Source organism: Lycium barbarum, chromosome 4 (assembly GCF_019175385.1).
Source record: "Lycium barbarum isolate Lr01 chromosome 4, ASM1917538v2, whole genome shotgun sequence".
Classification (NCBI taxonomy): Eukaryota; Viridiplantae; Streptophyta; class Magnoliopsida; order Solanales; family Solanaceae; genus Lycium; species Lycium barbarum.
Window position 1 is genome coordinate 11,885,131 of NC_083340.1, and position 72,089 is coordinate 11,957,219.

General features: G+C 36.2%; 6 protein-coding genes across 6 annotated transcripts in view; 1 reads left to right on the forward strand and 5 right to left on the reverse strand.

The window, feature by feature from the left end:
• Window positions 1-16,606: 16,606 nt before the first annotated feature.
• On the reverse strand, window positions 16,607-24,974 carry LOC132635209 (novel plant SNARE 11-like). The gene is made up of 10 exons (XM_060351500.1): window positions 24,554-24,974; window positions 23,992-24,084; window positions 22,047-22,140; window positions 21,910-21,947; window positions 20,918-21,006; window positions 19,671-19,750; window positions 18,564-18,620; window positions 18,362-18,454; window positions 18,203-18,277; window positions 16,607-17,132 (listed from the first exon to the last, which is right to left on the reverse strand). The coding sequence occupies exons 1-10, from the start codon at window positions 24,628-24,630 to the stop codon at window positions 17,043-17,045; spliced, it is 786 nt and encodes a 261-aa protein (XP_060207483.1). The 5' UTR covers window positions 24,631-24,974; the 3' UTR covers window positions 16,607-17,042.
• A 4,126-nt stretch (window positions 24,975-29,100) lies between these two features.
• On the reverse strand, window positions 29,101-30,708 carry LOC132637160 (uncharacterized). The gene is made up of 3 exons (XM_060354298.1): window positions 30,138-30,708; window positions 29,813-30,030; window positions 29,101-29,490 (listed from the first exon to the last, which is right to left on the reverse strand). The coding sequence occupies exons 1-3, from the start codon at window positions 30,706-30,708 to the stop codon at window positions 29,101-29,103; spliced, it is 1,179 nt and encodes a 392-aa protein (XP_060210281.1).
• Window positions 30,709-35,653: 4,945 nt separating this feature from the next.
• On the forward strand, window positions 35,654-40,011 carry LOC132635211 (uncharacterized). The gene is made up of 3 exons (XM_060351502.1): window positions 35,654-35,989; window positions 36,125-36,245; window positions 39,645-40,011. Exons 1-2 carry the CDS (start codon window positions 35,922-35,924, stop codon window positions 36,240-36,242), a joined length of 186 nt encoding a protein of 61 aa, XP_060207485.1. The 5' UTR covers window positions 35,654-35,921; the 3' UTR covers window positions 36,243-36,245; window positions 39,645-40,011.
• A 933-nt stretch (window positions 40,012-40,944) lies between these two features.
• LOC132635210 (beta-amylase 3, chloroplastic-like) lies at window positions 40,945-44,417 on the reverse strand. The gene is made up of 4 exons (XM_060351501.1): window positions 43,698-44,417; window positions 42,908-43,118; window positions 42,207-42,317; window positions 40,945-42,069 (listed from the first exon to the last, which is right to left on the reverse strand). Exons 1-4 carry the CDS (start codon window positions 44,234-44,236, stop codon window positions 41,278-41,280), a joined length of 1,653 nt encoding a protein of 550 aa, XP_060207484.1. The 5' UTR covers window positions 44,237-44,417; the 3' UTR covers window positions 40,945-41,277.
• A 14,805-nt stretch (window positions 44,418-59,222) lies between these two features.
• LOC132635212 (uncharacterized) lies at window positions 59,223-68,118 on the reverse strand. Its single transcript, XM_060351503.1, has 5 exons — window positions 68,075-68,118; window positions 67,069-67,157; window positions 61,550-66,382; window positions 60,503-60,568; window positions 59,223-59,585 (listed from the first exon to the last, which is right to left on the reverse strand). The coding sequence occupies exon 3, from the start codon at window positions 65,961-65,963 to the stop codon at window positions 62,823-62,825; it is 3,141 nt and encodes a 1,046-aa protein (XP_060207486.1). The 5' UTR covers window positions 65,964-66,382; window positions 67,069-67,157; window positions 68,075-68,118; the 3' UTR covers window positions 59,223-59,585; window positions 60,503-60,568; window positions 61,550-62,822.
• Window positions 68,119-69,239: 1,121 nt separating this feature from the next.
• The window catches only part of LOC132635214 (beta-amylase 3, chloroplastic-like), a 3,349-nt gene continuing 499 nt past the window's right edge, over window positions 69,240-72,089 (reverse strand). Inside the window, exons 1-4 of the mRNA XM_060351505.1 lie at window positions 71,871-72,089; window positions 71,100-71,310; window positions 70,490-70,600; window positions 69,240-70,310 (exon numbers count right to left, since the gene is read on the reverse strand). The exon at window positions 71,871-72,089 is cut by the window's right edge and continues 499 nt beyond it. Coding sequence (XP_060207488.1) covers window positions 69,543-70,310; window positions 70,490-70,600; window positions 71,100-71,310; window positions 71,871-72,089 — 1,309 coding nt within the window. The 3' untranslated portion in view covers window positions 69,240-69,542. The remainder of the gene's footprint in view (window positions 70,311-70,489; window positions 70,601-71,099; window positions 71,311-71,870) is intronic.

Consider the following 72,089-nt stretch of genomic DNA (forward strand, 5'->3'; position numbering starts at 1 on the left):
TGTTAACGTGTATGAAAGGAAAAGGAGTAAAAAAAGGACAAAATTTTGGGAAGACTACAAAAATATTGATGTGCTATATGAAAAAACATGACCAAGAAAATTTGGAGAAATGACCTTTTCATTTTTGCCTTTTTCTGCCCCACTTACTCCTCATGTACTATTGAAAAAAAAAAACTAAGCATTTGGACATACAAAAGTATATTATAAAGTAAGTATATAAAAAAATTGTTAAAAAAGAATATTTGAAATTTGAAGTTATGTTGGGACATGCATTTAACTTGAAATAAATAAAAAATTTGTGGAAAAGAATATTCACTTGAAATCTGGTCGAAACTACTTTTTCAAACTTAGTAGGCGTTTGGCCATGAAAACTAAATATTTTTCACTTTAGATGAAATTTGAAGATGGAGTTGTGTTTGGTTATAATTTTTGCAAAGAATAGTTGTTTAAATGTATCGAAAGTGAAAATATTGTTTATTCATGCCTATAATCTATTCTTTCATGAGTCTTATTTATAACAAGGGCATTTACTTACAGTGATAAGAGTAAGCTGTGTTGAACCATGTCTTATTCTTTCGGTATATCTAAATTCTAAAGGTAATGTTTTATCTATGTCATACGTCTCTGAGTACCCAAGAGTTAGCCTGCAACTTGTGCTCTATGCAAGTCAGACTAACGCCTTAGTCTTACTTCAATACTCATGAACTCAAGTCCATACGCCATGGTGTGTAGGTACTCATACAAACGCCAAATTTTTCATGTACCTATGACCCATGTCATGCTATTCACGTAATCATATTTCATGCCATATGAATCACGTTCCCATGTACGCATGTTCCACGTTACGTCTTCCATGTACAATGCACCATGTCATGTCTGTTCTCTAAAGCAAAGTATCTCATGTGAATAGTATCAATAATTCCTTTTCTCTCAGTCCTCTATAATTCGCTCACGAGAATGAGCAAGATGAGATAAGGTATTCATAATCATGATTAACAGCTAACAAGATAAGCGGAAGTAAGATGCATTCATATATTCAAATAGATAACTTTTCATATAACATGTGGTACTTATCTCAAGAGTATTCTACTCAGATTTGACGTATTCATGTCATGCCTATGCTAGATATTTATGAATACCTATGTTAGGATCATATTCTTGTTATACGACTCAAGTCTGTTGCATTCGCATCGAGTTGCGCTTACATTCAAAGCCTAAGTCATACTCCTATCTCATATTACCATGGTGACATACGAACGTCTATAATTAAGTCTCTAAGTATCCAATCCTACGCGCGCTTAGTATTCAACCCTCATGTTGTAACAATCATGTTTTCGACATTCAGATCCCATGTTACGATATCCATTTTCACACGTATTCGTATCTCATGACAGTTTAGCACTCATGTATTCATGTCATTCAGTATTCGTGTATTTATGTCCCACGTCACGCGTCTCATGCCCAAGTAATCATGTCATGTTCGTGCCTATTTCCAGTACTTCTGTCATTCATGCCTACGAATTTTCTTCCAAACCCCATGCATAGTAATCATGTAATCATTCAGCCAATATCCGTGTGTTCAAGCCAGCTCAGTATATATGTTAGCTACATTCAAGATCCAGTAATCACGTTATGTCACATCAAGCGTATTAAGATACCGTGTGAGTTGTGTGTTGGTACTTTAGTTAGTTGGCAGGCGTTTGAGAAATGTCGTGAGGGTTCGGATTATGAAGGAAGTCCTACCATAAATTTTGTAGATTCCAGAGTTAGTAGCGATTCTTAACCACTAGTCATAAATCGAGGACAAATGTTTCATGATTCTCATTCATGTAGGCGCTACTCAGTTTCATGTTCCCCATGTACATGTTTCCATGTAATCACGTATTCAGTTCTCATGATCCATGACCATGTTCCCACGTAACCATGTCAAGCTCTTATGTTTTACGTCATGTTTCTTTCATGTTCATGAATTCAAGCCATGTCCAGCCATGTTCTTAACCATGACCCATCATTCGAGGACGAATGATCCCAAGGGTGAGATATTGTAACACCCCGTACCTTTAACCTAAGCTTTGACCATGATCCAAGACTTAGAAAATCAGATAAAGAATGTGGGAATTGAAAATTTCCTCTTCAGTTGTAAGATGGTGGTTTACGCCCATGAACAGTGACCGTATTTCAGTTTACGGGCCGTAAATCAAATCGTAAACTGGTAGTTGAATTTCATATGGTTAAATACGAACCGTATTTCACAATACGGCCCGTATTTCAAATCGTAAACTGAAACCAAGGATTTCTGAGCATTCTGAAATTTGGCAATTTGACGTCAAATGGTTAAATACGGACCGTATTTCAAAATACGGCCCGTATTTCAAAATGTATTTGGAATTTGGGAACACTTCCTTCATGAAAGTTGTAGATCTTTGAAATACCTTTCCAACGGTATATTATGGGGGTCAAACGGACATCTGTGCAAAGAGTTATGACCATTTTACTGAAGAGAGGCAGTGCTGTCCGTATTTCAAAATACGGCCCGTATTTTGAAATACGGCCAGTATTTAACTGGGCCGAAAAATGATTTTTCCCAGAACAGTATATATTCGTCCATATCAGTTCAAATCATTATTTTTCATTCCTTCAAGCCCTAGAACGACTTCCTACCCTCTTGCATCATCAAGAACACCAAGGTAAGCCTACTCTAATTATTCCAAATCAATTCTAATACCTATCCTCGTAATCTAAACAAGAAATTATCATTCCTAAACTAGGGTTTTCAAGAAAACCCATCTCAAGGTTCAAGAATTCAAGATTTTGGAAATCTTCTTCAAAGCTCAAGTCTTTAATTCAAGTTTTGGAGCAATTAAGGTATGTAGAACTTCCATCCACATGTGGGAATCTCTACGTTCTTCCCCATGCTCCGTTTCTTGATATCCATGAAGTTCAAACCCTAGGGCATTAAACCCAACATATTGGTAGCCCGTATTTATGTATTTATGTACATGAATTTTGTATCTATATTCGTTATTGTATTCCTAATCTTTCATTACGGTTATTAGAAACCCTAGCTTAATCCATGAATCATGAATTCTTCCTCATGTGTTCTCATTATGTTTATATGAAACTTTATGATTTTATATAGCAAGTTACAAGCATGTTTTCAAGTCAATTATATACATAATTATGAACTATTGTTATTACTCATGAATCAAGAACATGTTTGCAAGACTTTGACAACTTATTTCATGAAACCATATTTACAAGCTATTTCATGAAACCATGTTTACAAGTTATTTCATGAAAATCATGTTTACAAGCTATTTTATGAAACCATGTTTACAAGCTATTTCATGGAACCATGTTACAAGTTATTTCGTGAAATCATGATTACAAGTTATTTCACGAAAATCATGGGCTTCTTAGCCAACTATATCAAGTTCATGTTTTTGGGAATTGCTTAGTTAACCGAGAAGGCTCAGATAGCCTGAAACTACGTTGCCACCGTAGGATAAGGGTTGTCAGCAAGGAGGCAACACCTTCATTATGCAGTTTGGATCCTTACATGCTTATTATTACTTAAATCTCATATCCATGGCAAGGTTGTGAGTGTTCTGCTGGTAGGACGCAAGTACCAGACCATGTTGTCGGTTATACTATAGCATTCCCCACGTTACAAGCAGTTTTACATACATGTATTTCCGTTGATTTACTGTTTTCAGACTTTAATCACGTTTTATGCTCATGTCCGAGTTACATTCAGTTTCAGTTCATGTCTTATACCTATACTGTGCCATGTTCTTCATTTCAGCAGGTTTTACATACTAGTACTATTCACCATGTACTAACGTCCCTTTTGCCCGGGGCCTGCACTTCACGGTGCAGATACCGATTTTCAGGAGCATACATTTGCACAGTAGGATCACTTCAGTTATCAGCTTATTGGTGAGCCCCACTCCTCTCGGGGTTCAACATAGAGTCTGCATTAGTATTCAGTTTATGGTAGTCCAGGGCCATGTCCTGATAGTGAGTATTCAGACATGTTTTAGAGGTTTCATAGACAGATGTTAGTTCACAGAGTCAGTTGTGCTTTCATGTTTGCAGACTATTATGTTTTCATGATATTTCATTCTATGAGAAAATTTCAAGACTTTATTCCGCAAATTACATTTTCTTGATTCATTTAAATTGCATCATATAGATTATGTTGTTTTGATGCCCATGTTGACAAGCAAGCCATGAGGTTCGCTCGGACACATGCAAGCAAGGCCCGAGTGCCGTGTTACTCCCAGGCCATGGTTCGGGGCGTGACAACTTGAAATCTGGTAGAAACTACTTTTTCAAACTTAGTAGGCGTTTGGCCATGAAAACTAAATATTTTTCACTTTATATGAAATTTTGAAGATAGAGTTGTGTTTGGTTATAATTTTTGCAAAGAATAGTTATTTAAATGTATTGAAAGTGAAAATATTGTTTTTTTTTTTAAATTTCAAATATAACTTCAAATTGTATTTGAAATTTTCATGATCAAATATTGATGCTCAAATAAAGTGAAAATAATTTTCAGAAAAAAACTTTTTTTTTTTCAAATATTCACTTAGAAGGAGTTTCAAGAAATCAGTCCAATTATAAATCAAATGCTATTTTAAAGTTACTTTTTCTTGCAAAAAAAGATTCATGTGCTGTCGACCTCCTTGTACTATGATTACTTTCTTTTTAATGGCACTCCGAGTCCCATGTTCCCATAGAAAAGCTTATTTTGCTTTTTATTTTATGTTCTTGGTGGTTGTCTGAAGGGGATTTCTTGGAGAATTCAGTGGACCAACATTTGACACTGACACGTTTTTGCTAGAAGATACATCTGTATGATTTTAAGATAAAGATAAAGATATTTGACGAGAAAATGTCAAATACAGCGTTCTTCTGTTTTCCACAGCTTATGAGCCTGTTTGGATGGGATTATTTTAAGCCGCTTATAAGCTGAAAACAGTTTATAAACTGTTTTAGATAAGCTAAGTCAAACTAGCCCAATTATTTTTTTGAGTTTATTTTAAGCACAAAATGACTTTAAGCTGGTCAGTCAAACACTCAAAAAGGCTGAAAACAACTTATAAGTAACTTATAAGTCAATCCAAACGGGCTCTATGTTTAATTTATTCATTGAACTTCGTCATCTAACAATAAAATAATGCTGATTTTCAATATAAAAAAAATCAATTACTTTCGTTTGTGTTTTTTTTTTTCTCTGACAACGAAATTTCCATAACAGTTAAGACCGTTGAACGCGTTTTGGCGCGAGTCCATGTCTTCATACTTTCAAAAGGACATAGATTAGTATGTAAGTAATTAAAGATGAGGAATTACTAAGAAGGGAATTTGAAGATTTGATATTTTCAAATAAGATTAATTTGTCAAATTGGAAGTAGGGCTGGGCATAAATACCGAAAACCGAAAAACCGAACCGAAACTTCAACAAACCGAACCGAACCGAACTAGTTTGGTTCGGTGTTTGGTGTCCACCGTCAAAAAACCGAAACCGAAACAGCCGAATCGAAGTTTGATAAAACCGAACTGAAAAATCGAATGCGCACCGAAATTTAATACATTATCCAAAAAAATTAAAATAGTTCAGGCCCATTAAGTTTAAAGCCAGAAAAAACCCAATTGTAACAAGTCCTCTTTTGCATTTGTATCCCTAATTTTCCACTTCAGTTAAGAAAATCAAATATCCTTGACAAAGGAATGTAACTAGGATGTGTCTTTAGGATTAATGTATGTCCTTTATGTGTTTTCTTAATTATTCTTACGGTATGTATATAACACCTACTAATCCTATATCATGATTATAGTTTTCTGTTCTTGTATATCCTGTTTGTTTGATTTTGATTTCAATTTAGCAGTTTTATGTTTTATTGCTTTTTAGAATACGAATTAGTGTCAATGGAATCGCTTCTAATATCATATCAAAAAAACCGAATTGAAAAAACCGAAACCGAACCTAACCGAACTTTAAAAAACCGAAATCGAAAGAATCGAACCGAACTAGTTTGGTTCGGTATTCGGTGTCCACCTTTAAAAAACCGAACCCAAAATAGTCAAATCGAAGTTTGATAAAACCGAACCGAAAAATCGAACGCCCACTCCTGATTGGAAGTACAAATAAATAGGTGGTGTGAATTTAGAGAATAGGTTCACGATAAAGCAACTAGTACTACGTAATGCCTTACTTAAATGCCTTGGAAGGACCACGTAAGACAAAACAACCAATCTATTCATTTTCGCCAATTGAGTTTCCCTTCCGTGAAGTTAAAGCTTAGTTTGTTCATATTGTGCCGTTAGCCTGATGTCAAGTGGACGAAAGAATTGAATGAAAATTTACTTGTACCATAAAGAATGAAGATATAAGAGAGGTTTGAGGTGTTGGAAGGGGAAGGCTGATAAAGCCAGATATCTCTGTAACAACCGTTTCTTATAACAAGAAATCACTATAACGGTCAAGTTTTCTTTGAAATTTATTTTTCATGCCATGCAGGACTACTCAACGAATCTCGTGGCCTAAGACGAAATCATATTGAGAGGCCCTTAAATTTATTTTATAAAATTTGTATGCTAACAAAAAAGAATTTGCCTTCTAAACAACAAATTAATCATTTATGACAAAAAAAAAAATAGCGCATTTCAACAAACAAACAAAAAAAAATAGGAAGAAGAGCAGAATTGGTGGATCATCATCGGATGTTGAGATCCGGAACTCAAAGTGAAAAGTCTAAATTGGCTATCATCACAAACAAGAAAAAGAAACAAACGTACATAACATAACAATTTAAGTTTTGAGCATTGACAGTGTCAAAAATATTTACACCTTATGATCAATTTAAATGATAATTGTAGTTTATTTTATTAAGTAGCACTCATGGTTGGATATCTAAAATAAATCGTAAATAACCTAATATAATATGTTGAATTACACTAAAAGGAAACCGCTTCATGAATGCTTTTCTGTTCATGCAGTTTCAGAGAAGATAGTAAAAAAAAAATCAAGATATTGGCGATGTGTATAACTTAATTCCTATATAAAAATGATAAAACTAAAAATTGAAGAGTGAAGCAATTATACTAATTAATGAGTGAAGAAAATTATCATAATTTATGAACTTATTGGTATAAAATAACTTCAATCAAATAACAAAAAAATATACTGTAACACTCTTGTGTAATAATTATTTATGTAAAGTATATAATAATAATAACAATAATAATAATAATAATAATAATAATAATAATATAAAAAGAAGAAGAAGAGGAGTTTAAATTAAATTTGGGACCTTCAAATTTTGGGGGCCTATGGCAACGGCCTCACTGGCCTAGCCTTAGAGCCACCCTTGATGCTATGTTATGTTATACGTTTCATATAACAACATTTCGTTATAATAAGCAAAAAAATATTCTACTAAACAACGTCACTATAGAGAAATTTGATTGTACCAACAAAGGTATGAATACTTGCTAGAAAACTTTGAGTGACACCCTCTATATTACTTATGTCTTAATAATAATCGAAGTAATCGAACATTGCATTATTATAATTGTATTACATAGAAATGCTAGAAAAGAAATACATAAACTAACCACTATGCTATATTTACATAAAATGGGACTTCACCTTTCCATGATGTTTTGTTTCAAAAAGTGTTAGAAATCCTTTTTTTGATTTTTTTTTAATCTCTGCAAAAACTAAAAGAAATCGAACATTTTGTTTTTACTTGCTTTTTAAGCAAAAGCCACATACTCTTGTTCCAATTTATTTGATATGAACATTCAAAATAGATTGATACTTATTAAATTAATTAGACTATTCGAAATTTAAATTAACTTTCATATAATGATTGTTTTTATCAAACTAAGTTTCCACCCAATAATTAATATTTGTTCCTTTATCACTAATAACATAATATGAAAAAATTAATAATTTAAATATTATGTTTAGTCAAATATCGACGTATAAGATAAGATGAATGGTGTAGTGAATTACATGTGCTTCTTATGGGTTTAAACTTTACAATTTTAAAAGTTCTGAAGTCCATCTCCATGATTTTATATTTAAATATTGTAGCATATTCTTCTTTTGCCAAAAAACAAGTGACCCGTGACCGTGATCTTTCCTTGTCCAATGTGTGTTCAAGTCGGATTAGCTTTCAGATTATTCATTTCATTATTTGTGTTCAAATTGGATTTGTTTTCCTTTTGTTTGGTTTGATAAAATGCTCATGCAAAATAATTGATCAAGCTAGTTTTTTTTTTAATTACTATTTTATTCCCCAAACTATGTTACAAAGCAAACTTTTGATATACTAAACCAGAAAAGTACTAAAATCAGAAAATTTTCTCATATCAAAATTACATATCCTACTAATGAATCTAGAAACTTCACTTATTAGTCAGTTTGAAGTAAGGCGTGGTAACTGTTTTAAAATAGGAAAGGAGAATATTCTGGGCTATCGAAGTGAAAAATATGCTCCTCTTTTTGGGGATGGATAAAATTTTATAATTGCATAATGTAATCTATTCATCTAAAGATATAATGAAGACCTGACTTTGACTTGACTTTGGGTTTGCTTCAACCTCCCACTAATAAATAGGGTTGTCAATTAGAACACTATCAATTTCTTCAGAACATAGAACTTATTCTCACTACTAGAGAACACCGACATTTGGTGTGATTTTTTTTTATTTTTATAAAACATAATTTTTCCATTTTATTTTCACCAAATTAGCTCACTGGAAAAACGCAAGGTGGAAAATAAGTTCCACTGAAACGATGTGAAACTTCATACTTTTTCGAAAACACTACTAATTAAGATTTCCCGACAGACATTTAATGGAAAATAGCTACTGAATAATTTTTCAGTAGGAAAATAGAGATTTTTTAGTAGTGTCTAGTGTACCAACTATGAAATTTCACATTGTATTTAGTTTATCCTATTTCTTATTACTCCCTCCGTTTCAATTTATGTGAACCTATTTGACTCGGCACGGAGTTTATGAAATAAGAGAAAACTTTTTAACTTGTGGTGTTAAATGAGTCATGTATACTTTGTGTGGCTATAAATCATTGCATAAAGGTAAAATATTTTCAAATATAGAAAGGGGTCATTCTTTTTTGCACGAACTAACAAGAAAATAGGTTCACATAAATTGAAACGAAAAGAGTATTTTATTAATTTTTTTCCTTATTACATATGGGGGTAAGGGGGATGGAAATTGGGGGAGGAAATTATAATGCAGGAATTCAACTTTTCACCGATAAGGTGAAAATTCAGATAGTCAATAAATTGAGTTACTGAATCCATACTATTTGTTTTTATTGATAAGTATTTCCTATTGAAAAGTAGCAACAACAACAGCTAATAATGAGCTGTTGTTTTAGTTCTTTCATTTTCTTGCATGTCAACATTAAAGTCGTCCACTAACCAATATTTTAGTACCATTTCTTCTGTTACGCTGTTTCGTACTATTACCTTATTAGTCCGTTGAAAAATAGTACTGTAGCATATTTCTATATTTCTTCAGAAATTTATAGCCATAAAAATATTATTTCATGTTTAATATCATTGGTTTTAAATGACTTATAATCACATAATGTTATGATCACAAATTTCAAATGTTTCATTTTTTTTTAAACTTCAATTCAAGTTAAACAGAAGGAGCATTATGTTCAATGCATCAAATGATTTTCTATTATTATATAAACATAGAAGGAGGACTAACATAGCTTCCTCATGCTTGTACCAACAGCTTTAGAAATTGTACACTCAATGAATGCTTATACTAAAAGCTATATAACTTATACTCTTTAATCAACTATTTTTTTATCTCACGTGGACATATGTCATAATACTTAATATTTATTTTCTTCTCATGTATACACGTATGCACTTATTTATTTCCTCCATGCACTTTTACTTGTTCATTTTTTACTTTTCACGTGCTTTGAGAATTAATAAATCTCACGTAGACATATGTTATAGTACTGAATATTTATTCTCTTCTTTACTTTGGGCAAATTACTTGACTTTTCACATTTTTTAAAAATTAATAAATAAAGTACTCCCTTCGTCCCATATTACTTGGCCACATTACTATACCCGACTTTTCATATTCTTTAAGAATTAATAAATGGAATACTCCCTTCGTCCCATATTACTTGGCCACATTATTATACCCAACTTTTCATATTCTTTAAGAATTAATAAATGGAGTACTCCCTTCGTCCCATATTACTTGGCTACATTACTAAAAATATATGTCTATTTTTCGATTCTATATTTTTCTTTATTTCTATTATATATAAGTGTGGTAAGTGGACGAACACAACATAAAATGCTTGTACCACAAGTTTTACAAATTGCACACACAATGAATACTTGTACCAAGAGCTATATAAAATGTACACTTCAACCAACTACTTTCAATTCGACGTGGACAATAATTGTACACTTTACCAACTACTTTTTAATTCCATGTGGACATATGTCATAGTACTGAGTATTTATTGTCTTCTCATGTATACATGTATGCACCGTCCGTGTACTTTTACTGTCCACGTTGATTTTTCTTCTTATTATTAATTTTACCCTTCACATTAATTACTCATTTTCAAATCATTTTCCAAGGCTATTGACATTATACACCAATAAATATGAATATTATGGTAAAATATATACTCCCTCCATCCCATATTACTTGCCCACTTTCCGTTTTACATGACCCTTAAAAAATCATAAATAAAAGATGTATTTTGCTATCATACTCGTATCTCTCTATATATATCTCTCTCTAATAAAGGGAGCGACTTTTATTCCCGTTTTCCTTCTTTCTCAATACTTTAAACGTGAAGAGATGACGAACAATTCTCCGATATATTTATTTCCCCCGTGCACTTTTACTTGTTCACTTTTGACTTTTCACGTTCTTTAACAATTAATAAATGAAATATATATTTTATCATAATATCCATATTTATTAGTGTAGTATAGTCTCAGTAGCCTTAGAAAATGATTTGAAAAAATCAGTAATTAATGTGAAGGGTAAAATAAGAAGAAGAAAAAATTCTTTCTCTTGATATGTTAACGTGGACAATTACTTTTGATTTTTCACGTTATTTAAAAATTAATTTGGTGATTTACGATATAGCATATATCTTTCAAATTTTGATTTCTCTGTAACAATTCTTTTTATCTATAATTGTTAATATAAAAAATTATAATGTAACTAATTTACCCCTTATTAACATATTTCTTAATTAATTTAATAAAAATATGTTAGTAGTTTTGCTTTTAAAAAATCCAATATATACAACACAATGGTTCTTATGTTTGGATCTGAACAGTTAATTAATTGAGATGGATATTAACTTGTCGGTATACATATGAGATATTAAAGAATTTAAAAGAAAAAATCCAGGATCAAAATATTAATTTTCCCTCACCTTCTTACTAATTTTTTTTCACATCGATGAACAACTTTCTTTGTCATGACAATGACAAATTTTTAAAAATTATTTACAAAATACAAATCTAAAAAACTGGTTAATTAAAGTGAATAAACACGTTCGGCCCGTGCATCGCACGGGCATGTATTGCTAGTGTTTTCTCTAAACTCCTATCAATTCCATTTTTCGTAATACCATTTAATGAGACACAAAGCTTACTATCTGACGTAAATTATAACAAATTATTAAATAAATTTTCTTACATTTGTGTGTGTTGAAACAATAGAATCTTTTCCAAAATAATGTGTATGCATATAACAAGTCGACACCATATAATAATAATAATAATAATAATAATAATAATAATAATAATAATAATAATAATAATAATAATAAATAAATAAATAAATAAAGCCTCAAAAGTTAAATTGTCGTCCTAGACGCGGACCAACTTATACTTCATAGTTCAAAAATAATTTCGATAACGAAAAGGTCTTTTGGCCACACTATTTTGGCCACAATGATCCAAATGGGGTAAATTTATATGACTATTTAGGACAAATTTAATAATTTATGCTTACTTAATGTCATTTCTATCTTTTTTATTTTTAAGTTTATCTTAATTTAAAATTGTACAATAGAGGCTATGGTAATTTTTACATAAGTGTGGCCAAATTTGGGTCAAATTAGTGTGGCCATTTAGCAATTCTCATTTGATAATTGCTTATGCAAAAATCTACGTAATCACTGACGTAGACCAAAATTTCATTGTGCTGTACATTAACGCTTAAGACATGAATTTAGTTCTACACGACTAATTAATGCTCTACAGCTTATAAATGAGAACCCATTGCCACGACCTTTAAATGTTGGATCTCTAGCAACAATAATGAAACAAGGTTTCGTCCTCAAATTTGTGTTCCCACGTGTATGTGGAATGGAGAATTCTTGTTATCAATTTGGTCAAACTTTTACGTGTAACGTTAGTTTTATTTTAATGATGTTGTTTAAAATCCCAGGTGTGTCTAAACCCTATGCCTTTCTATAATATATTACTTTGCATCGCATGCCCCATTTACTAAGAAATTAAAAGTTGAGATACTATTAAACTACAGAACCATTATAAATGCACTGGTAGTGAATGATACATGAATTTTTGGGACTTAGTTTGACTTCTTAAGTCCACAGTAAACAGCCTGCTGATTTGGTTGATAATTTTTTAAAGAGAAAAGGCCAAATATATCCTTGACGTACTGAAAATGGCTCACAATATCCTTCATCCATCTATTGGTTTAAATATATCCTCAACCTATTTTGTAGCTCAAGAATAGCCCTCAAACTAACACCCTAAACCGAATGAATTTTTGCAATTTTAAAAAGCGTGGTTTTTTCACTTAGTTTGCTGCGAAGATATACTTAGTACACCGGGCTGTCCTTTTTGTTGTGAAGATATAAGAAGGTTCAACTGGACTTAAAAAGTCGCTAAAACTTATGTATTTTTCTCAAATGATAATAATAAAATTTGTCAATTTGGTTCGATTTTTCTAAATTAAAATCAAATCAAACTAAATAATGTCGGTTCGATTTGATTTGATTTTCGGTCAAAATTAAACATTCCTATCAGCGGGGGGCAGATTTTCCTCATTATTCATTGGTATATCCCGTGCACAAAAATCTTTACTATATTAAAGATGCTTCAGCCTCCATGGCATAATGTGGGTGATACGGACATGCACATGTCCTTTTTGCGTTTTGACATGCATCATTTTGTAACGATTTTCAAATTATATTATGCGGCCTTTGAGCTGTATGTTTCCCTTTTTAAATTTTCATGTCATGATGCAGGCGTAATTATGAAATGGGTATAACATTCAGTTTGAGAGCATGAATTCGTAATACTTTTTTTTTACAATCACAATGGAAAATATGACCAGTTAATTACAGCACTGTTCCTTTAGGACGGTTGATCATTTAAATAGATTTAATTTTTTAGCTGGAAGGCCACTATTTTTGTTAGCTTTCAGGAAATCATGACTTGGTTGGGTCATAGCAATTATTTTTGTGATATGTATGGTCAAATTTCCACTTTACGAAGCTAAAATTTATGTAATTGATCCAAAAAATAAAAAAGGCAAATAGGAACCTATGTGTATTGGACAAATAATGTTGTCACAGGCAGTTCAGATCTAAAAGTATAATTTGACAAACGCACTAGATTGTATACAATTGAAAAAGGAATTAGATTAATTATTTGCCACCGAGGCTTTGTCAAAAGGGAGTGAGAAAAGATGGTGGAGATTGGAGACTAATTAAATGTTTATTGCTTGTTAATGATTTCGATTTGCTGCTTCTCACTAATTTTTTATTAACTGTGAGAAATAATGATCATGTTATTCTTGCTAACAATTGGTTTTCTAAATGCTCGAAAAATAGATATGCAAATGACGGCACCGCAGATATTATCACACCAATTGCGAATTTACGACAATAACTATAGTACACTTCCGTCCATTGTTATTTGTCCAGCTTGAAAAATCAGGAGATACTTTACCGGCTGGAAAGTTCAAGATACTATTAGTGATTGCATAACTTTTAAAATATGTTTAATTGATTTCAACCATTAGATTAATTAGGGGTGATATATTAAAATTATCGCTCTATTTACGGCTCCTCAAGGGTGTGTCAAGTCAATACAAGAAAACTAAAAAATGGACGGATGGAGTAATAGATGGGAGCTCAATACTAATGGCAGTTTTCTTTGGGAATTATAACCCTCTCAACTAGCAGACAGTTACTTTTCCTAATAAATTTGAAGGAAAAGAAACAAAGGAAAATAAGTACGTAAACGATAAAACTTGAAGTATCTACATTACAGATTATATGTCACCAACAGACAACAGTAACATTAAGGGATTGTTCGGTTCAAAATTAGGTTATCCTGGGATTACAACCAGGATTATCTGTCTCACCTTCTATACTGGAAAGATAATGTCATGACCGTGGAATAAAATTTGTTTTGATTTTAGACCATATCAAACAAAAGATAAATTTAATCCCAAGTTTTATACTAGGATAAACTATTTAATCCCTCCAACCGAACGGCCCAAAATCCTTAGGTGGATTTATGTCAAATCAAACATGTAACACCCCGTACACTTGAACTAGGTGTGAATATGTAAAAATCTAGTGTTAAGATGATATTTTATCTATATGAATCCATTCTTGATGAATTCGGGTGGAAGATGGTCGTTTTGAAGTCAAACCAACTAGTGAAGTTCTTAAGGGCTCTTAAATTCGCCTAAGTTTTAGTAGGTCTGTCTTCCGGGCGATTTTCATGAAAATGTGTTGCGAATTTGGAAAAACTTCCTTGATGAAAGTTGTATATCTTTGAAATAGCTTTCAAGCGGTACGTCGCCCAGCCCAAAAAAAAGTTGCGTACAAAAAGTTATGCCCGTTTTACTGAAGCCTGTCTTCGCTGGAAATTTGGCTTGTGTTACGGTGAGACGTTACGGACCGTAACACGTGTTACAGGCCGTAACATGGAACCGTAACGTCTCAAAAATCACCAGAACTCTCTGGAAATTTCCACTAAAGGACGGTCCAAAGAACGGTTCGTAACACGAAGGACGGTCCGTCCTTCGGGGGCGCCCTTTGGCCCGTTTTCACTAGAAAAGTATAAATAAGACACTTGTTTTGTTTATTCCTCCACTTTCTAAACAACCCTAAGGACGAAAATCATTCCTCCAAGTCTCCAAATCAAAGGTAAGAACATCCCTAACATTACTAATTCATTCTAACATTAAACCCATGATTCTTAACATGATTCTTGTGACCAAAACCTAGGGTTTGCAACATAATTCTTCCCAAAGTAATTCAAGCTAGGGTTTGGGTGTTCTTCATTAAGTGAATTGTTAAACCTTGTTTAACAAACTAAGGTATGTCTCTCTTTTAAAAACTTTATTATGGATATATGTCTTTTTCTCGAAAGTTCTTTATTGAATAAAAAAGGTGAACTTCTCATACAAAACCCTAATGTATGTCTCTTTTAAAAATCCTTTTTGACTATGAAGGTGACTAGTATGTCTAGATTTTCTCAAAAATCTTTCTTCAAGTATGTCTATATTCCAAAAATCATCTTTTCAACTATGTCTACTTGTGAAGTACGTTTAAATTGTGAAAGCATGAATTGTATTTAAGAATCCTTCCTTGATTGTTTGTTTATAACTCTTGTTTGGTGGAACTTATTCTGGAATTAAAGATGATTTCTTTTAGACAAGGTCATGCGTGTGTAGGGTCAAGCCCGCATCGAACCTTATACGAACCATACTACTCTGTGAGTAGCTTGCGGTGATATTGAATTCGTAAGTGAAATGCTTGGCATGGTAAATGGTAAGGAGTTAAGTTAATATGTCTTTCGTTGTTGGATTCTTTCATGACTCTTTAATGTTGCTGACTTACGTTATTCCTGGGTTTGAATTGTGATTTTCATTAATATCATTTTATTAATTGTATTCATCATATCTTGTTTGTAACTATTGCCCCTTAGACACTCACTGAGTACGAAGTACTCAGACATACCGTTGTTATTTTTTATGGTATGTTAGGTAACGGAGAAGAGCAAGTTCTTAACACTTTAGGCGCTTAGGAAGGACTTACTATTGGTGCTGATTTGGTGAGCCCACACGTTCATTCGTGGGACACCCTATTTATTTGTTTGTTCATTATTAGTTTTTCGGGCTACGTCCCAATGAGTCAAACTATTATTCCTTTATCTTAGAAGCTCCATAGTATACGTTCTTGTGGGTAGTTGTTGAGTTATTGATTAACTCTCGGGCACGTTATTACATTTGACTAACTATTGGATGAATAAAGACTTCCGCTGATTTAATTCATATATTCATAATTTGTTATACTTATTTTATAAACTGTTGGAGGCGAATATTAAACCTGGCGGGTTCAAGTGTCATTATTGCACGGTTTAGGTTCTTTCGATGTTGTTCATGACGTCGGATGCCGGTCACGTCTAGGGTGATTTTTGGGGCGTGACAAAACAACAACAAAGAATGGAAAGAGACAATAGTGGGCAGAATAGAAGGTTCCCAGAAGAAAAGAATACCAAAGTAATGGAAAATAATAATCTTGCTATTGATGTAGCGTCAACTTCTAAGAATAATAGAACAACTAAAATAGGTTCCACAAGGATATTAAAGATTAATGATGCTATTATACAATGCTGGTTTATGCACAAATCAACCAGTACCAAAGCTCTGTATAGTTCAAATTTGCTCCATGGAAAAATTCCAATAGGTATCTAGAATACAGATAATAATCATACAAACAAATATCATATAAATCTATCCCATTAAACATCACAAAGAATGGAAAACTATCATTACCAAACAGAAGGTTGGAGATCCTTCTTTCTGAACCAGGTACTTCTTCATTCCTTGGCTTGCTTGTGTGCTCGGCCACTCTCTGTTCTCAAGTCAAAAACCAAGTAAATCAACCGAGAAACAAATAATGCATTATCCTTGTGAATATGGTTTGCTTCGAGATTTCAGTAAGAATAAGCAAGTAATCTTCGGCTGGGTGCTGGAGGGGCTAATCCAGGGATGTCCCGGATGTCTTTGTTATGTGGGTTTACAATCTGCAAATCCAAAAATTAAAGTAGCTTTAGCCTCAACATGTGTTATTATTCCACCAAATACCAATGACAACATAACATCAAATAGAATTTTATTTTTGAGGGGCAAAGCATGATTGAGCCTCATGAAGGATTGAACAGTGGGTTCCATCAATGGCACTTCTCCAATTCTGGAATTTCTATAAACTGACGCCTTCTAATTTCCATCGTTGCTGCTAACAACTGGGACTTAAGTCGAAAGCCATATATCTAACCAAAACCCCTTCAGGTACACATGACTAACAAACGAATGGTAATGCTGCACTAATGACAAAATAATGGAAATGCAAGTTGTTCTTCATAAACTATACATCAAAATTTCCATTATCTCCTATTCAAAGATTAGCTACCCACCTTGCACTGCACTTTTCTATGTGCTATTGTGACTTTTACTTTATGAGTACTTTATAATTAGGCTAGCTAGTAAACATTCATAAAATGCAGCACTAACAATGGATAAATTACATATATGTGCTCCCAACCAATATTAGATATAACAAAAGCCTTTATTAAGATAACTAGCAACAGAACTTCTTTTGAGAAAACTAGAAGTTTTGCTAGCTACTTCATAAGCTGTAGTTTATGTGCTGAAGTACCTACCATGACAGATAGTAGGCCATTAGGCTCTATAGTAGTTTTATGGTTAAAAGGGACAAGATATTGTACCATGAAGTTCTAGATGAGTGAGTACACACCCCACCCTCCCCAACTTGTCGGATCACACTTGGTATGTTGTTGTTGTTGTCACCGAAGTTCTAGATGGGTGCATATCCAAATAAAGCGAAAAAAAATGTAATTTCCAGCAAGGTACTAACATTTTAATGTCAAGTATAAGACTACTACAGTGTTGCGAGCTGGATAAAGTTGAAGGTGGCAATTTAAGTACATTTGATGAAATTCAAAAAAGATGCTCGGATATGCTTACTATGCGAAAAAACAAAATTTGATAAGTAGTCCTAATATGAGAAATGTTTAAGAGTATGAAACAAATATACATTTGGTAACACTACAGAAGAAGGGGGAAGACGTCTGACCTTCACAATAATGATTGCTACGACCCCAACCACAATCAGAAAGAGCAAACCCATAATACAACGATCAGTTGCAACCTAAAGAAGGATCTTATTTAGAGTCGCCAGATGACATAAAAAGAAAAGGTAATGAAAGAGAGATTGTACAATTTAGAAATTGACCTGCCTACCGAGTTCCTTAACCAACTGTGTAGCCTTCTTTATCGAGAAATGGATTGAGTCTAACTCATTCACTATCCGGCTCATTTGTTCAGTCTGGGCAAGCAGGTACATATAAGAGTTAGGACAAAGCAAGGGCAACAAGAAAAAATATAAGATCATGGTCTTGCATCTTAAACATGTCAGTTTTCTCCAAATAATATACCTGTGCCTTCAATGCTGCAGCAGTCTCAGTTCCAACATTTACAGTTTCATGAACCACCTGCGGAAAAAAGAGTATGTAAAGCCATTCTACAGAACATGAAGCAAAGAGTCAAAACCCCTAGTTCACAGGACTCACTTCTCAAATGGTATCATATGTCCTGCTTTAACTAGCTCCCACTACAAATGAGGATTGTGCAGGAAAAGAAATGTCTGTTTAATCTACTGGCTAAGTTACAATAAGTCATTGCTCATTTCAGTAGTTTCAAATCCTGATGACGAAATATTAGGGCGTTGTTATGGATCTCTTAAAAGTGGAGCAAATGAAAAACCGTATAGTTCATAATCTATATTTCAAAAAAAGAAAAGAAAAGAAAACAAACTATTTTTCGTTTGATCCAGATTTCATTCAGTCCTTTGGCTATAATATATACCTAATCAATGTTATATTCAACCTTAACTTGGGAAACTATTAGTCCAAAACATTCACAAAAAAGGCAGATGATAGCATTCCATATAGTATGATGTTGCAATGAGTTAAAAATGAATTTAGAAGCCATGCCCTTTTTTTCTGTATCACACTAAATCCCAGCTAGGTTCCACATTAAGTTGCCATATCCTTTTTTTCTGTATCAAACCAAATCCCAGCTAGGTTCCACACTAAGTTCCCCATTTGGAGTGAAATGAATCTAGACTGTCCTATTAATTACCAACTTTTATCCCAAAATATTGGGATGTGCACTCTACTGAATTCAGAACAAGCTAGCTCTCACTCAGTCCTGATCAGAGGACCTCCAAAACACTATCAAATATCTCAAAAGAAACAACAACCCCCAAAACTGAAAAATGGAAATAAAATGAAAAGAAGCAAAATGTTTCTCATCTTAAAGGTACTGAAGGATTTTAAGCAAGGACCATAACAGCATTTCATTTCTTTATTGTATAATTTGTTAGTCAGAAAACGGAGGGAAGAGAAACTCAAATCATCATGAACCAACTGGTGATACTGTTTGAGATTCGACTTAGCATTACAAAAATCATTCACCAACTGGTGATACCGTTTGAGATTCGACTTAGCAATACAAAAACATTTCATTAAGGAAATACCAACCTTTTTTGACCTCTCAATGACCTGATCTGTCTCATCCATCATCCTATTCCCTTGATCCATCAGCTGTTGATTGCTCATTTCTGTAATGTTACATTAGCACTCAGAAAGCTATAGGGACAATTGCTTTAAATATTTTTGAAACTTTAGGTAAGAATTAAAATCAATGAGGTCAAAGTTCCCTTGCAAGTTGTCAAAACAGCTATGTATTGCAAAAGTCAATGACAATGCAACATGCAGCAAAAGAGATTCATTCACTTGAGAGGGACAAATGAGCTCTTGTTAAATAGGATGATTAGCTTGAATTAGTAGTGTCAAAAGATTCAAGAGAATCAAATCAGAACGGCACAGTTCTACATGTCTTTATATACGTATATGTACATAAATGTGTGTCAATTATGTATGTAAAAAGACAAGTCATTAATATGTCAAATTGAATCACGATGACGTACACAAGGCAACCTAGTTCTACTTTCAGATTTGGCTTAAACAGCTCCTGATATTTGAACCAGACAAAAGAATGTCACTCTGAATCACACCCCTCTTGACCATATTTTTCATTCCATTAGCTTTGGCACATAATTGCACCTCCCATACTACTCTCACATATACAAAGGATGCCTCTTTCATTATTACAGTCTTCCGATCAGGACTATGCAATTTGACTTGCGGCAATTCATAAAGTGAAGGTTAATTGTACATTGGTTTAATGTTAAGGAAGATGAAGTGTCAATAACTTTCCTTTTGTATCTTGGAAAGTGATAAGAGTTGTCTAGTGTAACTTCAATTCTCACACCAACCATAAGCCCAAACATAATGAACACGGAAGAATATCCTTTCTAATAATTTAAGTTATAAGACATTTTCATCAATTGTAGAAAGACGCTTATTATAATATGGATTATGCAAGGTAACCTTCTAAACTGTGTATCAATCTCAGCCAGATCCTACCAGCAAAAAGTAGCATTCTTTCAATGGCAGCTTCCACTACCCCACCCAACCAACAAAATAACAGAAAAGAAACCTCAAAACCAGCTCTTCAGCTTAGAAACAAGTGAGAACAATTTTTTTTTTTTTAGGAAGGATACGACTACCAATCACCAGATGAGAGCCAAGAAGAAATACATTATACTTCAGTCCAAAAGAAAGCATAATATATTTCGAAACTCGAATTGCAGCAGATAAGAACAAAATGATAAGTTAAATGAAGGATGAATATAATAAAATGCAAAAATGAAAGATATGGTTACTTGAAGCTAGCAAGCCATTGTCTTCAGCAAACCCTTCACCAGGACCCTCAAAAAGATCTACTCGCTTGTTCTCAATATTGCTTGCGTATCTAGAGAATCACAGACACAAAAATTAAGTCTACGGTGCAGAAAAATAAGAGAAAGAATATACAATAAAACCAAAGTTGGGGTTTCTTGTTCGTCTGATACAAACATAAGTTCTACTTCACTTTATCAACAAAAAAACATAAGTGCTACTTCTGCGTGTTCACCAAAGGAAGAAACATTGTCTTAATCTCTAACCATCCTGGAGTAGCGTACTTAGCAGTAAAAACTATAATCTTGGACCTTCATTTTTATATCTAGCCTTTAGGTCCTCACCAAATTCATCTCCCCAGAAAACTGAAGAGTAACTATCAACATGTATAATCCAACTCCTGAAACAGAAGTTACTGTCGATTTCCTCAACTAGTATCACAAATTTAAGGAGTATATTGAGTTTAAATAACTCATAAATAAGCTGGAAACCCTTTACTATGTCCAAGTCAGGAACCCCATGTTAATATACAAGTGATATACTCCGTACTATGTTTTTATCAGTTGTTAAATTTAATGATTCTAACGCTGCTGCATATTCCTGGGTTCATTTGTGGGCCTAAAGTCTTGAGGGAAGAAAACTCACTTTTATAGCCTTGCAGACACATTCAAGGAAATACTGTTTAAAGTGTTGCAGCCGCTTTCACCAGTATTACAGTCAATTACCACAAGGCAAAGCTCACAATATTAAATCCCAAAGGCAGCTTCATGGTGGGAAAGAAAAGACTCATAAAATCGTAAAGGTGCTATCAAACAACTTGCTCTAGAACAGAACAAGTATAATCTCTCTATGCAAAGATATTTGAAGAAAGCAGGTATTTTGATTGATGAAACTTAACTAAAAGTAAAGCAGTTCAAAATCAGCGTACTAATAAAATGAAGTAGAAAATGTGTAAAGCTATCCGAAAAACACTTACTGTTTTTTCAGAGCAACATAAGAGTTCAACTCTTTGATCTGCAAAGTAAGATGAGAAAAGACGAGATCAGTTCAGAAAAAAGAAGAATCATTCATTGTGGCATCACCATTATAGAAAAGCTTCCGAATGAACCAGACCATTGATTGCTTCTTCTCAGTCAGCATCTTGGTGATGTCTGCATCACTTTTATATTCCAAATCCTTTACTTCTCTGTCAAACTCCTTGATAAGCCTGTCAAAATAATTAGTCATCATTGCATGTCCAATTAATTGTCTGTCAGTGCATGGTTGTATATCAATATAGTTCTGTTACCAGAATTTTCAAGGAAAACAAAGGAGAAAGCAACTAACAATTCTCCAAATCACTCTTGCATGCTTGTCATAATCCAAATTGACCACAAGGATTCCAATTACACACTACAAAAACATTAACGCTTTGTCGTTTCATTTGGATCTCAAAACTTTGTGAGGAAAAAACCAGACAATGGAAAGCAAATCAATCCAACAATTTTATGTTCTTCAACCTCTTTGGATGTCTCAAGAATATAATACTAACCATCAATGATGGCATCAATGAGGATCACTATTCTCGTTGTGGAGAGATTGAAAATTGATTATGGTTGCCAATCAATATTCTTTGCTAAGTTCATCTCTGTCAAAGGCTCAGAGCCCATCTCAACTGGCTGCACCGTGAAGTTGATCAAATGAATGTTCAAACAGGAGCTGGCAATGGTAAATGAGAAGAAAACCCAGATAGACAAATCTTCTGGTTCGGATTCGTTTGTGAGAGCCAGATTTTTTCTGTTTGTTTTCTCACACTTTTTTTGTGGATTTTTTCTCTATAAACAATAATGTTTTCTTCACCAGTTCCCCCAATTTTTCCCCGACTAATTTCTTTTTGTTTTTCTTTATATATAATGGTAGCGTCCAGGCCAACTTGCGCGCACCTAGACTATTTCACTGGTTACCTGCTACCTTCCACTAGTACAGGTATCGGATAACTCTGTTCACTAAGGCTTAGGTAGATAAGAAGAAATCACCTCATGTTTTTTGTCTCTGATGGGATTTGAACTCTAGTCTCCAAGGTTTGCACCACCTTTATTGACCCTTGGGTGCTCTTCCTGACTAATTTCTTAGCATCCAATTGCAGAAAAACACCTTCTCAGGAAACTACTTTTCCTTTCATCTGCAATTTCCAAGCTCCGAAACCTAGCTATGTGCCAAACTTACAAGTGGTATAGTTTGGCATTCTACAACCAACCTGATGTACATCTTAAAATGCTAAGCTCTTAAGCAGGAAGTTTATGCAAAATACTGTATTTGCTTTCTTCTGGGTACTGACAAAGGAATAGTAATTATTTGGTGTCTCATTGAACGATCAACTGAGACAGTTCGTCAACATGAAACAACTTCATATTGATCTCACCCATCAGAATTCTGAAAAGTCTAATCAGAATTCGCAAAAACTACGATGCAAAAATCAGTTTATTTTCCATTTCATCCTAGAGATTACATCTTCCAACATCAGATAAAAACCTCGTGACTCTTAAGTTAGTGGCATATGGTATTAAACTACACTAATTTTTCATTTACTGGAACGTGACAATTCCTGACAGGTATTTTTGTTTCTTTTAAATCCAAAATATGTAGCACTCGGACACAATTTGAACTGCAACCAACTCCACCCACCTGAGCTTTGCATCTTATATGAGCTTACATTGCTAGTTCAACTTCAACTCGAATAAAGGATTGTTACGGAGGTTCACGGGGCAGAGTAACACTAGTCAAAATCCACAATATTGTAGTAAAATGGATATGGAGGACTCATAAAGTCAACCCCTACTACTTCAGGATGGACGCATACTAGCAATTGTTACCATTATTGTTGTATCATTTGCAAGTAAGCACCTTTATTGACAGTTTCTGTCTAAAATCCAATTCATGAAAGCAAAAAGATCAAAACTTTCTTCTACATCGAAAATAAAGTTCACCATTTCCCATACTTATAGTATATAGTATATGCAAATGCAGATTGCAAAATCAAACATATAAATAAATCACCAAAGGAATCTGCAATCAATACCTCTTACATTCTCGCATCTTTCCTGTTAGCTCCTCCAACTGCCTGCTCTGCCTATTCGAGTCCTTAATCTTCTCCAATTTCTGAAATCCATTTCTTCAACAAAATACAAAAAACCAATAAGGGGAATTTTTCAAAAATATACAGCCCAACATAAAATATTTACAGCATGTAGCCCAATATACAATATCATACAACATTATACATGAGGGAAAGCATCATACATAATGTATCAACCTTGTATAAAAGGTGTTTATACACAAATATGAACATTTATGCAATACTCCCGTTGTCCCAATTCTTGTGATATAGTTCAGATTTCGAGAGTCAAACCTCTTTATTTTGACCATTCAGGCACACAATCTTTTAAGTTTTTCGAAAAAATAAGAAACTATCTTAAAATTAAGTACAATAATTAACAAACATTTAAAGGGCATATGAATATATCGCGGTCGAATATTTTGCTTGTACGACTCTCCAAATACAAACTGTATCACATAAATTAGGACAGACCGGGGTACATTTTTACTGAAAATAATTAGAAAGGAAAACAAAAATTGCTTACGAAAGAGCTCGAAAAAGATCCGAAATCTGTCCCTCAATTTCACCAAGCTCTTCGCTAAGACCAGATAACGAAGCCATCCTTCAAAGTTAACAAAAACACAAACAATGTCGATCCTTAAAAGATCGAAAAACAACTCAAAACATCGCAAAAACAATCGAAAATTCAACGATCAGATCGAAAAAAACTTTCGGTTATTCCAAATTCGATTATCACACAATGCAGATTCAAATCGGATAAACAAAATTAGGAAAATTAATGGATCTAATTGTGGATCTGATGAAAGTTGAGGTTGTAGGGTATGAAAATTTTAATTTTTGATTATTATTATTATTACAGGGAAATGAGAAGGAGACCACAACCTATGAGCTGGTCTCGTGATTTTGCAGGCATTGTTTCAATATTTTATATTTTTTTTCGGCTAATATATTTTTGAGAATTTAAAAGCTTGAGCATTTTGGAGGGGTTTTTGGACAAGGTTTAAAAAAAGGGAAGAGAGGAAAATGGAAATGGTAATTACTCACTTCGTCCTAATTTATTTGACATTTTTCGTTTTTTGAGAATCAAATGAGTTATTCTTTGACCGTAATTTTTACATATTTTTTCTGTTCAATTTTACTTGTTCACTTTTGACTTTGCACGCTTTTTAAGATTTTATAAATGAAGTATATATTTTATCATAATACCATATTAATTAGTGTATCGTCTCATTGGACTTGGAAAATGATTTGGAAATGAGTAATTAATGTTAAGGGTAACACAAGCAAAAAAATTATCTTTTATTGATATGCTAAAGCGGATGAGTAAAAGTGAAATTTATTTTTAGTATAGTGGATAAGTAAAAGTAAACGGATGGAGTATGTCTTTTAAATATTTTAAATTGTTAATTATGGTGGCTTATAGTACTTTTTTGTAGTTTTAAATATGTAAATTTTATTTTCTAAAATTTTAGAGATTTTATGTACAAACACACAATCAAAATTAAGAAAGTTTTACTATCAAAAAATGAGAAGTGTCGACAGAAGAGTATCCAAATTGGGACACAAGAGTATTAGGCTTAATATATAGTGAGCCCTTGGGATATTCATTAGGACACTCGAACTAAATCATGTTTCAATTAAACACCTCAACTTTTTATAAAGTGTTCCTATTAGATATTTTCGGTCAAAAATTAAAAAAAAAATCACGTGTGTTCTCTTTCGTTTATTAGATAGTTAAGTTAACTACATAAAATATGTATCTCCTTTAATTATACACATTTAAACCCCCCGCGCATTTTTTGTTTGAGGTTGATACGTATAATTAAAGGAGATGATATATTATATGATTAACTTAACTACTAGACAAATGAAAACACGTAAAAAAAATCTATAATTTGAATAAAAAATGTTTAGTTGGAATAATTTTTTAGTAGTTGAGGTGTTCAATTAAAAGATGACTTAATTTAAGTATTTAAGTGGAATATCCTTACAAATTTAAGGGCTGACTATGTAATAAGCCCTCATAATTAGTCAAAGCTTAGTAAATTAGCGTAATGGATTAATTTAGTATTAACCGATGTTTGGGCAGTTCAAAACGGGTTTGCATGAAAATGATTGATAGGGTCCACCGACCGTTTACTTTGTTTCGGATTTTCAGGTGGCTTGTGTCTATACGTTAATGGTCTGAAACATAGATTACTTGTCATGGGCCAGTTATGGACATAGGCACATGGGCCCATTTTGAGTAGTTACTACAAGAGCCAAATATAGCGTTCATTATACTTTGGAACCAAACATACTTCTACTGTTATATTTTGGGGTCAAATATATTCCTCATTCATTAAAATTGTCTAAGATAAACATTCAATTCTACGCGATAGCCACACATTTGATGAGATGGATGCCACGTGGCATGCCACCTCAACATTCCTAAGTCATTTTACCCCTCTCCTCTATTTGTTTTTCCATTACTAAAATTTCTTTCCTCTCCACTATCATTGCCACCATTACTGCCACTACGAACACGCCCTCCGGGATTATTATTCCTTCCTCCAATTTACTACTTCCCATCGTCACTACCCACATCCAAATTGGAAACAAACTTAAATTTCCACTTAATGTTACTAATATCATAATTTTAAAAAGAAAACAAAATTGATTAAGCAACATTGCTCAAAAAATATCTAAACAGGATTTATGAATTTAAGGCAAGACCAATCAATTTTTTTTTAGATAAGTGAAGGCAAGAACCAACTCCTTGAGCTGTTGACACAGTTGGAACCTTTTGAGAGCATGACATTTCTTTGACACAGTTGAAACCTTTTGAGAGCATGACATTTCTTTGACACAGTTGAAACCTTTTGAGAGCATGACATTTCTTTGGCCAAACACTTCCCTATTGAAAAATTTTGTGAGTTCCCTTTTAACAGAATACGAACACACCCTTGTCCGATGTGACCATCCTTTTCGATAAGAACACTACAAAGGAAATTAAACACTTGCAAGGGGTCCATTTTTGTTATTCATGGATATAACTGTTGGATTCAGAATGGTGTTTTGTTTGAATAATATAGAGATGGTCTTGGTGGCGGTAATGGTGGCAATTATGGTAGAAGGGAAAAAATTTTAGTGGTGGAAGAACAAATAGAGGAAAGGGGTAAAATGTGTTAGGGGTGTTTAGGTGGCATGCCACGTGGCATCCATCTCATCGAATGTGTGGTAGCCACGTAGGATTGGATGTCCATCTTGGTCAACTTTAACGGATGAGGGGTATATTTGAACCCTAAATATAATGGTAGGGGTATATTTGGCCCCAAAGTATAACGAAGGGTATATTTAGCTCTTTTCTCATAGTACAAGGGTATATTTGACCCTTTTCCCCTTCTTTTTTTTTTTTTTTGCGCTAATTGACGTAGCGTTTCGCTTGGGTTGGGAATTATGTTTCTATCATAAAGTATTATATTTGCCGATGACAGTAATTTCATCCTTTCATATAAAGAGTTCAACCCGGTGCATAAAACATTCAGTATTAGTAGAATTGAGAAGGGTCGCGCCTCTAGAGGTGTGACGTAGACAATTTATCCTAATGCAAATAGTGGCTACTAATTTCACGACTCGAACTCGTGACCTATAAGTCACACGAAAACAACAGTAATTTCACCGTTTCATATAAAGGTCAATGGGATGAATTTGCCGAGTTAATTATGTCATCTTCTATGTTCCTTCATCTTATTTTATGCATCAAAAAAATCAATAGAATATTCATTGTAATGATACATCAAAACAGTGGTTGAAGATTTTACGAAAAAATGTTTAATTAGCTATTTAACTTTGTGAAATGATTTCAATTTATCGCCCATTAATAGTTTGGATTAAATATATCTCATCCTTATAAGATTTGTCCAAATGTGTCCTTATTTATGAATATGGGAACTTTCCAATACATTGGTCTTTTTTAGAGAAATATAGTCAAATTTTGTGAAATGATCTAAATTTGTTAATAGTTTATGTCAACACATTATTATTAATAACAAAAAATTGTCTCATATGGAATGGTCTTTAATTTTTGCCCTCAAATCGATGGCCTTTAATTTTTGCCTCTACTTCTCATTTAATAAAAATTTGTGGGCCAAAGTAACCTTATTCGCTGGTCTATGAAACCAGAGATTCGGGTTACCCCTGCAGAGGGAAAAAATAAATCACAAGACAGGAATTCATAGCAAATTATGCCGATTCAGGCAAAAGTTATGTCTTAAAGCATAATTCTGTAGTATTGAAAAGGCATAACTATGAAATCTTCTCTTTAAGGCATTTTAATATCTTATGAAATCTTGCCTTTAGGCATAACTTCTGCCTATGTACTGAAAAGGCATAGTTCTATATTCTATGTAGCTCCTTTTCCGGCATAGTTTTGTAACAGAACTTAATTTCTACAAAACTATGCCGGACAAGGCATACTTTCCATACAAACTATGCCTTAAGGTATGAACTTACGCCTTAAGACATAACTTTTGCTCGAATAGGCATAATTCTACAAAATCCTGCTGGGGTTCAAATAGTTTCGGCCACTTAAAAGTGTTGAGGGTAAAAATTAAAGACTAGCGATTTGAAGGGAAAAAATTAAAGACTACCCTCGAAATAGGGCATTTGTGTGAATGATCCTATTAATATTGGTCCAAATATGTTCTTATTCATTAAGGCGGAGGTTTCCAACACATGCGTCTTTTATCAAAGAAAAAGGGTCAAATTTGTGATTGAACTTTGTGAAATGATCTAAATTTGTTATCCATTTATAGTTCGGTCAAATATACCCCCGTCTTTATAAGATTGGTTTAAAAAAATTGCCCTTATTCACTAAGTGGGAGGTTTTCAACTTGTGGATCTTTTTTACAAAGAAAAATAGTCAAGTTTATTATTGAATCTTATGAAATTGTCTAAAGTAGACATCCGTTAATAATTTTGATCAAGTATTTCCATGTCGATATACAGTGGCGTACGCAGGATTTTTCATACGCAGTGTCACCATGTAAAAGAGTGAACAACTGAATAAATCACTATAATGATATCACATTATAAAAAGACAATTGGAGTCATATTAATAAAACTCATTCCAAGTGTATTATTACAATTCTCCTTCATCTTTTGAAAGGTATCCATAATAGCCTCATTAGAAATATTGCTAAATACTTCTTTTTCTATATAAGGCACCAAACAACCAATGAAAAGCTCATCATCCATTCGATTTCGTAAGTCAGTCTTAATTAACTTCATTGCAGAGAAAGCTCTTTCAACTATAGCCGTAGCAATTGGCAGAAGTAAAGAAAATTTCACTAGTCGGAACACGAGAGGATAAGTTCCATGCTTCTTTGTCTCTACTAGTGTCTTGGAAAAATCACAAAGTCCCTTAAGATCGGAAAACCTTTTATCATGATCAGGGACGTCAACAATATAATTCTCAAGCTGAAAACAGAGGTCAATCCTAGCATGTTTATCAAATCATCAAGATATAACTCAACTAATATCAATATTTTTTCAATGTTAAAGCTTGAAAAAGAGTCAAATGTGTTCAAACAAGAAATTCCAAGAAGCAAGTCAGTTGTCTCCTCATCAAAGCGATTATTGAGTTCTTGAAGTTGCCAATCAATAATTTTATAACATATTGCAACTTGGTAGTGATGTAAAACAGTATACTCAGCAACTCTCCGAGTGATCTTCCAAGGATAACATAAAACTCATCAAATTTAGGTATTGAAATACCATACTTGATACAAAATTTAGATACCTCGTCAATAAGTGAATCCCAACCTTCTTCTCTTAGTTTTTGTTGTCGCTCCTTTGCCACTCTAACAAATAGCATGGCATTTGCAATGTCTTGCTCTTTCTTTTGAAAAGCTGCATTAAGCTCATTTGTGATTTCTAAAACAGTGTGCATAAAGTGCAACATGAAGACAACCTCAAATGTTAAACATGCTTTATGATATCCCTTTGCCCTACACTCTTCTTCAAAACGGACATTAACAGCAATAGCATCAAGTACATCAATGATAGGACCAAACATAAGATACATTTTTTAAAGGATTTGTAGTGAGATCCCCATCTAGTATCACCGGCTCTAGCAAGACCTAATTTTTTATTCAAGCCCCTACCAGTTTCAAGCTCGCCTTTACGTAATGCCTCTTCAATTATTTTTGCTTGAGATTCACGAAGTTCATCTCTACGCTTGAAAGAAGCTCCAACCATATTTAATAGATCAGAAACCAACGACAAAAATTCCTGCACTTCATCACATCTTCTAGAAATCGCAACAAAAGTTAATCGGAGTTGATGAGCAAAACAATTAATAGAATGAGCACCTTTACTTTCTTTTTGTATCAAGATTTTAAGCCCATTTAAATCTCTTTGCATATTGCTTGCTTCATCATAACATTGTCCACGTATATAAGATGGGCTTAAATAATGTTGAGCAAGTAAACCAACAATTTCATTTCCTAGGGACAAAGCACTAGTATCACGAACATGAACAATACCAATAAACCGCTCCATTATACTCCCCCTTCTATCAACATACCTCAAAACAATAGCCATTTGCTCCTTACATGACACATCACAAGATTCATCAACTAATATGAAAAAGTAATCATCATTTAAATCCTCAATGATATACCTAACTGTTTCCATTTTACATGCAGTGATAATATCCCTTTGAATGTATGGAGAAGTCAACTGATTACTCTTTGGAGCTTTTTTAAATGCATCAACAATATTATCACATCGTTTGGTATACCATCTAAGAAGTTCGGGAAAATACATAAAAAACCCCCCAACGTATACTCGGATTAATTATAACGCACCCAACCTTTGCGGGCGACCTATTACCCCCCTAGCCTTATTTTTTTCTGTATTTTTGTACCTTTTTTGGCTGACATGGCACCAAAAAAAATTGATGCCAGTTGCACAGTGGAGAGCGTTGCACACTCTCCGCCACATTGGTGCCACGTCACTGCCACTTTTCCTTTCTTTTTTTCATTTGATTTTTCTTTTATTAATTATATTTACACTAATTAACCTCTAATTAACCATTAATTTTGTCTTCTTCATCACTAAACACTTCTTCTTCTTCTTCATTTCAAGAAATTCATCAATCCATTTTCTTCCTCCATTAACACACACACATTCAACCTATTTTCTTCCTCCATTAACACACACACACACACACATTCAACTCATTTTCTTCCTCCATTAACAACACACATTCAACGCATTTTCTTCCTCCATTAACACACACACATTCAACCCATTTTCTTCCTCCATTAACACACACACATTCAACCCATTTTCTTCCTCCATTAACACACACATTCAATTTAATCATCAATCATAAAGAGCTTATTTTCAAGAAATATTCAACCCATTTTCTTCCTACATTAACACACACATTCAATTTCATCATAAACCTCCTTCTTCTTCTTAATTTCAGCCCCCCTTCCCCCAAACTCGAGATTGTACAATTTCTTCATTTTTCTGTTGTTGTTGCTATTGCCATCCCCCCCCCCCAACCCGCTCCTCTTGCCCCATCCATTTGAAGAAATTGCCATTTGAAGGACAAACTGTGCAATTTCTTCCTTTCTGGGCTATGTCCAATCATGGACTTGAATTTAACAACAATGGAAATTGTTGTTTGTTAAATTTCATGGAAATTGTCCAACCCGCTCCTCTTGCCATTTGTTAAATTTCATAGAAATTCATGGGGAATGGAATTTAACAACAATGTAGAAATTGCACCAACTGCCCATGATTTCACGAATTGGGCAATGTTTAATCATGGCGGCGTCGGTGTGGTGGCGGCAACGGCGATGGGGTTGGTTGAGGAGAAAGAAGAAGAAAGAGAAAAATAAATTGCAATTAGTAGCTTTAACAATTGAAATGTGGAAGAAAGGGAGGGTGGAGGTGGGTGAGAGGATAAAATATAAATTAATTTTTAAAAATTATTTTTTATTAAAATATAAAAACTGTTTTTACTGCTTTCACTCGCTATTATTTTTTTTTGGTGCCACGTCAGCCAAAAAAGGTACAAAAATACAAAAAAAATAAGGTCAGGGGGGTAATAGGTCGCCCGCAAAGGTTGGGTGCGTCATAATTAATCCGAGTATACGTTGGGGGTTCTTTTATGTATTTTCCCATCAATATAGTTACCTTTATTAAAAGACGATTCGTCTTCACGATGCCCCCAAAATGATAATTCGTGGTTCAAAAGATATCTTATCACATCAATTGCAGCTTCTAAACGAGTTCGGTATTCTAACTTTTGTTGATCAGACTATTTAGCAAGTACACTTTGAATGGATTGTTTTTGTCTCATCAAATCTTCAGCATTTCTTTTGAAATGATTATGAACACCGTTTGGTCCGCCAATATGCTCATTAAAACTTTTCTTCTTATTCCAACTTGTAAAACCTATACTTGAAAATACCTCTCCTCCCCCTTGATTGATGTTTTCATCTTGAAACAAATAGCAGTAGAAGCAAAAAGCTGCATCTTTTGTTACACTATACTCCAACCAATCATACTCATCAAGCCATTTAGAATTAAAACGACGCCACTTACCATGCATATATCTCTTAGGAAACAAGTTATTTCGAGGTTGGAAGAGACCTTGATGAATATATGACCTCCTTATTGCATCATGGTCATTTGGATGATATTTTCGAACAACTAATCTTTCCCCAGGATCAGTTGGTAAGGAATTTAAATCAATTCCTTCATTTTGTCGATGTTGTTCCGACTCATTAGTTTTTTCTCCAAAGTCAATTGAATCAGGCGTTGTTGAAATTGACTTTGGACGCTTGGAAGATATTTATGATAATATCGCTCCATTGAAACTTAGGCTGATGCGATGTAATCTACACAATCATTAATTAAGGATCAAATATTTATTTAGAGATAGAATTAAATTATTATTTTTTGGTTATAACTTAGAAGACATAAAAAGTTATTAAGCATTTTCTCTTTGACAATCTGGACTTTTTCTCATTTTTAATTTTAAAATTCGATAGGATTTGCATACTATACATAAATAGGATATAATATTGATTAGTTCAGTAACTACAATATATAATTGCACTAAATATTGTGTTATGGATGCCTTCAGAAAATAAAATCAAACTCTGTTCTCAAATTGAAATTTTAACCATCTCGATAATAGCAAGACATAAAATAAAAAGTTCATGTCGATAGCTCTTACGAGGATTAAAAACCGTAAAGAAAAAATAAAACATAGGTAAATTTAAATATCAATATAATGAACACTAAATAATTTCATTGTAGAAATTAGAAAGGAAATAAATTATTGTCATGAAAAAATTGCAAGCACTTAATAAAATATTATGGTGAAGAAAGTGCTAACCTGATGTGGCAATCGGGATAAAGAACGAGAAGAACTTATATTCTAATTTGAAAGGTGGGCAGCTATCAATTATATTCTAATTGATAAAAGAATTTTTAAGGTTATGACTTATGAGTTTTTTTTTTAGGGTTTTACCTTTTAAGTTTCTTGACCAATTTGGTATAGAATTAGAGTAGGAAATGGCTAAGTTATTTTACTAGTTTTAGGACTATATTTACTGGTTTTAGGACCCACTACTGTTTTGTTCCAGTTATATTTTAGTTGTTTTATTAATTTAAGATTTAAATCATATAGGATAAGCAAAAAAATAAATAAGGCCAGGCGAGTTTGAACTCGCGACCTCGCCTTCAAAGTGGAGCTCATTACCAACTGACCAACGCACACCTTTGTGCTAAAGCAGTGTCACTTTATTCTTTTTACCTTTTACTTTTGTACCATTTTATTTTTTATATATGTATATTTAGTAAAACAATTAGCCTAATATGATCCTAAAAAGCTCATTGGCGATTATGAAGGCTAAAACTTGTGTTAGAGCTTTGGATGTGCATTTCCATGCCACACACGCTTAGAAGAGGAAGATGGGGCCTTTGGAGGCCATTGAAGAGCAAGCCACAAGGGTGTGGATGATTTCTTGGAAGAGACATAGAGATGAAGGTCCATTGATTGAAGCCATACAAAGTGGCTAGAAATGAAAACATGGTTAGAAGTACAATTCATGGCTAAGGTGTGTAATTCGTGGCCAAGAATACAATTCAAGGCTAAGGGTGCAATTCGAGGCTATAATTGCAAGGCATGGGCGTGTGAAGCATTGAAGGGCCCATGTGGGTTATTTTCGCAAACCTTGGTCTTCATTTACAATTAGCTTGAGATATATGATGAAACTCTTACGGGTGTAGTTCCCCTTCAATGGAGTTTAGGTTATGTTAGGATTAGCTAGTTTTAAGTAGTGGGTGGATTCATTTAACTCTTACCTTGAATCTCTCTTGGATAATCTAGGATTAGATTTCCATGTATGAGTTTAAGTCTTTTCTTCCTTGGAATGAAATAATCTTAGATTGTTGATTAATAGGTGTAGGTTTCCTTTCCTATGTTGATTAGTCACAATTATAGTTTGATTAATTCCCTTCTTTCTTCTAAATCTCATCCTCTTTTCTTCAATTCTCATCCCAATTTCTTGTTATCCTTTAATTTAGTGTTTTTGTGATTGATTTGGTGTTTCCCCCAAATCGATTCGTATCATCGATGAAACAGTGTCACGTGACACCTCTCGGACCAACATAAATTCGCCCCTGTTGATATAGAGCCCGTTTGGATTAGTTGAAAAAAATCGCTTTTAAGCATAAATAAACAGTTACGTGTTTGGATAAAAGTGCTTAAAGGGTTCTTAGAAGTAAGAGTAATATTGAAATTAACATAAAATATAAGGGATAAAATGGTACAGTTGTTGGTCAAACCAACATGGCTTTTAAGTCAAAAAAAAAAGTTGGGGTTGAACAATTTCTTGGTTTTGACTTATTTTAAGCACTTTTTAACTTAATTTCAGCTATTTTCTATTTTTGTCAAACATCCAAATAAGTTAAAAATGGCTTATGACCAACTGATAAGCCAATCCAAATGGGCTCATAATTAAGATTAGTCCAAATATGTCCTTATTCATTAAGGTGGGAGCTTTTTAATACATGAATCTTTTTTTTACAAAGAAAAATGGTCATTTTTGTTCCTCGATCTTTATGAAATTGTCTAAATTTGTCATCCGTTAATAGTGTGAGTCAAATATACCCCTATTTTATAAGATCGATCTAAATATGTCCTTGTTCATTAAGGTGGAAGCTTTCCAACACATGAGTCTTTTTTACAAAAAATAAATAAAATAAAAATAAAATCAAATTACCATTGAACTTGTGAAATAGTCTAATTTCGTCAATTCAAATGCAAATATGTCGAACACTTCCAATGATAGAGATAAAATAAAATGGTATACAACAATAAAACATGCTTATATAAGTAATTACTTACTAGAAATAACTTTAAAATTATTTTTATTTGTCTCATCAAGTTGAGTTAATTCTTTCTCAATTATCTTGACCGAAACTTGTATGCAATACTTGTGCGAAGATGCACGCATAAAGATTTGAAATCCTTTTCTTATATGAATCTTAAGGACAACCTCGACAGGATCCTACCCTATTCTCGAACCCTCTGCCGAGCTCTGCCCTGACCGCATTTCCTCAAATTAGAGCAAATAAATAGTTAAAAATCTTCCATATATTGCTAATGGGAAAGTTTCATTCCTCCCTCCCAATTCAAAAAGAAAAGAGAAAAGGATATTGATAAAGAAAAAAAAAAAAAGTAATGGGACTCAAGCGTGCGTAAAAATATTTCAATTGTGGCCCTTCCTGAATCTTGAAATCTACCTTACTAAACCCAGTTCCTAATTGATCTTGCCAGAGGAGGAGACACAAACACTTATACTAATAATTCGATAAATATGCAGAAGAGCTTCACTCTCCTACAGACAGTTGCTATTTCAGGTGTATTCTCTGCCGTTTCTGGCTGGTAATAATAACCCCTCTATTATTATTTTCTCGCATACGCACAAATGTAAAAAGAAAGCTATTTTCAGCTCAATTTCTGTTAGAAAATCTGAATTGTTTTTTTGGTTTGGATGTACGAATTTGTTGTTGTTATTAGGTATGGATTCGTGTTCGGGAGAGAATCTGCTAGGAAGGATCTAGAAGGTTTGATTGAAACTCTTCGCAATTCCAATTCCAACACCCTTTCACCTCCTCCTTCTCACCCTCAAGAGTAGCAGGTATTCTGCTTTTTTTTTTCTTCTTCTCTATATAACCTTTTCCCTCCTATTACTATCCACTACGCATTTACTTTGTAGCTTGCTTTTATGCTCTCATTTTTTTTTATCTGCCTCGAATTCCTTTTCTTTTATTTTCTTTTTCTTTCTATTATTTTCTGTTTTTTTTTTTTTTTTTTTTAAAAGATATTGGTGCAGCAAAAATGATTGAAAGTATTGATTGAAAAAGTGTCGCTGTAGTTTTATTAAGCATAGAGGGACTTTAAATGGGAGAACATCTTTGAATACCCCTAAAATATAAAATATTTACCCGCCCCATGCCCCTTCTAAAGTAATTTTGCTTCTGCCCCCACCGGCCGAAAATATTTACCCGACATACCACTCGGCCAAACCCCTTCCTCCGCGATACCACTGCAGTATATTTATATATCACGATGGTATCATGGAGGACTGAGAGAAGGACTGAAACGATCCTCCGTGATACCATCTTAGTATATTTATATATCACGATGGTATCATAGAGGACTAAGAGAAGGACTGAAACAGTCCTCCATGATACCATCAGTATATTTATATACTATGATGGTACCATGGTCCTGAGGACAGGGATGAATTTGTGTGTAAATTTTGGGTCACGTGAACACATGGTCACTCTACTAATCTCGATATATTATGTGTATAATTCTGAAAATATATCTAATATTAACTAATTAAACACATGGTCATAATAGGCTGAGTGGAGTACTGGTCAAAGGTTATCTTTGTATTCTGCAGGTCACGGGTTCAATCCCCAGCTCGAGCAGCTTTTTAAATTTTTGCCATTATTTTCTAAAGCAATGGTGAACCCATCCTCATGAAATCCTGGATTCGCCTCTGCCTGAGGAGTATCTCATTGAAGGATTGAAGCAGTCTTTCATGGTATCTGCCATGCATGATCTTTCCCCACTTTAAATAGCCAATTTAACAACAGAAATCTGCATAAAATCTGTAGAATAACCCGCAACGCTGGCTCAGTTGGTTGAGCATGGCTTTCATAATGGAAGTCTTAGGTTCGAAACCCCTCGCCTACAACAACAGGGGATTTGCCTTCTAAGTCGAGCTCGTCGCACGGGGCTTGCCTAGTGCGGGTTATCTCTCCTGTGTGGTTTGCGAGCTATTGCACCTGCTGAGTTTACCCTGTGCGTACCCGAAGGGTAGCAGCTGCGGGTTTCCATGTCATTAAAAAAAAAAACAAAATCTGCAGAATAATTTCAACAGCCTAATCTTTGTTTAAAATTTAAATTCAAGTGAAGTAGACTCATCCTACAACTAACTACTTACTATTCAAGAAAATCAGTAGTAATTGAAGCAATTTTCAACATGTTCTTTTTCCTTTTGAGCCGAGGGTCTTTCGGAAACAACATGTCTGCCTCACAAAGGCAGGGTTAAGGTCTGCGTATATCCTACCCTCCCCAGACCGTACACTTGTGGGATTACGCTGGGTAATCTTTGTTTAAAATTTAAATTCGAATAAAGTAGACTCATCCTACAACTAACTACTTACTATTCAAGTAAATCAGTAGTAATTGAAGCAGTTTTCAACATTTTCTTTTTCCTTTTGAGCCGAGGGTCTTTCGGAAACAATATGTTTTCCTCACAAAGGCAGGGGTAAGGTCTGCGTATATCCTACCCTCCCCAGACCGTACACTTGTGGGATTACACTGGGTATGTTGTTGTTGTTAACCTTTTCCCCCCCTTTTGATAAGTATATGTTAGACATTCCTTCTGTATACGGAAAAAAGGAGGGATTTGTATTAACTTCCGAATAGTAATAGATGATTGGGTGGCATTCGTAGAAAATCATGTATTTGTGTAAGGTTTTCTACTTTTTGGTATGCTTCTTGTATATGGGCTAGTTAATTCCCTTTTGTTAATAATGCTCTTACTTCATAAAAAAAAAAAAAAAAAGTGATAGTGCCAAACAATTTGGTGTAGCTGTAATATAATTTTAGCTTTACTTTGATGTATTGTGTTAATTGGATTGGATTTGATTGCAATGTGCTTGGAGCCTTAGCTGCTAAATGATGAAACTTGGACAAAAGGTTACGATATGGATGCTGTTACTTCCTTTACCATCTGTAGTAGTATGTCGACTTCTGATGAATAGACATGATTACAGTCTATACTAGTTTATGATGCTTGGGCTATGGAAAAACTGTTGTTATAATTTTGTTAATTTGAAGATGACATTATGCTTTAGGGATGCTTGTATGGGGTACGAAAACGTTTGTTACAATTTTGTTAGTTTGAAAATGACATTGTGCTTGAGGGATGGTTGTATATGATGGAAAATGACAAGAGAACATTGCCCATTTTGGTTGTTTACGCTTCTTAATCCTTATAGATTTAAGTAAAAGATTTTATAACTTACCTTATCAAGGAAAATAGTAAGATATTCTATAAATATAGGAAGGTAGGTAAGTTTTTTGAAACAAATGCAGGTAAAATTACTCTTTTTCTTATTGATTCTTGTGATTGAATTAGTTTATACAAATTCTTGAAGGATTTCTGAGAGGGGCAATCGTTTTCCCATTTTTATTTTCTTTTCTTAGGTTTATCAGCTCTATTTATGAGCAGGACTTTGATATATAACATGGCCTCTACCCTTATAAAAGTTCACCTAACAAGTATTACTTTCATTTTAGCGTGGAATAGCTAAGACATTCATTTGAGAAAAAAGATAGATACTATTGCGATATCTTTGGTTTCTAAAGTTAAAAAATTATTTAGTTAGCTAATCACCCAGATAAGTTAGAAAACGTGCGTTCTAGAGATTTTGGTGGAATTGTCTGATGAATCATGGAATAATTGCAATGTGGGAATTCTGGGGCATACTTAGCTGCTATGTTTTTCTTTGCCTTTCTTTTATAACCAAGAAATCTAGAGCCCACGGCGCATGTTTCGAAACACGGTGATTTTCTTTGCCCCTCTAATCTTCTCCACTTAAATTCCAGGCTTCTATATGCAGCAGCATTCAACCTCGTGATGCCCACACACCTCACACTCTAACCACTAGACCAAAGGCTTGGGGGCGATTTACTTTGCCTTTCTGTATTACTGAGAATACCCTGTCCTCTTTTAATCAGTTGCAACAATAAGTCAATAAGTCAAATAGTGATGAACTGAAAGCTTTCAGAGTTCTTGAATACTTGAATTGCATGTCATTATTGACTTTGCGCAGTCATTACTTTGATCCCATTAGTTGGTACTTAAAACAAAATGATCCAGACACGATTCTCAATTAATGAACCAGCTACTTCTTCGTAATGGGCAAAAGCAATTTCTATCACATTTCCTCACCAGAACTAATCTTGTTATCTTTGTAAAAGCTATATTCTTTTTAATCTTTGTCTTCAATTGCAGGTGCTAGGGAAACTAATATGGTTTGAGTTTGGATGACTGAAGAGAATGATGCCTCATTTCTTATTGAAGCTGAGACAACTGAAGGTACATAGATGTTGGTACAAAGCTCTTTGAGATTGTGACAGCAACTTAGATTTCATGTTTTTCTCGTTCTTCTGCTGGAAAATTTACATCCTTGTTCATGATAACTAAATTACCTTTACTAGTGCGACAGAAGTCTGTATTGTGTTGTTCTTCACTGAGAAGAAAGTAATAAAATAGTGTTGGATATCAGATGTTAATTCTTGATTACTGGCTTCTTTTGCCCAGTACATGCAATTATGTAAGTTCTGCAGTAGAAACTCTATCTGGAAGTTTCATGTTAGAAGTCGTATTTAGTCACCATTCTAGTTTGACTAAAAAGGTGAGGACTCTAATATATTGGTTTTGATATGTAATGGGATCTGTCCATCATAGATTCATACTGTTGGGGTTTTGTCTTTCACGGAACATTGACACTGGTATCTTGTTCCTCTTGTAAGGGTGAGAAAAGGTATAATCTCGAAAGATCTTGTAAAGTTGTGTCAATACCTTTGGATGCGAGGAAACTTCATTTCTGTTTCGTTTGATTTTTGTCCTGGTAAATGCCTTTTCCATCCACTTATTGACGAAGCTAAACCTCAGTTAAGAAGTATGGCGAATGGCAGTCCATAATTTTTCTGTGGGAGGAAAAAGTCACGATAGGCAGACATCCGGAAGAAGATCTAAGACCGTCTGCCATAATTTTCTCCGTATTATCATTCTGCTTTAGGTTAACTTAGTAATTGCCACAGAAACCATGGAATAAATCTGTTAAAGTACATAGGCTGTAGAAAATTATAGCAAGTCAATATTGCTGTTACTTGTATAAAATATTTTGTACCTCTTTCTTTTCTATTTTCTTTTATAAAAAAAAGCTCCAAAGATCCTTGCATTTTTATTATGGCTGAGAAGATAATATATGTGTGACAAATATCTTTAAGCTGTGAACTTTGTTCAATAATACTGTCAAATATTCTTAAACATGGTTAAATAAACAATGCTAAGAGCTCAAAAATAATCTTTGGAGTCTCGAAAGGCTGACTTATCACCGCGTTGCTTTATAATCTGTCGGCAAGAGTTGTTGTGTTAGATGGTTTTTCTACGATGAATTGGGTAGTGGTGATATTCCCAACTTAAAATATCCATTGGGCTATTGATACGTTTATCATTCAAGTAAGTTGCGTGTTGATAATTAATACCTCGAAGGAAGAAAGCGTAAATATTCACGGGAAAATGCGTCTGTAGGAAGCAATATTATTAGCTCCTTAATTTCAATAACAATTGTGGAAGGCAGAACATTTTTATTCTTGTACAAAAAAAAAGAATATGCTCATCCTTGTATGATACTGTCTCATCGTCCCAATGACCCAGAGCTTCGCAACCTCTGAACCAGGGTGGAGAAGATTGACATACTTGGCTCTTTTTCTTGTCTTCTATAGTTTAGTTTCAGACAGACTCAAATTCTTGTGGACTCTTTTAGGTGCTATGAGTATGGCACTTTAGTACTTTGTGCTGCTTTTCTCTGCTAATTTACAATGAGATGACTATATTACATGTATACAGATGTGTATCATTACACTACTGCAACCTGTGTAGCTTTCTTAGAATCACTCTTTCCGATAAATCTTACATAGAGGTCTGTCCTGGTTGAGTCACACTCTGGAAGGCTAGCATTTCGACCTCCTTCCGACATGCTCTTCACGAATTGCACTAGATTCCGCCAATTTTGTGGCTCAAACAACCGTTTGTTCATTCTCAAGAAAGTAAATGCACTCAATCCATTTCCAGAATCTGACATGCTTGTTGCCAAAACTTGAGAATACGCTCCTTCGTCATACCTCTCTAGAGCATTTTCTCCAGCAAGTTCTACTTCAGCAGTTCTCGTTGCAGTTTTAACTTGTCGAACTAAGCCTTCTGGTGAGCAGTTTGCACTCTGGGGCTGTTCACCATCCCTCATTTCCATACATGTAAAGTTAAGTACAACACTATGTTTTGCTAACATGCGTGCTATAGGTAGATACCCATCTCTGTGTCTTGTATTATAATATCCAGCCGTTAATTCTGCTGCATGTGATCTAGTATTGTAATGCCAGTGAATCCCAGCTACCTTTCCAGATAGCTTCGCCCCAGTTCCTCGGTATATACTTTCTCCTGCTGCTAGGATTCTGTCACCATGCTCCAGTAGCTTTCCTGAATACCATTCTAGGAAGAACTGTCCATATTCACTGTTCCATGTTCCATCCCTTTGAAAAAACCCAGTGTCCTCGGGAAACTGATTGTACTGCCCAGAGTCGTGAGGTCCTCCCTGGCCCCAGTCATCCTTTCCAGCTGCCTTGGCAGCTGCTGCCAGTGAAGCTCTCATGTACTGCATTGCAACGGAAAAAAAAAAGTTAGCCTTTTCTTTTCTCCCAGCATCTAAAGGTCTTCTTAATTTTTTCAGAGACTAGTCATGTAATCAACAAGATTATTTTAATATTTCAAGCCATAGATGCAAGTAGTTACCTTGTCATAGCATTGGAATTCTCCAATTCCAGGAAACCTCCATGTACCATTGCTTTCTGGATAGGATGGATATCTTAGCTCCCCACAAGGACCCATTCCCACTTGGATTTCCTGTAGAAGAAAACATAACGTCAATTTCAAGTATTCTCCCCATTTTAGCTTGGAAAATATATCGAGTATATTAGGAGGTCCCTTGTGTCATTTGGATAATTCTATATACTTTAGTGGTCCACCTTTTAGATTCGTAACCAACAAATTAAGTGGACCATATGAGACTGACATAAAGTAACTTTTTGATTTTGCTGATTCACTTGCTTTCTTTAGATACCTTTTGCTTTTTGGGGTAAGTAGCCTGATCTATTTTTGTTTAGATTACTTCAAATTAAGCTTCAATCAATATTTCTTCTGGATTTGGATAAATGATCTAATCTCTATGACCTGCAGTTGTTTTCATGTTTTGACTTTTTTCTTTTTACATTAATTATCAGCTTCAGTTTCCAACTAACTCATATTCTCCCTTGACGAAAGATACATCAATTTATGCCTGATTGTGTGTGTTCCAAAGCTTATGCTTGGAGTTTTGATTGATGTTGCTTTAAGTTATGGTGAATTAATAGGAAGTGTACTACCATTATTAAAAACAAAAAGGTGTACTATTGAAGTAATGACACAGGATATGTGATTGTAAACAGAAATCTTACCACTATGACGCTTCCCAAGTAATCATTGAATCTTTCTCTGAAGCTCCTCATATAGTCAGTATACACCTGAATCGGTGTTCTTCCTTTGAGTACTGGTAACTGATCACAGCCTAAGGAAATATACTCGGGATTTCTCCGGCCTGATCTATCTGTGTAGACAAGGTCAGGATTCTTGCTGATTTCTTCAAGTACCCATGGAGGTAGAGGAATACTGCAAAATGCATAACATTTGATTTTTAGAACTGAGAGCCTGAATTGTAAAAAGAAATTCTAATTCCACTTGAATTATTCCTTTAAAAGCTACCTACCTGTTACTTTAGATTGAAGCAAAATAGGTCTTTGGTCGAAGATAGTAATTTTGTCAACTATTTCAAAGCACAAGGATTGGAAATTTGAAGAAAACTGAGATTCTATAGGTGTATTGGATATTTTGAGGAAAAGGGTATTCTTCATTTCCGTTAAATGTTTTTAAGAAACACTACTAACATGATGATAAAAGTGCCTTACTGGTGTTGTGGTTTGGAATTATCAGAACAGAAAGGTAAACTTCCTAGTTCATCAGAAACTAACTGGATTATTCATGAATCCGTGAAAATAATGGTGTATTAGTACAGATTGCTATTTAAACGGGGTTTGAAGATTTACTAACTCTATAGTAGTGCAGCTTATTATAGCCTAATTGAAATAGAGCAGAATATAACTAGATCTTTATAAAATTAGATTTGAAGTGATTGGCCATTAGTTAAGGTATAAAACATAAACTGCAAAAAAGACCTATGTATATTAGTACCTGCAAGAGTCTCCAACATTTCCACCACACTGATGAAAAGACATGACAACTTGAAGCTTCAAGCCATGTTCTTGACACATCTTGACTAGTTCAGCATATCCTTCCCAGTTATACTTCAGGGGTCCATCTTTCTCCACCAATCCCCACCAAGCATCCACCATTACCCCTTCAGCTCCACTACTTTTCAAGGCCATCAAACTCGCGTTCATCGCTCTAGGCTTGTTCAACTTCCCTCCCATTGTCATGGTGTCAAGTGGCAGCATCACAAAAACAGGTACCTTTGTACTGCTATTGCTGTGAGTAGTTGTTAACTCATGTAGCTTCTCTCTTTTCTCATTTTTCCTCACTTCCATGGGATTAACCATGATATTTTCATGGGAGAGTTGAGCTTCTTGCATCGAACTCTTCGCTATGAGCCGGCAAGAAGGCTTGGTACTTTGTGCAAAAGAAACCATGCCTAAGAAATCATCAGATGTTTTAACACCTTTGGTTTCTTTTAAAGTGATAAAAGAAGTTGATGATTGAAGTGTTAAAGTCATTTGTTGTTGCTTTTTTGATAATAGAATATGTTTAAACAGAAGATGTAGAAAATAGGAATGTGTTGTTTTGGATAATAGAAGATATAGTATTGTACTGATAAATGGAAGATGTAGGCATGGAGAAGTTGTAGATGTGTATTTATAATGTAAGATTCCTTAAGGTTTGGGGTGCATGAAGGAGACAAGGTCTGGCGGTGGGCTCTATTTAGAATGTAAAAAAAGTGCAAAGTTCAAAACAAGTCAGCTTACTTTTCAATGTCTGTCCTCTACTTGACGTGGTGACACATATATTTATATTACTCTTTTTATGTTGTCAATATTACACCAAGTCAATTAAAAATCATTTCAATGTGAAATAAAAATTGTCAAATTATACATCCATTCAGAGATTATTCTTCTACTGTCCTTTAAATATTACTTGCATTTGATATAGGAGTTTGACTTATTGTGAAGTTTCATTCTTCTTATTTCAGCTGTAAACAAAAGAATCAGTTATGGGAAATACTAGCATCTTAATCTGATTGAGAACCGTCTATTTTTTTTTTCTTTTCACTATCGGTATCAGGGTTACCTTGAAAAAACTACAGATGAACTGCTTATAATAAATGGACTATTAATAGTGTAAAAGTTGGTTAAACCTTTGAGAATATGAGGGTAATCTACGTGGCATGTTTAATGTTTTGAGGTAATTTCCACGTTCTGTACCTGTCCTATAAAACTCGTTTTCAAGATCTGATTACAGTGTTATTAGTAATAGAAACATTAGAAAAACGCGTTACTGGATAAACATGAAAGAAGAAGTCCTTGTGTTTGCTGAGTCACCTCCTTGACAATTTTGGTGCTTAGTGCCAATGTGTCATCCAGTCAGCCACATGTTGTCTGTGTTTAATATGGTAAATGTTTATGGTAGAAGCAGCTTTCTCCCCCCAATCCTTTTTTCACATTCTGCTGGGTGAAGGGCACCGACGGTGTGGTGGTGAAAAAGGAGAGGTGAAGGGCACCGACGGTGTGGTGTAGTGGTCTAACGGAATGAGTTGAGAGTTACGAAGTCTCATGTTAAAATTTCAGCGGAGACAAAAACACTAGGTTATCTGTGTTGGTGGAAGGTAATAGATACTTCATGGAATTAGTAGAAAAACGTACAAGTTGGTCTGAACACTACAATTATTAACAAAAGAAAAAGGAGGTAAAAGAAAATGAAGAGTAAAAGTAAAGATGTATGAATTTTCCCTTTTCATGCTCTTGAATTATTTATTCACGAATGAATTTGGGAAAGACAATTGAAATATTTGATCTTGACTTCGAAGAGCAGAGGAGACCTAAGATTTAAATTTTATGAATTTAATCTTTAAGATTTTTAGTATTGAATTCATTGTAATTTCAAAATTATTCATTGTGTAGAGCTGGTGCGACTGGTGTCTATGCATAGGGTGAAAAAGTATTCGGTGTTGGAATTAAGATATGATTTTGAGATAATTTACTTCTACACGGATGATATTACGAAGGGAAAAACGCAAGAACGAAGGGGTATTTCACTTGGGCAAGTACCAATTGGTTTTCTTTCTTCCTTAAACTTGACATAATTTGAGTGAGGATATCTTAGTAGAACCTTGCTTATTAGTCCTTCCAAATTCTGAGATGAAAGAAGCTAAAAAAATATAAGCACAAATGCAAATGAGAAGCAGCATTTTGAATATGCTTTAACAGTAAGATATTATTTGCAAAAAGGGAGTCTGTACAATACTTGTAGATATTTCTAAGACCTTTAACTTCAAGATACTTGGCACTATATTTGTAGATATTTCTAAGATCTTTTAACTTCAAGATACTTCTCAAATTTCAAGTTTCATTAACTTTTTTATTGAGGAAAAAAGTGTATATGAAAACAATAACATAGTCAAATTAATAGAGGTGAAATAATGAGGTGTCCCTGGTTTTCTTTTCCCACTAAATTCTCAGCCATATTTGTGGTGATAATCAGTGAGTGGTTTTCTTTTGCCGAAATTATTCAACTCCCACAGGCCACAAAACATAGCTTACCTTCTACGTGGCCTACAACTAAAAAACAAAACTTGCTCTTCATTCCTACGTGGATAACCAAACAAGAAATCTTCACTTTCCCTTATATTCCACTGTTTTATTTTTCGGAAGTAATAAAGTATTATTGGCTTTCCTTTTCTTAGAATTTCATTTTTCCCTTTTCTCAAGAACCATTGCAAGTCAGCGAAGACTACTCCTTTTTGATCCATATTTACACAATGTTGATTTGTTGTCGAACAAATGCTTTTGAATTTTGAGTAATTACAAAATTTTAAAAAGTTGCCGTGATGGATTAGCCGTAGACCGTAGTTTTGGATATTTTCTGGTTTGCCATTAAGCTTTTTAATGTCGGTGAAATGCATGCTTTGAAGCAAGGAAGGAAAAGAAAAGCTTCTTAATGGTTGACCATAAAATGATTTATAGTATGTCGCCTAAACTTTCAAAATTTTCTTTATTTTATAAAAATATTTTTGAAGGATAATAACTTGTGTTTGGTTAACCAATTTGTAAAAAAAAAAAAAAAAACTTCTGTGAATAAACCTTCTTCTTTTTTTAGCTTCTGTTATTTCTCAAAATCACTTATTTTCCGAAAAGTTTGGTCAAATGCTTCAACTTTCCAAAATAGGCTAGGAAAAACCTTCCCAATAAATGACTTTAATCCTAGCCATATATTTCATGTTTGTTCCACAAATACGTGGATCAACAATAGAGAGTGCAAATATCATCCATCTAAATTGAATCTTAGGACCTCCTGATCATTGTTGCGAAATGAGATTTTCCCTATTCCCTTATTAACTTCTGAAAAACAAAAACTACACATGACTCTCCCAAAATAAAGGAAAGAACAAGAAAACAATAAATGCTGCTTCTTGTTTTCAAACATTTCTTTTTTATATATTTTTGCGGGGAAACATTGACTTTTTTTTTTCTTTTCTTTGAACAGCTCGAATAACTCGATTTCTGTTCTCAATGTTCTAAGAGGGCATTCTAATTTCTTTAAAAAAAAAAAGAGTCTACTATAGAGCTTAATTGACCATGATTGGCAATTTGACATGTAGGGCTATTCAACAAAATCACCAAGAACCACCAACTCAACCTAAGACCAATTAGACATAATTAAGATTAAAGATACAAGAATTTGAGGATTTTTTTTTTTTTTTTGGGTGTTGAAAGGACTTATATCAAAACAAGCTTACTTACATACAAACTAGTGCATCTCCCATTACAATATTTACATTAGAACTAGGTGGGGAGTGAGTGCTTCATAGTACTGCTACTTCGTTCGCTATTACAATTTGAGGATTAATTAGTTCGATGTAAAGCTAGTCTTGTAATTCTAAAGAAAAACACTTTTATGATTAATATCATCAAGATTTACACTCTAGTAATATCAACTGAGAATCTGTCGCTCATATAACAGGTAGGCTCAATTGTCACTGTTCTCTTCTCCTTTTCCCTTTCTTGATCCTAATGCAATAAAATGCCACTTATAAGTTTGGTTTGAATTTCGAAATTAGGTTATCAAATCATCCAATTCATCAATCATGTAAACTTTTATTGGAAGGCACTGAAAGTTGTCGGTGAATAGGTATTCTAAGGTCAAATATAAAAACATGAAAACAAAATAAGAGTACCAAAAGATTTTGCTTTAGATCTTCAATTGCGGGGAAAATACCAATATGTCACAGCTATTAGTGAATTGACAAATTTTGTTCTCTTTTGGCTATTTTTTTAGCCTACGTATCTCCCTTTTCTGCCAACTAATCATTTGTGGAGGGGATTAAATCTTATCAGCTTCTTGTAGTCTATCATGTTGAACTTCATATATTGCTATTGAATAGTTTAGGAGAGAAAATCCAAAGCTCGAGTTTCTAAATATTATTTATAGTATGTTTGACCAAAGTTTTCGAATTTCAAACATTTTCCTTATTCCAATTTAATAGTACTAGTATAATTTTTGTTCTTCGTTGTAGGATTCAGCATTTGGACTATTATTTGTTTATTATTCTCATACCGTTGTTATAGAATTTCATCAGTTCAGTTCTTTAACCAAAAAATAAATAAAAAAATCATCAGTTCCACAACTTATTTATATATCATTAAAAAAGTCATAGCCAAATTTTCTTGTGAAATTTGCTGTCCCTTGTTCGTTTAGAACTTAGGATTGGGATAATAAAACAATGAGAGCAATCTCCTTGTGAAGGGACACAAAACAAAATTATTACGAATAAATAATTAAATATGAATTCATTAATGCAAGCACACATTTGCAATATGGATAAGGCAAGTCAAGGAGGAGAGAGGATTGCCTTCAATTAAGGGCACAACGCACAGTCAGATTTTTTCTAGTGATTCTTCTCTATAAAAATAAAAAAAAATTGTGACTTGAGAATCCACTTTATATAATATTATAGGGGTGTTCACTGTTTGGTTAAAAACTGATCCAATCCAATTAAATAAATCGACATTTACTTGGGTTGGATTTGGTTTGGTTTTAAATTTTTAAAAACCGATAGTATTTGGTTTGATTATGATTTACTAAAAGCAAACCGAAGAAAAAACCGAACCGAACCGACCTGTACTTTTTATAATTATGTATATACAACATATTTATTTTATAAATACTTTTAAATAATTTATATACATTTTAGCAAAATTTTATTTATCTCTAATAGACTAATGAAATTTATACATTAAGCCCATTTTAAAAAGAAATCCATGAATTCAAACTCATTTATTCAAAGAAACAACTACTATGAGATTTACCTAAATTTATTTTTTGTATTTCTTATAAACTGTTTTTTCACTTAATTAAATTATAAATTCTAAGACATTTTCTCCATAATGCAAGAAAACTATAGCTAGCACAATAAAAGAATAATAACGAATTATAAGTTGGAAAAGGGTAGAGAATTAGGAGGAAAAAAAATGAAAGGGAGAAATACCGTTAGTTTTCTTAAAAATCGAAAAACCGACCTAAACCGAACCAAACCGACTGCAACGAAACCGATGGATATGTATTATATTTGTTTTGGTTTGGTTTTAATAATTTTAAAAACCGACTAGGTCTGTTTGGGTTTGATTTTAACCCAAAACCGATCAAAACCGACCCATGAACACAGAACACCCCTATATAGTATCTTTTACAATATTATGTTAAAAATCAAGTGGGATCAAGTGATCAACCTTGTTGTCAAAATCGCTATGTAGTTCTGAATTACATCTTATAGAATTGCTGAGCTTTGCTCAGTTACAATATACACAAAAAACAAGACAAGAAAGTCACTAAATCTTGACTGTTCGATATTGCTATTTGAATTATGACCTATTGACCATTGATTTTTTCTACAACGCTCTATATATTACCCTTGTAATTTCTCGTAACGTTATTTTGTTCCAAAATATTTATTTTTAAAATTTCATTAATGAACAATTCATATATATATATTTGGCCAAGCTTCTGAAATTAAGAAAGAAACAATTTAGAATGACAATGTATTTCCGTAAAAGTGTCCATTAATTGGTTATATATTTCTTTCATTTTATTTCCTCCGATCTTGTGGGGTAAATGAGGTAAAGTGTAGGATCTCATCTTATCTAAGTACGAAATAATGAGAATTTTACCTTTCACAACAACCCAATAAGGTCGCGACAAACAAATAACCCTATTTGTTTTTAATCTTTTATGCATATAAGTCAGTAATCAGTGTGTATTGTATTGTATTGATCATATTCTATTTATACTCACTGAGTATACAACAACAACTACGATCTATAATGACTATACGAGTGAATTTTTCACAAGTCGACTGGCTAAAAAGGGTAAGATACCCTTAAGTAACATCGTCGTAGTCATTTCAATCTTTCATATTCATTGATTGTCTATTTTCTTGCATCAGAGGATGTTAGCATTTTGTTCCCACAAGGACTATGACTCTGTTTGTTTGCATGCAATGTTCACGTGGGCTAAACATGGCAATCCTCCTTCTTTCCTTCAAATTGTTATCATAATGGCCCCACTGTAAGGAGAGCTTATTTGCTATTTTCTTATTCTGCTTTGTGGCTATCCCTCTTTGAAACGTGAACAACTTTAAACCCCACGAACAAATTAACTCTACTTGTTTGGTGTCATCTCTATTTTACAACATGCGACCTTTTTTTTTTGTTCTCTCGAAGTGATCCTAGCTAGCAAGACTTATCAACATCTTTAATCGTTTTTTGGTAATTGGTATTATGTTACTTTGAACACAGTGTGTAATGTATAGGTTAAACAAGGGTCATAGGTAATAGTAATACCATAACAATAGTAGTTTTGAAGGAATCCACGACTTTTGTAGCATCAAAAAAAAAATTGAACCAAACTAGCACAAAAAAAAAAAAAAACATTACTAGGTTTCACGCACTAAATTAGTGCGTGAAAGGACCAAACTGCAAAATTGCAACTTGGGCCTTTCACGCACGAATTTCGTGCGTGAAGGAGGTCTTCTGTTTTTTTTTTTGGTGTTATCTTTCAAATCACGTTTTTCCCATACTTTGGGTAAAGATTAGTCATGTTTCAAAACCCCAAAATATCAATATTTTATATAAAACTTAATATCTTTTTTTGCGTACAATAATGTCGGCTCATTACATCAAGTCCACCTGAACGTTTGGATCGTCGTTTTAGGGGTTCTAAAGTGCCCTGAAGTAAGCTTTGAAACTTGTCATATTTATAGGGTTTTGATTTAAGTGTTTTATTATATTTGAATGTACAAATATAAATATTTGATTTAGCAATAATTCATCCAATACGAGAGGTTTATACTAATTAAAAAATAATTCATTCCATTTAATTACAATACTAATTCAAAGCAATACAATAATAAATTACAATAACAATACAATAATAAATTACAATAACAATACAATCTTCAAGTTCTAGAGGCTCTATTACTTCGAGACATGCTTGTACTACCACGACCTTGTTGCCCACACGAACGCTTGTCATGGCCATATTGCTTACATGTAAAGCACTTGCGAGAGTAAGTTCTTTCACTAACATCCATTTGATTGGGTCTACGAATCCGTGAGTTAATGCCCAGTTTCCTGATGTAATCCTTGTTAGCACAATCGAAAACGGTTCGTTTGGCCAATAAGCTTCATTACCAAGTGGGTGGAATTGGCCGGAATATGCTTTAAGGTAACTGTGGACCTTGTATTCCCCCGCCACATAACTTGTTACCGTTTTTCTCATTCTCTCGAAGCACTTGACAGCATGAGAACACGGCATGTGGTACGCTTGCCACTTACCACAAGTGCATGTTTTTGTTGCCTCATAAACGGTATGCATGTTTCCACCCTTACCGTTGTAATAACCCATCCTAACTTCATACACATGTTGAATTGGGTCATACTCGGTCATTTAGTGATGCTTACTTTTTTTTTTTTTTTCTATAATGCTCCATATTTTTGAAGGGCTTTGGCATCCATGTCCCGCCGTTGGCTAATATCGCTCTGGCTTGCCTTGTCCTAACAACAAATCGCTCCACAACCTGCTTGAAAGTCATTCTCACCATTGCGGTGACAGGTAGTCCTCGAGCAGATCTCAGCAAGCCATTGAAAGACTCCGAGCTGTTTGTTGTGAGAATGCCCCATCTTTTGCCTCCATCAGCATGAAGCGTCCATTTTTCAACTTCGAGCTTCATCAACCAAACGTATGCGGGTTCATTCACTGCCCTGATCAGATCCATTTTTGCAGCCCATTTTCGTTGTTGATGCTCCATCGCAGCCCCCCACATCAATTTGTTTAGAGTGCCATTGTGAAACTTTGATTGCAAATTTGCCTTCAAGTGCCTTAAACAATAGCGATGGTAAACAAAGGGAGGCTGCCACCTCGGTAAATTATCCATATTGTGCAATATGCCTTTATGACGATCAGATAGCATGCATATGCCGGTACGATCCTTAATAACATGAGTTTTCAAATGGGTCAAAAAGATCCCCCATGTGTCGTTGCTCTCGTTAGCGGAAATTGCGAAAGCAAGAGGAAATATTGACCCATTGGCATCCATTCCTATTGCAATTAGGAGCTTGATGTCGTAGGCACCATATACATGTGTACCATCTATGGATATCACTGGTCGGCAGTGAGCAAAACCATCAATGTATGGTTTGAATGTCCAAAATACGAAGTTGAAGATTTTACCCTCTATAAGCCGCCACTCTACAACAGTACCATTATTAAAATGTTGTAGAGCTGCCATATATCTTGGCAGCGATTGAAAAGAAGTATGCCAATTTCCACAGACCATCTCAAAAGCGCGTCTACGCCCGAGAAATCCCTTTCTGTTGCTTATAGTTTTACTATATACGGTTTGAACGTTTCGAATACAATATTTGATGGGGAACCTGCACAAGTTTAAACAAACAACATTTAGTAATGATCTTTCAATTGATATAAGACATATAATGTACTAGGTAGGATAAGTTACCCTGGCGTTTCGGCAACGTCTTTAAGTAACACTTGAGCAATCATGTTTGTGTCTAAATTATAATGATCTGCTCGATTTTCTTCCATATCACAAGTGTGTCTTTTGCGGAATTTTGTGATAGCCCACATACCATCAGGCTTAACAATTCCCCGAAGCAACCACTGACAACCTTGATATCGTCGTCTACAAACTAGCCTCCATATCTTTGTGTTTGACTGATCAACCTTAAACTCCCTCATGTCCTTAAAACAATAAATTTTGACAGCCCGTTGCAACGCCGGAAGCTCATCCAAAATATGATCATACGACGTCCATATAAAAGCCTGTAAAATTTTTTGAACTAGTTAACAATAAAAGACTAAAATAGTAGTTATGTGGTCTAGCGTGTGGATCCAAAATATGAACATACCGTCTGCGCCGTCATGCGGTCTAGCTGATCCATAAATGGGAGAAGGCTGTGATGCATCTCCGCACGTCGGCGTACGCCTCGCGACCATCTCCGCGCGTATGGCATCGGCACAGTAAGATAGTCAGCGGGAGGGTGAGCTGGTATGGGCTAAAAAGGTCTTAACCTAGTCCACACCCATATCTGATATAGTCATTTAAAAAACATTTTATCAGTCGTTGTTTTAAAAAAATATATTTTGTGTTTAATTACACACACTTAAATATATTACCTGAAGGAGCAAGCAAAATGCAGGGACCTCTACCCTTGTGCCCATAGAACATCGGCATAATCCTCGATACATATAGCCCATCACAGCAACGCCCCAACTATAACATCCTATCTCGGCGAGATCGTCGATATACCGAAGATACCTCAAGCTAAAATGCGAACCTGAAGTGTTCGGGAACAGGATGGCCCAGAATATGATGAATAGGTATAGACGCGCGCGTCGGTCAACATTAGCCTGAGGCGTGTCCTCTCCAATCGGATGTTGCATGTCTGTGAGGCGCAAGTGAGCGTAAAGGGCCGACAACAAAAGCCGACTCTGGCCGGAAATGTGACCCTCCAGAGCCGCGAAACCGGTGAGCCTAGTCAAATCATCTCGGTAAGGCGGCAGCACAGGAGGCTCCTCAATATACAATGGGCGTCCATCAACCTGTAGCCCATAAATGACCTCCACATCCTGAAGGGTAATGGTAGCCTCACCGGTGCAGAGATGAAATGTGTGTGTCTCCGGTCGCCACCTCTTAATCAATGCCGTCACTAGCGACCTATCGTGATGTACCGCCCCAACGTAGTATATCCAGGACACGAGGATATAGGGGGTGAGCAGCTAAGATCTCCCATGCTGAGTCCCCTAATCGGGTACGGACCTGAGACTCAGGCTGCAGGTCGAATGTCCATATATGTTGCGACAGTGACGCCCCCACCCGCCATTAACGGCGATTTCAGGTGGTCCCCAACCCTCCTTCCCCACCACAGACCCGACAGTGACGCTGTTACACCTCGGAAAATTTCTCGTTGATACGCAAGTGAACGAACTAGTGATGTGTACGAGGGGTGCGAGAGTATGATGTTTCATGAGCCATGTGCGTAAATGGACGAGAATGATTAGAATGAAAAGTCGAGAAATTTGAAAAGTTGAAAGTTGGCAAAACTGCCCAGTGATCGTAAAGTGCAAGATACGGACCGTAAACTGGTATACGATCCGTAAACTGGAAGGTCGTAAACTACCATGCAAGGCTTCGACTTTCTGCCCAATGGAGAAATGGTAAAATACGACCAGGAGGACGGCCGTAAATCATGGTCGTAAATCACCATGCATGCAACCTAAAGTTTCTGGCGCTGCTTAAGGTTAAAGACGACCACGAGGGACGGTCCGTAAACTGAAATACGGACCGTAAACCTCCATGGACGACCACTGTTCACCCCACCACAGATTTTCAGTTCATTAAATATAAGGATCAAGACTTGTTTTATTTCATTTCTATACTACACCACTTCTCTCTAGAATCATCTCTCTACATTTATTTCATAAGTTTTCAAGGACTATAAGCCACCAACAGCATAAAAAAGTGAATCAAGTGTAAGCAAGCCATTAAATACCATTCAAGTTAAGAAATCCAAATGGAGAAAAACTAGGGTTTTGCACAAAGAGGAGTATTATCAACCAAAGCTTGTTCCAACAACTTCTAAGGTAAGATTCATGATATTTACATGATGTTTAAGGTATTAGAGAATTAAAATACATGGATTGTAGAAAATATGGTCAACTAGGTCATGAATGATGAATAGTGACATTTTAAGGAATAGTTTGGATTGAATCATGATTGTTGTTATGTTGTGATATGAATGTGCTATAAATGGTGTTAAGATCATGAACTCGACACTTTAGACGAATGGACGAAGTTGGATGTTATGACCATAAATATGGGAAAATTAGAAGCAAATTGAGGAGTCTAGATAATATGGATAATGTGAATGACTAATGGCCATTGCTATGATATTAATGAAGGTATAGATGCTAGCATTGGAAGGAAGCGTGCAAGTGTAGAATAGTCCGACGAAAAGGTATGTGAGGCTAACCCTTCTTTCATAAGACATGGTTCTTTGGCCAAAACTCCTAATTCCTCTATATGAGTATGTTGACTTCAAATGATTGATATTCCGAGCTCATAAGCTCACTATCCTTGATATGCATTACGAATGCACTACGCACCTCATGTGACGAGTAAGACTAGGACATAGAAGTAACGGTAATGATGATGATAGTAATGATGATGATGATAATGACGATGCTAAAGGTGCCTACGGGCTATTGTATGTATGTGTGCCTATGAAGGGCTATAATGGAACCCCCCCCCCCCCGAGCCTATAGTGCCGGGTAGAGTAAATATATGTATATGAATATGTATAAAGTATGTATACGATTACGAAACGCGCGCACACCTATGCAGATGGTACGGATAACCCTGACGCCTTGGTAGGGCCAGGTATGAGTAACCTTGAGCCTTGGTTGGCCGAGTATGTATGAAACACCGATCCTATGGGGTCGGGTATGCTATGTAAAGGTTATGTATATGAAATGACTATGTATATAAAATGAATATGAATGTGATAAGACTATGTACATGAAAATGAATAAGGACATGAATACGAATATGAGCACAAATGTGGTACGAGTACTGTTATGGAATACGGATGATGATATATGCATACATGTACGTACGAGAATGGGAAGTCCCTACGAAAGGCAAGTAAGTGCCATGACGATGATATTATTGTCTCCCCTCCCATGCTATTTCATATGTTGAATCATTGTGTCTATCTGTCGATGTTGATCATGCTTTACATACTCAGTACATTCTTCGTACTGACATCCTTTTGTTTGTGGACGCTACGTCATGCCCGCAGGTGCACAGGGAGACAGACTTGATCAGTAGCTGCGTATTCTGAGTTTGCATAGAGAGCTCCATTTCCTTCGGAGCCATATCTTTTGGGGTACTGATTATTTTGTGTATATAATTACGGGCATAGCGGGGTCCTGTCCCGCTCATGTAATGTGTCATACTATTCTTAGAGGCTCGTAGCCACGTGTGTATGATTAGATGTCTGGCCTTGTCGGCCTATGTTTTTGTATATCATTTTGTCAGCCATGTGGGCCCATGTACATTGATGTGGCATAAGTGCCTTGATGATATGAAAGATGTTATTATCCGAAATGGACTAGTATGATGAATAAAAGGAAATGTATGTCTAATTATATGGCTCACCTACATGTAAGCATAAGAGCAAGCAAGAGGGTGCCCGGGTGGGCTAGCACCCGGTGCTCATCGCGGCCCCCTAGTCGGGTCGTGACAGACGCCCCCACCCGCCATTTATGTTATTTAACATAAACGGAAAAAGGCCAAATATACCCCTATACTATCGAAAAAGGGCCAAATATACCCTTCACTATACTTAGGGTCCAAATATACCCTTGCCATTATACTTTGGGTTCAAATATACCCCTCCACAGTTAAAGTTAACCCAAATCCTAAATGGCATTAAGATTTTGGTAAAATAAATATTATATGGCATGCAACCACACTTACAAACCCAATTTTACCCCTCCCCTCCCCTTCCTATCTTCTTCCACCACACCTTCCCCTCTATTACTACCGTCCTTCTTCCACCACACCTTAGAATTCAGTACCTAACAAATTCTAGAGTCGTCTCAATACTTCATGTTAGGTACATGGATGGCTAACAACAATAACTCCAGAATGTAAAAGGAAGTTGGTTAGTCATTTTATTTTATTTTTGCTAGGAATAATGACATCAAAAGAGAATTATCAATTGGAGTATTCACAATCTTTATTCCTTTCACATTTCTTTTATGGGATGAAATCTCCATTTAAAAGTACATATGGGGACAACACAATAGCCAAAAGGCCACATGAATCGCAGTGTTCGAATCTCAGTGGCCTCATGATCACTGCTGCCCAGTTGGGCCTTCCCTATTCCTAGTAAACTATATGAGAGAGAGAGAGACCGTTAGAAAGTAAGGGCAAGGAAAAGAGACATAACGGTAGGCACATTTTCCGCAATTTAAACTATCACTACTCTTATGTGCAAGATCAATTGACATTGTACAGAAATTGTCTAATAGAGTCTTCTAAGGACGTTAGTAGTAGAGGGGGAGGTGTGGTGGAAGAAGATAGGGAGGGGAGGGGTAAAATTGGGTTTTTAAGTGAGGTGACATGTTACATAATATTTATTTTATTAAAATATTACTCCATGTAGGATTTAGGTCAACTTTAACTGTGGAGGGGTATATTTAAACCCAACAAATAACGGTAGGGGTATATTTGGACTCAAAGTATAACGAAGGGTATATTTGGCCCTTTTTCGATAGTACAGGGGTATATTTGACCCTTTTCCGTAAAATAAAAACCAAAAGCCCATCCAAAGGGGCTCTCTATCTACAAAACCAAATCATATTTTTACTTGGGTAATTTGCAGGACTGCCGTTCGCTGGGGTGGTCTTTAATTTTTATCCCTCAAAATGGTGGTCTTTAAATTTTGTCCTTCATGCAGAAATTCTGCCTTAAGGCAGAATTTACTTGCGATTTTTTTTTTTGTTATTTTACTAAGCTGGAGTTCGAACCCACAATCTCAGGATGTTAGACGAACGACAAAACTTAAAGACCACCAATTTAAAAGGCAAAAATTAAAGACCTCTCCAAATGAAGGGCAATCCGCGCAAAAAAAAGCTTTTACTTTCTATTAAGAAGCATTAACACAGTTTTAACTATTCAAGCCACAAAAGCTTTAAGCAATTTATCACAACGATTGTTTATTAATTTGTATTAGTTCTCTGAAGGCATAATATATAAACAGGGCCTCAAGTTTGATCTCAGCTAATAAATATGCCCTCCAATTTTTGGTGTGCACAAGTAGATATCTCAATGTGTAAAAAGTTAAACATATAAACACAAATGCTGACGTGATACATAAATTTTAGAGGTGTCTTGATGATCATTTTGTAAGTTGGAGTGTTCAACTGATAAAGTGGAGATAAGTTGAAGTGGTTACTTGTGCACACCCAAAATTAGAGGGCATACTTGTCCGCTGAAGCCAAGATTGAGGGTCCGTGTATGTATTATGCCTTTTGATAATTGATTCCGTTTTGTTTGTGTGTAAGTAATTATTTAAGGGAAAAGGGTCAAAAATGCCCCTCCACTTATGCAAAAGGGATAAATATCCCCTTGGGTTAAAAATACCCCTCCCGTCATTAAAGTTTTCAAATATACCCATGTCTTAATGGAAATTCCCAACATAACCCGATTTCATTTGTAAACACGCTTCATTTAAATCCGACCCAACTAAATAAAAAACTCATATGGGTTACCGACTCCTGTGCCTAGTGGCTCCAGATGTAGGACTCGGGAACAAATTGATCGCATATGAATTTTTTATGTAGTTGGGCTGGGTTTAAAAATGAAATCAGGTTATATTGGGGATTTCCGTTAAAATAGAGGTATATTTGAAAACTTTAATGATGAGAGGAATATTTTTTATCCAAATTTGTAATGGAGAATATTTTTAGCACTTTTCCACGAGCATAGGGACATTTTTGACCCTTTCCAACTTATTTAACCTCGAGGGACAGTTGGCCACAGACTGCTTGTTTGATTCACCTGATCTTTGTTTTATTTTGCGAAAGCCCAAATTCACTCCATTTAGTCAAAGATTCGGAAATCAGAAGCTTATGGAAATTGGAAACAATCACCTATCGCCTTGATAAACGATTAATTAATTCCCGAATTAACTAAAAAGTTGTCACGACCCAACCCCGTAGGCCGTGACTAGTGCCCGATCTGGGCACCCGAACCCATCTATCAAATATTATCTCAAATTCTATCAACTCATTCTAGTATATGGCGGAAGCCGACAAGACTTTATTTCAAATTTAGGTAATTTCCAGATAATTTCGGCAGAGTTTCCTTTGTTTTACGGACTATCCAATATACCCTGCACGCAGAAAATACCAACAAAAGCCACACAGGGCTAACCAAGCAATATATAAACATATGCGGACCGGCCGCCTCGGCGTATAGGATCGCCCAAACAACATATGCGGACCGGCCGCCTCGGCGTATGGGATCGCCCAAACGACATGTACATACATCCATACAGAAAGACCCTAACCCACAAACATGTCCACAGACCTCTAACAGACCGACATAATCATATGACGGGACAGGGCCCCGCCGTACCCATGAACGAATATATGCAAATGCACTAATAAATATATATACCAAAAGTATAAGCTCCGGAAAGAGAGGAGCACTCCGAAAAGCAGAAAGGGTGTCCTAAACAGGTGGATCACCAGGCTGTGCGTCTGTACCTGCGGGCATGAAACGCAGCCCCCGGAGAAGAGGGTCAGTGCGAAATATGTACTGAGTATGCAAAGCAGAAGGTACAGAAATAAATCTGAATAATAATCGAATCAGATATATAGAAAATAATACATATCAAAATGTTTATTTCCAAAGTATAAATTATGCATAGGGCACTGGAAAATGTGGTCGCCCGCCTGTCGATGGCGCCACAACACAGCATAACACCAGAAAGTTTCAAATCTCCGAATCCCCGTCACACATCACAACACAGCATAACGCCAAACACAGCATAACGCCAAACATAAGTGGAACCCGGCCCTCGAGCGAGGAGCACGGTGAACCATAAACACAGCATAACACCGGAATGTATCAAAAAGCGCACGACAACAGAACCGGCCCGAGAACCGGCGAACGATATCATAGTAGGCACGAGCGGAGTAGTGAGGAATCATATGCATAAAATAATTATTATAAATCCGAAGGATAAGTAAAATAGTCATATTTGAAATCGGAATAATAATTATCACTTTTTGATTCAAAGTTGTCGAATTTACATAAAGGGCGTCGCGGGACCCACGGACGAGTATAGACCCGAACTGAGCCAGCCTATGAAAAACATACCCATTATACATCAAGCAAACTCCTATAAAAATTATTGGAGCGATCCGAGCCTCTATGCGAAAAATATGGCATTCAGAGATTATAAAATTCCTTAAAGTGAACATTTTCTATGCGAATTTCGGAAAGCGATTACTTCAAATACATCATGGTTCATATTTCATAAAAACATACATAAGAGTGCCAAAGAATATATATATGGATCATAACATGCTCGGATCTCGAATTTGGAATTCCCTTAAAGCTCTAATCTAGCCTATGTGAAACTAAGACATGCCAAAAGAAGGAAGGTTGCTTTACATACCTCAAACGCTCTCCAATATGATCCAACTCAAGCTAAGTCCAAACTATGATTCGGGCTGCCCACGATCTAAAAATAAGCCATAAAATGCCAAACATTAGCTAAAAGACTCTTTGGGCATTAAATTGTTCTTCACCTTACAATGATCATAATCAAATAACTAGGCATTAATTCATAATTTCAATCACAACACAACAACACCCATTTACACGGCTCAAGCTCCACATACACAACTCACCTCCAACATTTCATATTTCATGATTTTCCTCCATTATAACATACTACAACATGGATATAACCTTCATAACGCAAAAACAAAATCAAATCTTACCTTTTCTTCTTCAACTTTACAATAGCCTAGGGTTTGCAATTGGATACAGTGAATGGTTAGATGACCCAAACAACTCTTCCACGCTACTTAGGGACTTCAATATAGTGGGTTAACACCAAGAAATTAATTTTTGAAGGCAAAGAAATGGGGGTTGGTTTTCTTGCTCCTAGCCGTGAGCTCCCCCTTGGTTCTTCCACTTTTTTTTTTTTTTTTTGCTAAGTATAGAATGGTGAGGAGATGACTTAAGGTCATCTTTTTAAGTCCCCATAATATCTCTTATGGTTTGTGGCCCACACAATGTGGTGGACCAATTAAAATTGAACACCATTTGTGTGGGCCAACCATGGAAATTGTGAATAATTTTTATCTTCCAATTTTTATCACTTTTGGTCCCAAATTTTCCTAATTGTTCCATACCAATAAATTCATGCACCACATATATCTCAAAATAAAATCGAAGGTCAAGAATACCGACTTTGTATCCCGAAATAATTTTTTTGTCCTTAACTTATCATAATTAAATCCGGATTATTCCACTGTACAAAAATACGGGTTCTAACATCCTCCCCCCCTTTAGAACATTCGTTCTCGAATGTCAGATTAACCTTACCGGTCATACAACAATTTGGGGAAGTTTCCTTACTAACTATCACAACAATACAATCATTGATCAACGATTCATTTATCAAACAACATAGTCAAATAGAGAATTGGATTACCTGTAGGCTCTGAAAATAAATGAGGATACTTCTTCTTCATATGCTCCTCAGCTTCCCAGGTCATTTCCTCTCGGTTATTGTTCCGCCACAGCACTTTAACAGAAGCCATATCTTTGTTCCGCAACCTTTTTACCTGGCGATCCAATATGGCTATAGGCTGCTCCTCATAAGATATCTCCTCTGTGACCTGAATGTCATCTACAGGAAAGACTCTGGAAGGGTCACCAATACACTTACGAAGCATAGGAACATGAAATACCGGGTGTACCGCTCCCAAGTCAGCTGGCAAATCCAATTCGTAGGCCACCTTGCCTATTTTGCGAATAATCAGATAGGGCCCAATATATCTCGGACTGAGCTTTCCTTTCTTGCCAAATCGCATAACACCTTTCATCGGTGACACTTTCAGGAACACCCAATTGCCAATCTGAAACTCTAACGGTCGACGTCGCTTATTGGCATAAGATTTCTGTCGGCTCTGGGCTGCCAACAATCTTTCTCGAATAAGTTTCACCTTATCCACGGCCTGCTGGACCACATCTGGGCCAATCAACTCAGTCTCCCCAACATCAAACCAACCGATCGGTGATTTACACTTCCTGCCATACAAAGCCTCATATGGTGCCATCTGAATACTGGAGTGGTAGCTGTTATTATACGCAAACTCAACAAGCGGTAAATGGTCGTCCCAGCTACCCCTGAAATCAATAACACAGGCACGCAACATATCTTCCAATGTCTGAATAGTGCGCTCGGCCTGTCCGTCGGACTGGGGATGGAAGGCTGTACTCAGGCTCACCTGGGTCCCCAATCCCTCCTGAAACGATCTCCAGAACTTAGCTGTAAACTGGGCACCTCTATCTGAAATAACAGACACAGGAACTCCATGAAGTCGTACAATCTCCCTGACATAAAGCCTGACATAATCCTCAGCTGAATAGGTGGTCCGAACCGGAAGAAAATGGGCTGATTTCGTCAGCCGATCAACAATAACCCAAATAGAATCATACCTCCGTGGAGTGCGAGGTAGACCTGTAATAAAGTCCATATTAATGATCTCCCACTTCCACGTCGGTATCTCCATCTCCTGCAATAGCCCACCGGGCTTCTGGTGCTCAATCTTAACCTGCTGGCAATTTGGACACTGAGCAACGAACTCTGCTATATCTCTTTTCATACCGTCCCACCAATATAGGCATCTGATATCATGGTACATCTTCGTCGACCCTGGGTGAACAGAATATCGGGCGTAATGTGCCTCGCCCATAACCTGTCACCGCAACCCTGCAACGTCAGGTACACACAATCTGCCTCTGTGAAATAACACTCCATTAGGTGACATCTCAAACGGAGTCTTCTCCTGTGCCAGCGCTGCGTCTCTGTACTGTGCCAGAATAGGATCCTCATACTGATGCCGCTTAATATCTTCTGTAATAGAGGACTCAGCAATACCTCGAACAGAAACCCCAACATCTCCAGAATCAGCCAAGCGAACTCCAAGACTAGCCAACTGATGAATATCGCGAACCATTTCTTTACTCTCTGATGGCACGTCTGCTAGGCTGCCCATAGACTTGCGGCTGAGTGCATCCGCCACAACATTAGCTTTCCCAGGATGGTAGAGAATGTCAACATCATAATCTTTCAGCAACTCTAACCACCTCCGCTGCCGCAAGTTCAGCTCCTTTTGCCTAAAGATGTACTGAAGGCTCTTATGATCTGTATAAATGTCAACGTGAACCCCATATAAATAATGTCTCCACATCTTCAAAGCATGAATGACCGCGGCCAGCTCCAAATCGTGAGTAGGATAATTCTTTTCATGTTTTCTGAGCTGCCGGGAAGCATAAGCTATCACCCTGCCGTGCTGCATCAACACACATCCCAAACCAATACCAGAGGCATCACAATAAATCACATACCCATCTGGACCCTCCGGAACAGTCAGGACTGGAGCCGTAGTTAACTTCTCTTTCAGCAACTGGAAGCTACGCTCGCAAGCATCTGACCACTGAAACTTAGCTCCCTTCTGAGTCAGCCTTGTCAAAGGCGCTGAAATGGAAGCAAACTTCTCCACGAATCTCCGATAATAACCAGCCAATCCCAGAAAGCTACGCACCTCTGTCGGCGTCGTAGGTCTAGGCCAATTCTTTACGGCCTCGATCTTCTGGGTATCCACCCGGACGCCATCAGCCCCAATAATATGTCCCAGAAATGCCACTGAAGATAACCAGAATTCACACTTAGAAAATTTAGCATATAATTCCTGGTGCCGAAGTGTGCCAAGTACCGTCCTCAAATGGTCCGCATGCTCTGTCTCTGACCGAGAATAAACCAGAATATCATCGATAAATATGATCACAAACATATGCAAGAACGGTCTGAATACCCGATTCATCAGGTCCATAAATACTGCTGGGGCATTTGTCAGCCCAAAAGACATAACTCTGAACTCATAGTGCCCATATCGGGTCCTGAATGCTGTCTTGGGAATATCAGCCTCTCGTACCCGTACCTGATGGTAACCCGATCGCAGGTCTATCTTCGAGAAGTACCTGGCACCCTGCAGCTGATCAAACAAATCATCAATCCTGGGGAGGGGATATTTATTCTTGATGGTTACCTTATTCAATTGCCGATAATCAATGCACATCCGCAGCGAGCCGTCTTTCTTCCTCACAAATAATACCGGAGCTCCCCAGGGTGACGCACTAGGCCGAATGAAACCCTTCTCCAATAAATCTCTCAGCTGCTCTTTCAATTCTTTCAATTCTGCAGGTGCCATTCTGTACGGAGGAATAGAGATAGGCTGAGTGTCTGGCAACAGATCAATAGCAAACTCTATCTCCCGTTCGGGAGGAAGACCCGGAAGCTCATCTGGGAATACATCTACAAATTCATTAACCACTGGGACTGACTGAAGAGTCGGTGCCTCTGCCTCTAAATCATGAACACGGACCAGATGATAAATATACCCCTTTCTGATCATTTTCTCAGCCTTGAGGTATGAAATAAACTTACCCCTTGGCGATACTGTATTACCTGCCCACTCTATAACTGGCTCCCCTGGGAATTGGAATTGGACTATCTTCTTTTGACAATCAACATTAGCATAGCAAGAAGCTAGCCAATCCATACCCATAATCACGTCAAACTCGATCATATCTAACTCTACCAAATCCGCCTTAGTGCAGCGGCCACAGATAATCACGGAACAATCTCTATAAATCTGACTGGCTATAACAGAATCCCCTACTGGTGTAGCTACCTCAAAAGGCTCTATCGGTTCGGATTCTATCCCAATTTTATCAGCAACGAGTGGAGATATAAATGATAATGTAGAACCAGGATCAATCAATGCATACACATCACGAGAGAAAACCAGTAATATACCTGTGACGACATTAGGCGAAGCCTCCTGGTCCTGTCTGCTGGCTAAGGCATAAATGCGGTTCGAAGGACCGCTAGAACCCGAAGCTCCGCCACGACCCCTGCCGCGGCCTGCTGGTGCTGGAGTACCTCGCCCCGCAGGGCGCATCGCCACCGAGGCTGAAGATGAACCACCGGCTGACCCGGTAGACTGAGCTGAACTGCCTGTACCACCTCTAGCCGGACAGTCTCTCATATGATGGCCCTGACGGCCGCACACAAAGCATGCACCCGTAGCTCGGAAACACTCTCCCGGGTGCTGTCTCCCACAATAGGAACACAAAGGTCTGGGTGGCCTCATCTGACTGCTGGAACCTCTGTCCAACTGTGAACCTGAAGCCCTAGAGCTCGGGCCTGCCCCTGAATATCCGGCACCCTCAGATCTCCTGCCGGTAAACTGTGGGGGTGTACCCCGGCCTGACGGAGGAGGATGTCTGCCTGACTGCTGCTGCTGAGGCTGTCCGCCTCGAGAATCTCCAGAATAACCTGCGAATCTGGCCCTCTTGGGCGGCCTCCTGTCCCGATCTCTGCTAGAATAATCAGCTCTATGTCGGTCCTCCATACCCAGGGCATAAGCCTGTAGTCGGGCAATATCCGTGTCTGCCTGCAATGCCACCGCCATACATCCATCAATCAAATAGCGGTCTAACCCCATCACGTATCTGTGCATCCGATCGGCCATATCTGCTACTATGGCAGGTGCATACCGGGCCAAAGAATCAAACTCCATATTATACTCACGGACGCTCCGACCCCTCTGCTGCAGATGCAAAAATCGGTCAACCCGCGCCCGCCGTAACTCTGGGGGCAAAAAGTGGTGAGTGAAAGCAGTCACGAAGTCGTCCCACGTAGCTGGGGTAGCACCCTCACCCCTGGATAGCTCCCAGGACTCATACCAGTGAGCAACAACATCCCGTAGTCTATGCGAAGCCAACTCAACAGACTCAGTCTCTGAAGCCCTGACCAAATCTAATAAGCGCCGCATCCCCCGAATAAAGTCATGGGGGTCCTCGTCGGGCTTAGACCCGTAAAACTCTAGAGGGCCACATAATAGAAACTCTCGAACCCTCAGGCTGTCACGCCTATCGTCATCATCATCATCTCTCCGCCCGCGTCAGCGAGCCTGTCCCGCTACCAGAGTGGTCAATAACTGCACAGCCTCTCTCAGTGTCCTGTCCTCCGCCCCTGGCTGAGGAGCTGGAGGCGCGGGAGCTGAAGCCCCTGGAGCTAATGGTGAAGCTGCTCCAGACTCCTCTGACGATGAAGACGTAGCAGAGTCGGCTGGCCGGGACGTAATATCACGCATCATCTGAGCAAGGGTCCGAGTACCCTTCTGAGCCCGGCTGGTCTCTCCTACTACGCCCTTTTTCTTCTGGGCGGCCGTCGCCTTTTTCGGAGGCATCACTGAAAGAAAAACAACAACAGATCAAAACAGAATCATCCTAATAGCACAGTTCTATCGCACGATCTAAGATCAGAAGAAAAGACAACATCCTAAATGTCCTGTAGCCTCCTGTTTATAGATGTGGTGCACAACACACCGATAAACAAGACTCTACTAGACACGATCTGTGGACACTCCGAGGACAAACCGCTCTGATACCACTTTTGTCACGACCCAACCCCGTAGGCCGTGACTAGTGCCCGATCTGGGCACCCGAACCCATCTATCAAATATTATCTCAAATTCTATCAACTCATTCTAGTATATGGCGGAAGCCGACAAGACTTTATTTCAAATTTAGGTAATTTCCAGAAAATTTCGGCAGAGTTTCCTTTGTTTTACGGACTATCCAATATACCCTGCACGCAGAAAATACCAACAAAAGCCACACAGGGCTAACCAAGCAATATATAAACATATGCGGACCGGCCGCCTCGGCGTATAGGATCGCCCAAACAACATATGCGGACCGGCCGCCTCGGCGTATGGGATCGCCCAAACGACATGTACATACATCCATACAGAAAGACCCTAACCCACAAACATGTCCACAGACCTCTAACAGACCGACATAATCATATGACGGGACAGGGCCCCGCCGTACCCATGAACGAATATATGCAAATGCACTAATAAATATATATACCAAAAGTATAAGCTCCGGAAAGAGAGGAGCACTCCGAATAGCAGAAAGGGTGTCCTAAACAGGTGGATCACCAGGCTGTGCGTCTGTACCTGCGGGCATGAAACGCAGCCCCCGGAGAAGAGGGTCAGTGCGAAATATGTACTGAGTATGCAAAGCAGAAGGTACAGAAATAAATCTGAATAATAATCGAATCAGATATATAGAAAATAATACATATCAAAATGTTTATTTCCAAAGTATAAATTATGCATAGGGCACTGGAAAATGTGGTCGCCCGCCTGTCGATGGCGCCACAACACAGCATAACACCAGAAAGTTTCAAATCTCCGAATCCCCGTCACACATCACAACACAGCATAACGCCAAACACAGCATAACGCCAAACATAAGTGGAACCCGGCCCTCGAGCGAGGAGCACGGTGAACCATAAACACAGCATAACACCGGAATGTATCAAAAAGCACACGACAACAGAACCGGCCCGAGAACCGGCGAACGATATCATAGTAGGCACGAGCGGAGTAGTGAGGAATCATATTCATAAAATCATTATTATAAATCCGAAGGATAAGTAAAATAGTCATATTTGAAATCGGAATAATAATTATCACTTTTTGATTCAAAGTTGTCGAATTTACATAAAGGGCGTCGCGGGACCCACGGACGAGTATAGACCCGAACTGAGCCCGCCTATGAAAAACATACCCATTATACATCAAGCAAACTCCTATAAAAATTATTGGAGCGATCCGAGCCTCTATGCGAAAAATATGGCATTCAGAGATTATAAAATTCCTTAAAGTGAACATTTTCTATGCGAATTTCGGAAAGCGATTACTTCAAATACATCATGGTTCATATTTCATAAAAACATACATAAGAGTGCCAAAGAATATATATATGGATCATAACATGCTCGAATCTCGAATTTGGAATTCCCTTAAAGCTCTAATCTAGCCTATGTGAAACTAAGGCATGCCAAAAGAAGGAAGGTTGCTTTACATACCTCAAACGCTCTCCAATATGATCCAACTCAAGCTAAGTCCAAACTATGATTCGGGCTGCCCACGATCTAAAAATAAGCCATAAAATGCCAAACATTAGCTAAAAGACTCTTTGGGCATTAAATTGTTCTTCACCTTACAATGATCATAATCAAATAACTAGGCATTAATTCATAATTTCAATCACAACACAACAACACCCATTTACACGGCTCAAGCTCCACATACACAACTCACCTCCAACATTTCATATTTCATGATTTTCCTCCATTATAACATACTACAACATGGATATAACCTTCATAACGCAAAAACAAAATCAAATCTTACCTTTTCTTCTTCAACTTTACAATAGCCTAGGGTTTGCAATTGGATACAATGAATGGTTAGATGACCCAAACAACTCTTCCACGCTACTTAGGGACTTCAATATAGTGGGTTAACACCAAGAAATTAATTTTTGAAGGCAAAGAAATGGGGGTTGGTTTTCTTGCTCCTAGCCGTGAGCTCCCCCTTGGTTCTTCCACTTTTGTTTTTTTTTTTTTTTTTTTTTGCTAAGTATAGAATGGTGAGGAGATGACTTAAGGTCATCTTTTTAAGTCCCCATAATATCTCTTATGGTTTGTGGCCCACACAACGTGGTGGACCAATTAAAATTGAACACCATTTGTGTGGGCCAACCATGGAAATTGTGAATAATTTTTATCTTCCAATTTTTATCACTTTTGGTCCCAAATTTTCCTAATTGTTCCATACCAATAAATTCATGCACCACATATATCTCAAAATAAAATCGAAGGTCAAGAATACCGACTTTGTATCCCGAAATAATTTTTTTGTCCTTAACTTATCATAATTAAATCCGGATTATTCCACTGTACAAAAATACGGGTTCTAACAAAAGTACGAGTTAGTCTTAGAGTGAATTTGTCCATAATACCACAAAAATTACATTACATACAAACAAAACGTGATCTTTAGTTCGGTAGATATAATCTTTGGTTGAACATATAGGGGTTTAATAGAAAGTATGGCTTGATTCCTTTGTTGCTTTTAATCGGGTCATGTTTGATCCGGTATGGTATAAAACATGAGTTTAGTTAATGAGTTTGATGAGTTAAATAGATTTATTATTAAAAAATAAATCTATTAACAGGAATATACCTGTAGGAAGCAATAATAGCTCTTTCATTCTTCAATAATCAACGTGGAAGGCAGAGTACAAAGAACATAATATGCTTATGATACTGTCTCATCGTCTCAATGACCCAGAGCTTCACAACCTCTGAACGGGGGTGGCAAAGATTGACGTACTTAGCTTCTTTTTCTTGTCTTCTTTAGTTTGGTTTCAGATGCGGCCTCAAATTCTTCTGGACTCATTTAGGTGCTATGAGTATGTCACTGTACTACTTTGTGCTTCTCTGTTTACCTACAATGGGATGACTATATTACATGAATACAGATGCATATCTAATGACTCTTTTTGATAAATCCTACATGGATATAAAGGTCTGTCTCGCTGGAGTCACGCTCTGGAAGTCCAGCAATTTGGCCTCCTTCCGACATGCTCTTCACGAATTGCACTAGATTCCGCCAATTTTGTGGCTCAAACAACCGTTTGTTCATTCTCAAAAATGTAAATGCACTCAATGCATTTCCAGAATCTGATCTGCTTGTTGGCAAAACTTGAGAATACGCTTCCTCATCATACCTCTCCAGATCATTTTCTCCAGCAAGTTCTACTTCAGCAATTCTCGTTGCATTTTTTACTTGTCGAACTAAGCCTTCTGGTGAGCAGTTTGCACTCTGGGGCTGTTCACCATCCCTCATTTCCATACATGTAAAGTTAAGTATAACACGATGTTTTGCTAACATACGTGCTATAAGTAGGTAACCATCTCTATTTCTTGTATTGTAATATCCAGCTGTTAACTCTGCAGCATGTGATCTAGTATTGTAATGCCAATGAATCCCAGCTACCTTTCCAGATAGTTTAGCTCCAGTTCCTTCGTATATACTTTCTCCTGCTGCTAGGATGTTTTCTCCATGCTCCAGTAGCTTTTCTGAATACCATTCTAGGAAGAACTGTCCATATTCACTGTTCCATGTTCCATCCCTTTGAAAAAATCCAGTATCCTCAGGAAACTGGTTGTACTGCCCAGAGTAATGCGGCCCTCCCTTGCCCCCGTCATCCTTTCCAGCTGCCTTGGCAGCTGCTGCCAATGAAGCTATCATGTACTGTGTTGAGAAAAAAAAGAAGTTTAGGTTTTTTTTTTTTTTTTTTTTTTGATAATGGTATAAAGAAAGAAGTTAGGTTTTTTTTGGGGCATCTGATGGTCTTCCTAATTTTTTCCTGAGATTACTCATGTAATCAACTAGATTATTTTAATATTTCAAGCCATAGATGCAAGTATTACCTTGTCATAGCACTGTAATTCTCCAATTCCAGGAAACCTCCATGTGCCATTGCTTTCTGGATAGGATGGATATCTTAGCTCCCCACAAGGACCCAATCCCACTTGAATTTCCTGAAGAAGAAAACAGAATGTCAATTTCAAGTTCTCATACCATTTTAGCCTGAAATACATATAGTACTAGGAGTATAATAGGTGGTCCCTGTGCCATTTGGGTGATTCTATATACTTTAGTGGTCCATCTCTTAGACTCGTAACCAACAAGTTAAGTGGACCACATGAGACTGACATAATGTAACTTACTGATTTTGCCTATTCACCAATTTCTCTTTTGGGTACTTCAGCTTAAGCTTCAACCGATATTTCTTCTGGATTTGGATGAATTATTAATCTCTATCCTAAACGGGAACTATGACAGTATGACCTGCAGTGGTTTTTATGTTTGAACATTTTTCTTTTTACATTAATTAGCAGGTTCAGTTTCCAACTAACTCATACTCTAATTTATGCCTGCTTGTGCGTGTTCTAAAGCTTATGGTTGGAGTTTTCAGTTGATGTTGCTTTAAGTTATGGTGAATTAATAGGATATGTGATTGTAAAGCAGAAATCTTACCACTATGACATTTCCCAAGTAATCGTTGAACCTTTCTCTGAAGCTCCTCATATAGTCAGTATACACCTGAATGGGTGTTCTTCCTCTGAGTACCGGTAACTGATCACAACCTAAGGAAATATACTCGGGATTTCTCCGGCCTGATCTATCTGTGTAGACAAGGTCAGGATTCTTGCTGATTTCTTCAAGTACCCATGAAGGTAGGGGAATACTGAAATATTCATAACAATTCTTAGTGACAATTCAGTTTCTCCTAGAACTGAGTCTTAGTAGTGAGAAGAAATTCTAGTTCCACTTGAATTTTTCCCTTTAAAAGCTATGAACTCTATTTCTTTAGATAATTAGATCGCAGTGGAATAGATCGTTGGCAGATTATAAATCTGTTAATTATTTCAAATTAATGATTGGAACCTGAATACTAAGATTCTATGCAAGTATTTATTCCTTTTAAAAGCTTTGGGAAACACTATTAACATACAGGAAATGTCTTACTGGTGTTGTGATTTGGAATTATGAGAACAAAAAGTGTAAACTTCCTAGTTCATTAGAACCTAACCAGATTATTCATGAATCTATGTAAATAATGGTGTATTAGTGCAGATTGCTATTTACATGGGGTTTGAAGCTTTACTATCTCTATAATAGTGCAGCTTAGTAGAGCCTGGTGGAAATATAGCAGAAAATAGCTAAATCTTGATAAAGCAAGATATGAAGTAACTGTCCGTTAGTTCAAGTATAAAATATAAACAGCAGAGAGCCTTGTATTAGTACCTGCAAGAGTCTCCTACATTTCCTCCACACTGATGAAAAGACATGACAACTTGAAGCTTCAACCCATGTTCTTGACACATCTTGACAAGTTCAGCATATCCTTCCCAGTTGTACTTCAAGGGTCCGTCTTTCTCCACCAATCCCCACCAAGCATCCACCATTACCCCTTCAGCTCCACTACTTCTCAAGGCCATCAAACTCACATTCATCGCCCGTGGC

What these genes read in the sequence shown, in the direction of transcription:
- LOC132637160 (XM_060354298.1), bottom strand. Translation starts at nt 30,708, where the DNA reads ATGGAAACAGTTAGGTATATCATTGAGGATTTAAATGATGATTACTTT. An exon ending in ATTAGGTCTTGCTAGAGCCG is followed by an intron (nt 30,031 to 30,137) that starts GTGATACTAGAT and finishes TCCGTTTTGAAG; the next exon opens with AAGAGTGTAGGGCAAAGGGA. An exon ending in GGGATTCACTTATTGACGAG is followed by an intron (nt 29,491 to 29,812) that starts GTATCTAAATTT and finishes CTCTGTTTTCAG; the next exon opens with CTTGAGAATTATATTGTTGA.
- LOC132635211 (XM_060351502.1), top strand. Translation starts at nt 35,922, where the DNA reads ATGCAGAAGAGCTTCACTCTCCTACAGACAGTTGCTATTTCAGGTGTA. An exon ending in TTCTCTGCCGTTTCTGGCTG is followed by an intron (nt 35,990 to 36,124) that starts GTAATAATAACC and finishes TGTTGTTATTAG; the next exon opens with GTATGGATTCGTGTTCGGGA.
- LOC132635210 (XM_060351501.1), bottom strand. Translation starts at nt 44,236, where the DNA reads ATGACTTTAACACTTCAATCATCAACTTCTTTTATCACTTTAAAAGAA. An exon ending in AATGTTGGAGACTCTTGCAG is followed by an intron (nt 43,119 to 43,697) that starts GTACTAATATAC and finishes TGCATTTTGCAG; the next exon opens with TATTCCTCTACCTCCATGGG. An exon ending in ACTTGGGAAGCGTCATAGTG is followed by an intron (nt 42,318 to 42,907) that starts GTAAGATTTCTG and finishes TTTCTTCTACAG; the next exon opens with GAAATCCAAGTGGGAATGGG.
- LOC132635209 (XM_060351500.1), bottom strand. Translation starts at nt 24,630, where the DNA reads ATGGCTTCGTTATCTGGTCTTAGCGAAGAGCTTGGTGAAATTGAGGGA. An exon ending in TCATTGAGAGGTCAAAAAAG is followed by an intron (nt 18,621 to 19,670) that starts GTTGGTATTTCC and finishes TTTTTTCCGCAG; the next exon opens with GTGGTTCATGAAACTGTAAA. An exon ending in TTAAGGAACTCGGTAGGCAG is followed by an intron (nt 18,278 to 18,361) that starts GTCAATTTCTAA and finishes ATCCTTCTTTAG; the next exon opens with GTTGCAACTGATCGTTGTAT.
- LOC132635212 (XM_060351503.1), bottom strand. Translation starts at nt 65,963, where the DNA reads ATGCGGCGCTTATTAGATTTGGTCAGGGCTTCAGAGACTGAGTCTGTT.